Source organism: Lolium rigidum, chromosome 5 (assembly GCF_022539505.1).
Source record: "Lolium rigidum isolate FL_2022 chromosome 5, APGP_CSIRO_Lrig_0.1, whole genome shotgun sequence".
NCBI classification, from domain to species: Eukaryota; Viridiplantae; Streptophyta; class Magnoliopsida; order Poales; family Poaceae; genus Lolium; species Lolium rigidum.
The window spans coordinates 168,798,496-168,870,584 of record NC_061512.1 but is presented as its reverse complement, the minus strand read 5'-3'; the positions used below and the strand labels follow the sequence as shown (position 1 = coordinate 168,870,584).

The following is a 72,089-nucleotide window of genomic DNA, read 5'->3' as shown; positions in this document are numbered from 1 at the left end:
CACTTAAGGGAAACTTGCTGCTGTTCTACAAACCTCTGCACTTGGAGGCCCAACACTGTCTACAGGAAAGGAGGGGGAACGTAGACATCAGCTGCTCAAAGAAATTATGCTACAACTGAAAAAGAATTATTAGCTGTAGTATTTGCTTGTGACAAGTTTAGATCCTATATTGTTGATTCAAAAGTCACGATTCATACTGATCATGCTGCAATTAGATACCTTATGACGAAGAAAGATGCTAAGCCAAGGCTTATTAGATGGGTGCTTCTTTTGCAAGAATTTGATTTACATATTATAGATAGGAAAGGTGCTGATAATCCTGTTGTTGATAATTTGTCTAGATTGGAAAATATTGCTTATGATCCTGTTCCTGTTAATGATAGTTTTCCAAATGAACAATTGGCTGTAATAAAGGTGAGCTCGCGAGATAGTCCTTGGTATGCTGATTATGCTAACTTTATTGTATCCAAGTACTTGCCTCCAACCTTTTCAGTTCAGCAAAGGAGGAAATTCTTTTATGACTTGAGGCATTATTTTTGGGATGACTCACACTTATATAAAGAAGGAGTGGATGGTATTATGCGAAGATGTGTTCCCGAATATGAACAACAAGAGATATTGAGTAAGTGTCATGGTAGTGTTTATGGAGGTCATCACGCCGGAGATAGAACTGCGCAAAAGGTTCTACAATCAGGTTTCTATTGGCCAACTCTCTTCAAAGATGCAAGAAAGTTTATTTTATCTTGTGATGAATGTCAAAGGGTTGGTAATATCTCGAGACGCAATGAAATGCCTATGAATTATACTCTTGTTATTGAACCATTCGATTGTTGGGGATTTGACTTCATGGGTCCTTTCCCTTCTTCAGAAGGTAACACTCATATACTTGTCGCTGTTGATTATGTTACTAAATGGGTGGAAGCCATACCCACAAAAGTGCTGATGGTGAGACTTCTTTAAAAATGCTTTTAGATATTATTTTTCCTAGATTTGGAGTACCTAGATATATTATGACTGATGGAGGTTCTCATTTTATTCATGGAGGTTTTAGAAAAACTCTTGCTAAATATGGTATTAATCATAGAATTGCTTCCGCTTATCATCCTCAAACTAGTGGGCAAGTAGAATTATCAAATAGAGAGATTAAATCTATCTTGCAAAAGACCGTTAATAAATCTAGAAAGAACTGGGCTATTAAATTGAAGGAAGCATTATGGGCTTATAGAACTGGTTATAAAAATCCTATGGGTATGTCACCGTATAAAATGGTTTATGGGAAAGCTTGTCATTTACCTTTAGAACTAGAGCACAAAGCTTATTGGGCTGTAAGAGAACTAAATAAAGATCCTAAACTTGCCGGTAAGAAGAGATTGCTACAATTGAGTTCTTTAGATGAATGGAGAAGTGAAGCTTATGAAAATGCTAAACTCTTTAAAGAGAAAGTTAAGAAATGGCATGATAGAAGAATTATCAAAAGAGAATTTAATGTTGGGGATAAAGTCCTATTGTATCGGTCTCGTCTCAGATTCTTTGCGGGAAATTGCTCTCAAAATGGGAAGGACCATATGTCATTGCGGAGGTGTATCGTTCAGGGGCAATTAAAATTAGTTCTCTGCAAGGTGATGCCACACAAGTAGTGAATGGACAAAGACTCAAGCACTATATTTCTGGAGATTCTTATAATGAAGATGTTGATGTTATCCAAGTGGTGACTCCGGAAGCTTTCATCAAAGGTCAAATTGACAGTTCTGCAGAGGTCGACTTTGAATAGGTAACAGTACTGGTAATAAAAAGTCCGCGTTTAACTGTACGAACAATGTTTTTGCTATTTTCAGAAAATATGAAAAATTACGAGATCGAAATGGAAGGGAGAAGACGCACGAGGGCGTGCCCCCATAGGCCGGCGCGGGCCCCAGCCTGGCCGCGCCGCCCTATGAGGACGGCGCCTCGTTGTCCCTCTCCGACTCTGGTTCGACCTGGTACTTTCCTTTTGTCGTGAAAATTTCTGTTATATAATCCCCCGGACCCATGGAGGTCCGTATATCGTTTTCTCGTCACGTTTTGTTTCGAGCTGTTTTCTTCCAGGATCTGCTTCGGATCTAGAGCCACCATGTCTTCGTCGGGAACTCCGAAGGATAGCTTATTTGAGGACGTCGTCAACCCGTACATGAACGAGCTGAAGATGCACCCCAAGGAATTGCTGCTTGTAGATGGAGAGTTGCAGATCAAAGATGTCCAGGGTCCTAAAGGAGAAGGAATCTTGGAATACAGGGTGGAGAAACTAGAACAAGAGGTCTTCAACTACAAGAAGATGGCTGAGCGTGAAGTGGACATCTTCCACAAGATTGTGTCTGAACTTATTGATGGACACAAGAAGGAGACTGCAAAGTTGTGGGACGATATCTTCTCGCTTCACGACACTACCAACAAACTCCAAGCTCAACTCTATGATGTTCAGAATCAAAACTGTGAGTATGAAAACAGGTTTAAACACATAAGTTATGCAACTAGTTTCAGGATTCCGGAGACCAAGATGTCGTTTGTTGATGGAGAGCCTCTTCCTTGGAAGTCTGATGATGGGAAGAATTCACCACCGCCGAAGGAGTAATTCATCATTGGTATTGGCACCCCATTGGTTTGTTCCAAGCTTGGGGGGTGCCGCGGTATCACATCATCACTATCTTTTACCTTTTTACTATCAAGTAGTGTCATATCATGAGTAGGGAAGTTATCATATAAGATGTGTTGCGGTATGGAAGTATCTCTCTTTAGTTGGTTATCTATGTATCCCTTGGTGTGAGTTATCGTTATGGAATATTAATGATAAGTTTTATCATTTACATATTGCACATCTTATTTTAGTTTGCAATCTCTATTATGTGATTGATCTTGTTGTTAGTATTGGTATCACTTTGGGAGCATTGATTAAATCTATTTGGTTTTGGCAAACTTAGCATTGGTCAATAGCAACAACACTTTGAGTTTAAGTAGAGAAGAAGAAATACATGTAGATATGTTTTTTCATTATCTTTCTTTCTTGTTAGCTATGAGCTTAGTATTCTGAAGTTAAAATTGTTTGTGCTTACAAGGAAGATGCATGATTGTTTCTATCACATGTATGTTTGTTTGCTTCCCTCAACTCTTATGCTTGCTAATCAACCTTGCTAGCCAAAGACCTGTACTGAGAGGGAATGCTTCTCGTGCATCAAAACCTTTAAACCAAACTTATGCCATCAGTGTCCACCATAACTACCTACTACGTGGTATTCTGCGCCACTCCAAGTAAATACTTCATGTGCTACTGATACGTCCCAAACGTATCTATAATTTCTTATGTTCCATGCCACATTATTGATGATATCTACATGTTTTATACACATTATATGTCGTTATTATGCATTTTCCGGCACTAACCTATTAACGAGATGCCGAAGAGCCAGTTGCTGTTTTCTGCTGTTTTTGGTTTCAGAAATCCTAGTAAGGAAATATTCTCGGAATTGGACGAAATCAACGCCCGGGGTCCTATTTTTGCACGAAGCTTCCAGAAGACCGAGGGGGAAAGGAAGTGGGGCCACGAGGCGCCGCCACACTAGGGCGGCGCGGCCCAGGCCTTGGCCGCGCTGCCCTAGCGTGTGGGGCCCTCGTGTGGCCCCCCCGCGTTGCCCTTCCGCCTACTTAAAGCCTTCGTCGCGAAACCCCCAGTACCGAGAGCCACGATACGGAAAACCGTACTGAGACACCGCCGCCGCCAATCCCATCTCGGGGGATTCAGGAGATCGCCTCCGGCACCCTGCCGGAGAGGGGAATCATCTCCCGGAGGACTCTTCATCGCCATGATCGCCTCCGGAGTGATGAGTGAGTAGTTCACCCCTGGACTATGGGTCCATAGCAGTAGCTAGATGGTCGTCTTCTCCTTATGTGCTTCATTGTTGGATCTTGTGAGCTGCCTAACATGATCAAGATCATCTATCCGTAATGCTATATGTTGTGTTTGTCGGGATCCGATGGATAGAGAATACTATGTTATGTTAATTATCAATCTATTACCTATGTGTTGTTTATGATCTTGCATGCTCTCCGTTATTAGTAGAGGCTCTGGCCAAGTTTTTGCTCTTAACTCCAAGAGGGAGTATTTATGCTCGATAGTGGGTTCATGCCTCCATTAAATCCGGGACAGATGACGAGAAAGTTCTAAGGTTGTGGATGTGCTGTTGCCACTAGGGATAAAACATTGATGCTATGTCCAAGGATGTAGTTATTGATTACATTACGCACCATACTTAATGCAATTGTTTGTTGTTTGTAACTTAATACCGGAAGGGGTTCGGATGATAACCTGAAGGTGGACTTTTTAGGCATAGATGCATGCTGGATAGCGGTCTATGTACTTTGTCATAATGCCCAATTAAATCTCACTATATTTATCATATCATGTATGTGCATTGTCATGCCCTCTCTATTTGTCAATTGCCCGACCGTAATTTGTTCACCCAACATGCTATTTATCTTATGGGAGAGACACCTCTAGTGAACTGTGGACCCCGGTCCTATTCTTTACATCGCATACAATCTACTGCAATTGTTCTTTACTGCTTTCTACAAACAATCATCTTCCACACAATACGGTTAATCCTTTGTTACAGCAAGCCGGTGAGATTGACAGCCTCACTGTTTCGTTGGGGCAAAGTACTTTGGTTGTGTTGTGCAGGTTCCACGTTGGCGCCGGAATCCCGGTGTTGCGCCGCATTACATTCCGCCACCATCAACCTTCAACGTGCTTCTTGGCTCCTCCTGGTTCGATAAACCTTGGTTTCTTTCCGAGGGAAAACTTGCTACTCGTCCGCATCACACCTTCCTCTTGGGGTTCCCAACGGACGTGTGTCAACCGCACGCATCAAGCTCTTTTTCAGGCGCCGTTGCCGGGGAGATCAAGACACGCTGCAAGGGAGTCTCCACAATCCAATCTCTTTACTTTGTTTTTTGTCTTGCTTTATTTTATTTACTACTTTGTTTGCTGCACTTAAACAAAACACAAAAAAATTAGTTGCTAGCTTTACTTTATTTACTGTCTTGTTCTCCATATCAAAAACACAAAACAATTAGTTACTTGCATTTACTTTATTTACCTTTTGTTTATTTCATCATGTTTACCCCTAATTACACTCTAAAAGACATACCGGTAGGACGTGGGTCTATAATTGGGAGAGATAATATAGAAGATTTTTTCACTCATGTTAGTACCGCTGAAGATTTTGAAGATAGACACTTGGTAGAACTTGCTCCTACTTATGAAATTGCTGCTTGCTTCTTTAGTTCACATGTTGGAAACTAAATTTGTTAATCTTAATCCTATAATCCAACACATGTTTCTCACACTTGGTGATATGGAAGAAGGGGAAAAGAAAGATTTTGTTTTAGAAACCCTTCTTAAAGAATTTGGTGGTGTAGCAAGAGAGGCTAGAAAGGTCTTTATCAAATACAATATGCTTGGCTCTTATACCAATTTCGTTAGTATCCTTGAAAAGATGGATATGGAGAGAGTAAGGTACACTAATAATATTAATCATGTAGGGGATATTAAGACATCAATACCTTGCAAGCTCGCAGGAATGTTCGAGGCACTAGAAAAGAATTATGATTGGATTGTTCGTGAAAATTTGTTTGATGAGAATAGTAAGCCTAAGAGTAATGAAAAGGGATCCTCTGAAACTTACATAGATAAGATAACATGCATTGTTGAGGCAACTCCCAACACCCAAGGTAATGTTGATGCTTCACCTCTCGATAACACTTGATACACACTTTCTGCGCCTAGCTGAAAGGCGTTAAAGAAAAGCGCTTATGGGAGACAACCCATGTTTTTACTACAGTACTTTATTTTATATTTGAGTCTTGGAAGTTGTTTACTACTGTAGCAACCTCTCCTTATCTTAGTTTTGTGCATTGTTGTGCCAAGTAAAGTCTTTGATAGTAAGGTTCATACTAGATTTGGATTACTGCGCGAAAACAGATTTCTTTCTTCGTCACGAATCTGGGCCTAATTCTCTGTAGGTAACTCAGAAAATTATGCCAATTTACATGAGTGATCCTCAGATATGTACGCAACTTTCATTCAATTTGGGAATTTTCATCTGAGAAAGTCTGGTGCCACTTTAAAATTAGTCTTTACGGACTGTTCTGTTTTTGATAGATTCTGCCTTTTATTTCGCATTGCCTCTTTTGCTATGTTGGATGAATTTCTTTGATCCATTAATGTCCAGTAGCTTTGTGCAATGTCCAGAAGTATTAATAATGATTGTGTCACCTCTGAACATGTGAATTTTTGATTATGCACTAACCCTCTAATGAGTTTGCTTGAAGTTTGGTGTGAAGGAAGTTTTCAAGGGTCAAGAGAGGAGTATGATATACTAAGATCAAGAGGAGTGAAAGCTCTAACCTTGGGGATGCCCCGGTGGTTCACCCATGCATATTTTAAGAAGACTCAAGCGTCTAAGCTTGGGGATGCCCAAGGCATCCCCTTCTTCATCGACAACATCATCAGGTTCCTCCCCTGAAACTATATGTTTATTCAGTCACATCTTATGTGCTTTGCTTGGAGCGTCTGTTTGTTTTTGTTTTTTTTTGAATAAATGCTTGTGTGGGAGAGAGACACGCTCCGCTGTTGCATATGAACACATGTGTTCTTAGTTCTATCTTTAATGTTCATGGCGAAGGTTGAAACTGCTTCGTTAATTGTTATATGGTTGGAAACGGGAAATGCTACATGTAGTAATTGGTAAAATGTCTTGGATAATTTGATACTTGGCAATTGTTGTGCTCATGTTTAAGCTCTTGCATCATATACTTTGCACCCATTAATGAAGAAATACATAGAGCTTGCTAAAATTTGGTTTGCATATTTGGTCTCTCTAAAGTCTAGATAATTTCTAGTATTGAGTTTTGAACAACAAGGAAGACGGTGTAGAGTCTTATAATGTTTACAATATGTCTTTTATGTGAGTTTTGCTGCACCGGTTCATCCTTGTGTTTGTTTCAAATAACCTTGCTAGCCTAAACCTTGTATCGAGAGGGAATACTTCTCATGCATCCAAAATCCTTGAGCCAACCACTATGCCATTTGTGTCCACCATACCTACCTACTACATGGTATTTCTCCGCCATTCCAAAGTAAATTGCTTGAGTGCTACCTTTAAATTTCCATCATTCGCCTTTGCAATATATAGTTCATGGGACAAAATAGCCTTAAAAACTATTGTGGTATTGAATATGTACTTATGCACTTTATCTCTTATTAAGTTGCTTGTTGTGCGATAACCATGTTCCTGGGGACGCCATCAACTACTCTTTGTTGAATATCATGTGAGTTGCTATGCATGTCCGTCTTGTCCGAAGTAAGGGAGATCTACCACTTAATGGTTAGAGCATGCATATTGTTAGAGAAGAACATTGGGCCGCTAACTAAAGCCATGAATCATGGTGGAAGTTTCAGTTTTGGACATATATCCTCAATCTCATATGAGAACACTAATTGTTGCTACAGGCTTATGCATTAAAGAGGAGTCCATTGTCTGTTGTCCATGTTGTCCCGGTATGGATGTCTAAGTTGAGAATAATCAAAAGCGAGAAATCCAAAATGCGAGCTTTCTCCTTAGACCTTTGTACGAGCGGCATGGAGGTACCCCTTTGTGACACTTGGTTAAAACATGTGTATTGCGATGATCTCGGTAGTCCAAGCTAATTAGGACAAGGTGCGGGCACTATTAGTATACTATGCATGAGGCTTGCAACTTGTAAGATATAATTTACATGATACATATGCTTTATTACTACCGTTGACAAAATTGTTTCATGTTTTCAAAACCAAAGCTCTAGCACAAATATAGCAATCGATGCTTTCCTCTTTGAAGGACCTTTCTTTTACTTGTATGTTGAGTCAGTTCACCTATCTCTCTCCACCTCAAGAAGCAAACACTTGTGTGAACTGTGCATTGATTCCTACATACTTGCATATTGCACTTCTTATATTACTTTACATTGACAATATCCATGAGATATACATGTTATAAGTTGAAAGCAACCGCTGAAACTTAATCTTCTTTTGTGTTGCTTCAATACCTTTACTTTGATTTATTGCTTTATGAGTTAACTCTTATGCAAGACTTATTGATGCTTGTCTTGAAGTACTATTCATGAAAAGTCTTTGCTTTATGATTCATTTTTTTACTCATGTCATTACCATTGTTTTGATCGCTGCATTCATTACATATGCTTACAATAGTATGATCAAGTTTATGATGGCATGTCACTTAAGAAATTATCATTGTTATCGTTTACCTACTCGAGGGCAAGTAGGAACTAAGCTTTGGGATGCTTGATACGTCCCAAACGTATCTATAATTTCTTATGTTCCATGCCACATTATTGATGATATCTACATGTTTTATACACATTATATGTCGTTATTATGCATTTTCCGGCACTAACCTATTAACGAGATGCCGAAGAGCCGATTCTTGTTTTCTGCTGTTTTTGGTTTCAGAAATCCTACAAAGGAAGTATTCTCGGAATTGGACGAAATCAACGCCCAGGGTCCTATTTTTGCACGAAGCTTCCAGAAGACCGAGGGGGAAAGGAAGTGGGGCCACGAGGCGCCGCCACACTAGGGCGGCGCGGCCTAGGCCTTGGCCGCGCGGCCCTAGCGTGTGGGGCCCTCGTGTGGCCCCCCGCGTTGCCCTTCCGCCTACTTAAAGCCTTCGTCGCGAAAACCCCAGTACCGAGAGCCACGATACGGAAAACCTTACTGAGACGCCGCCGCCAATCCCATCTCGGGGGATTCAGGAGATCGCCTCCGGCACCTCGCCGGAGAGGGAATCATCTCCCGGAGGACTCTTCATCGCCATGATCGCCTCCGGAGTGATGAGTGAGTAGTTCACCCCTGGACTATGGGTCCATAGCAGTAGCTAGATGGTCGTCTTCTCCTTATGTGCTTCATTGTTGGATCTTGTGAGCTGCCTAACATGATCAAGATCATCTATCTCGTAATGCTATATGTTGTGTTTGTCGGGATCCGATGGATAGAGAATACTATGTTATGTTAATTATCAATCTATTACCTATGTGTTGTTTATGATCTTGCATGCTCTCCGTTATTAGTAGAGGCTCGGCCAAGTTTTTGCTCTTAACTCCAAGAGGGAGTATTTATGCTCGATAGTGGGTTCATGCCTCCATTAAATCCGGGACGAGTGACGGAAAGTTCTATGGTTGTGGATGTGCTGTTGCCACTAGGGATAAAACATTGATGCTATGTTCAAGGATGTAGTTATTGATTACATTACGCACCATACTTAATGCAATTGTCTGTTGTTTGCAACCTAATACCGGAAGGGGTTCGGATGATAACCTGAAGGTGGACTTTTTAGGCATAGATGCATGCTGGATAGCGGTCTATGTACTTTGTCGTAATGCCCAATTAAATCTCACTATATTTATCATATCATGTATGTGCATTGTCATGCCCTCTCTATTTGTCAATTGCCCGACTGTAATTTGTTCACCCAACATGCTATTTATCTTATGGGAGAGACACCCTAGTGAACTGTGGACCCCGGTCCTATTCTTTACATCGCATACAATCTACTGCAATTGTTCTTTATCGCTTCTACGCAAACAATCATCTTCCACACAATACGGTTAATCCTTTGTTACAGCAAGCCGGTGAGATTGACAACCTCACTCGTTTCGTTGGGGCAAAGTACTTTGGTTGTGTTGTGCGGGTTCCACGTTGGCGCCGGAATCCCTGGTGTTGCGCCGCATTACATTCCGCCACCATCAACCTTCAACCTGCTTCTTGGCTCCTCCTGGTTCGATAAACCTTGGTTTCTTTCTGAGGGAAAACTTGCTACTGTCTGCATCACACCTTCCTCTTGGGGTTCCCATCGGACGTGTGTCAACTGCACGCATCAGCTACCTTTAAACAATTCAAAAGTTATTATCTCTTATTTGTGTCAATGTTTTATAGCTCATGAGGAAGTATGTGGTGTTTTATCTTTCGATCTTGTCATTTACTTCTGACAGACTTTCACAATGGACTAGTGGCTTCATCCGCTTATCCAATAACTTTGCAAAAAGAGCTGGCAATGGGGTTCCCAGCCCCGATTAATTAACTTGCATTAATAATTCTCTTCACATGTTTTGCCCTGATCTATCAGTAAGCAACTTAATTTTGCAATAGATACTCCTCCATGGTATGTGAAATGTTGGAAGGCACCCGAGGATTCGGTTAGCCATGGCTTGAGAAAGCAAAGGTTGGGAGGAGTGTCATCCTTAAATAAACTAAAGTACATGTGTAAACAAAAGAGAAGAGGGATGATCTACCTTGCTGGTAGAAATAACGTCCTTCATGGGAGCCGCTCTTGAAAGTCTGGTTGATAAGGTAGTTAGAGTGCCCACTACCATTCGTTGACAACAACAAACACCTTTCAAAACTTTACTTTTATGCTCTCTATATGATTTCAAAACTTGAAAAGCTCTAGCACATGATTTAATCCCTGCTTCCCTCTGCGAAGGGCCTATCTTTTACTTCTATGTTGAGTCAGTAAACCTATTTCCCTCCATCTTAAGCAAGCAATTGAGTTGTTGTGATCCAACCATCTATATTGTGATTTATTTAATCATGCCTTTTATTCTTCCTTGTTCAGTACAAGTTTTATCTGAATGAATATAGCTTTGAAGATTATCGATGATTATGTGGAGATTATTATGATTGAGTATGCAAATTTTGCTATAAGCTTTAATATAAGTGCGCTGCTCGATAAATAAGTACAATCTGTTAAATGTTCTCTGACCAAGAATGAAGTTTTCCATCACCAATTATGATTTCCTATGCACCTTTATTTGTGATTTCCTTTTACTTGTTTCAAGTTGAATCATATGGGGAAGTTGTTCACTAGAATGTCTTGTGTGAATTAATATGATGCTTCTTGTCCGTATTTTATTTATCGACTCTTCACTCCATAAACTTGTGGTCTTGTTTACTGAGTTCAGTTTCGCTTGGGACAAGCGAAGTCTAAGCTTGGGGGGAGTTCATACGTCCATTTTGCATCACTATTTTATATCATAATTTACTGTTATTCATTGATATATTTCATATTTAGAGATGATACTTATGTTATTTCATCTATTTTGCATGTTTCATGATTATTGGAGAATCGCGCACCGGAGTCAGGATTCTGCTGGAAAAAGCACCGTCAGAATGCAATATTTCGGAAGATCAGCAATTGGCGGAAATTACACGGAAAATCTTATTTTTCCAGAAGACGGAGACAGCCAGAAGGAGGAGCCGAGGAGGGCCGCCATGGGCCCCCATAGGCCGGCGCGGGCCCAGGCCTGGCCGCGCCGCCTTGTGGGGAGGGGGCCCACAGCCCCCTCTGGCCTCCTCTCCTTCGCGTACTTCTTCGTCCCGAAAACCTAAGCTCGGGGGAAGAATCGCGAGGAGACACAGCCGCCTCTGTGGGGCGGAAAACACCAGAGAGAAAAGAGCTCTCCGGCAGGCTGAAATCCGCCGGGGAAATTCCCTCCCGGAGGGGGAAATCGACACCATCGTCATCGTCATCGAGCTGGACTTCATTGAGATCATCATCACCATCATCTCCACCATCGACATCTCCATCTTCACCGCTGCACCTCGTCACCGCTGTAACATCTAGGGTTGAATCTTGATAGTTTGATAGGGGAAACTCTCCCGGTATTGATTACTCCTTGTTATTGATGCTATTGAGTGAAACCATTGAACCAAGGTTTATGTTCAGATTGTTATTCATTATCATATCACCTCTGATCATGTTCCATATGGTGTCTCGTGAGTAGTTCGTTTAGTTCTTGAGGACATGGGTGAAGTCTAAATGTTAGTAGTGAATTATGTTGGGTAATATTCAATGTTATGATATTTAAGTTGTGGTGTTATTTTTCTAGTGGTGTCATGTGAACGTCGACTACATGATACTTCACCTTTATGGGCCTAGGGGAATACATCTTGTATTCGTTTGCTAATTTTGGGGTTGCCGGAGTGACAGAAACCTAAACCCCCGTTGGTATATCGATGCAGGAGGGATAGCAGGATCTCAGAGTTTAAGGCTGTGGTTAGATTTATCTTAATTACTTTCTAGTATTTGCGGATGCTTGCAAGGGGTATAATCACAAGTATGTATTAGTCCTAGGAAGGGCGATGCATTAGCATAGGTTCACTCACACAACACTTATCAAAACAATGAAGATTAATCAGCTATATGAAGCGAAAGCACTAGACTAAATTCCCGTGTGTCCTCAACAACGTTTGGTCATTATAAGTAAACAAACCGGCTTGTCCTTTGTGCTAAAAAGGATTGGGCCACTCGCTGCAATTATTACTCTCGCATTTTATTTACTTGTACTTTATTTATCTGCTATATCAAAACCCCCTGAATAATTGTCTGTGAGCAGTTTGATCCAAGGGCTCTTGGGCACCTCTAGAACCTTCCTAGGACTCCCCTCTGTCCTTCATGAGCCTCACAACTCGTGGCTGGGCCGAAATATCCAGGTATGGAAAGAGTTTGTGTCAAATACGTCACCAACTTTCGGAGTCCCGAGACTGCACGAACCTCCGCAGTAATTCTGCTCTCTAGGATGCATCCGTTGTCCGTTCTGGACGAATAAGATGTCCAAATTGTTCGGTTTGAAATTCTCTATAACTTTGTAGTTTACGACATTTCCATTGGACGTCGTTTTGATGGAGTTTCGAAACGATCTTTGAAAAGTGTTCAGCAGGGACAGATTCCGGGAAATTCCAGATTTCACCATAATGAGCTATTTCCTTCCATATTTGCCTATTTCCTGCACAACAAAGTTGAAACCAAGAACTTGTGCACTTTTGCAACTATTAATAGGTTAGTCCCTTAAAACATATAGTAATTGGTGTAAAACAAGCATGAAACATAAAAAATTATAGATACGTTTGCGACGTATCAACATCCCCAAGCTTAACGCCTGCTCGTCCTCGAGTAGGTAAGTGATAAAAAGAATTATTTTTGAGGTGACATGCACCTTCAAAGTTCAAAGGATGACTAGATACAAATAATTTAAGAACAAGTAATAACACATTCATGATTCAATCAATAATAATTTTGGGACCATGCACATAGAACTAACAATGACAACTATGCTCTCATAAGACGCTGCATATAACTTAGAAGATGAAGACCCAACATAAAAGTAAAAGAATGGCCCTTCGCAGAGGGAAGCAGAGATTAAACATGTGCTAGAGCTTTTTATTTTGAAAACATAGAGATATAAAACTTTAAGAGAGGCAATTGTGTCAACGGTAGCAATAAGTAATGTAGGTTATGTATAAAACTTCATATAAGTTGCAAGCCTCATGCATCGAATACTAATAGTGCTCGCACCTTGTCCTAATTAGCTCGGATTTCCATGGATTATCATTGCATTACATATGTTTCAACCAAGTTTCACAAAGGGGTACCTCCATGCCACCTGTACAAAGGTCTAAAGCTCTTTAAGCTTAAAGCTTTTGGCAACATAAATTTCTCATAAGAGATTTTTGAGGTTTTAATGTCCATGCTGAAACTTCCACCATGTAAACATGGCTTTGGTTAGCGGCCCAATGTTCTTCTCTAACAATATGCATACTCTAAAATTTTATCATGGTTATCTCCTTTACTTCAGACAAGACGGACATGCATAGTAACTCACATGATATTTATCAAAAATATGATGATGGTGTCCCCATGTCAGCATGGTTGCAACACAACAAGCAGCTTATAAGAACATACATAACTGACATATTCCTCACCACAATATTTTTTAGGCTACTTTCCCATGAGCTATGTATTGCAAAAACAAGGAATTATTTTGAAGGTTTTAAAGGTAGCACATGTAAATTTACTTGGAGTGACGGTGAAATACCACATATAGGTAGGTATGGAGGACACTTTTGGTATATTTTGGTTTTTGGTGATTGGATGCACGAGTAGAGATCATACTCAGTACAGAATGAAGGCTAGCAAAAAGAAAGATAACGACCAACTAAGAGAGCAATAATGGTCATAATCATGCATAGCGACAAAACTTATTAATTAAAGCATATGGTGATATTAAAAGTCTAAACTAAATGATCAATTCAACCCAATTGAAACATCAGAGGAGATCTTCCATTTGCATCACTATTAATATGAAACCTTTTTTACTCGTATCCAACACCAATCAACTTATTTGAAACAACTCTCATTTATAATATTCATTAAAGATCAGAGAGCTAATCATATATAACTGAAGCATACTAACAAGCTCTGAACAAAATAGGAGTGAAAAACCAGAGCTAAACGCAAGTACTAGCAAAAATAAAACGCTCGTTAAACAATAAGAGTGAAAACTAGAGCGTTCATACAATTAAAACGGAGCGTGTCTCTCTCCCAAACAAACATGGTATGATGGTGCCCACTTTATTGAAAATAAAATACACAATAGAAAATAAAGACGCTCCAAGAATAACACATAGTATATGAAACAATAAAAATATAGTGAAAACCTGATATTTTTTTTGATGAAGAAGGGGATGCCTTGGGCATCCCCGAGCTTTGACGCTTGTACTTCTTGAATATATCTTGGGGTGACATGGGCATCCCCAAGCTTGAGCTTTTGTCCATTCTTCATCTCATCTCATCATTCTTCTTTCCTACACTTGAAAACTTCCTTCATACAAAACTCATCACAAATCTCATTAGCAGCGTTAGTGCAATGATAATATTAATTAAATCTACAAAGTTCAGTATGACATATGAAAATCATTTTAATAAGAATTAGCTACTATAGCACAACTTCAATAAGGTTCTTTGATCAAGAGAACTCAAAAAGGTGGGCAAAAAATATGCAAATGCAAAACAGTGCAAGAATCTGTCAAAACAGAACAGTTCGTCAAAATTGATTTTTGAAAAATAGTTACGCTGCGTAACTCGAAAAACTCTGAACTAATGAAAGTTAGATAAATACCTGGGGAAGATGCTCGTAAATTGGCAGCTCAAACTTACGTTCTGGTGATTTTTGGCGATTTTTCTCGTGACGAACCAGAAACAGTAAACGAGATTGCAAATCTCCCAAATACCACTTTCTTACCATTAGAGGCAATTCTTGACACAAAAACAAAACAAACATGATAAGGAGAGGTCATTACAGTAGTAATGACTTCCAAGACTCAACAAAGCAGTAAACAACAGAAATATAAACATATTGGTTTGTCTCCCATAAAGCTCTTTCTTTATAGCCATTTAAGATGGGCATGATTATTTGATGGAGCTCTCAAACCCCCTCTTTTTGTTGTTGTTGTTGTTGTTTTCCAATTATAAGTGAAACTGAAAAAGAAACAAGAACCAAATAAAGAACCTAATAAAACTAAATAGGATAAAACCAAAGATAATAAAAGCAACTATATACAATGCTTACATGTGGATGGGTAATATTGAGTTTGAAGGAGACAACCTCATGTTGGTTCATGAATAGGGGGATGCCTTGGGCATCCCCAAGCTTAGATATTTGGATCTTCTTGAATATTCTCTTGGGATTCATCTACACATCCCCAAGCTTGAGCTCTTGCATCCTATTGCTCATCTCATATCACCATATTGATTGGAACTTAAAAACTCCATCCACATAAAGCTTCACAAAACTCATTAGTAGGTTAGTACTCATTAAATAAAATCCATAAGTGTTCAAGTATCCCTAATTTCTATAAAATCTATCAAATATTTAGCCACTGTAATACTGAGGTTTCTTATTATTTCAATCGTACGTCGAAAACGAAGGAAACTTTTGAATCCTAAGTACAATATTTAAACAAAGAGAATAAAAATCTGTCAAAACTGAACACGCTGTAAAGATGTCACTCAATGAGATAGTTACGTAGCTCAAATCGAAAAACTCATGATTAATGAAAGACAGATCATAACCTCAGGTCTACGCACAAAACATTTCAGATCAAAATGCCATACTGAGATTTTCACGAATTTTTGCAAGACAAAGCACAGAAATCTGTCTCAACAGAATCAGTCCGTAAAGATTGAATTATTAGATCTGTCTACGTACCTCAAATCAGAAAAGTCAGAACTAACGAAAGTTAGATAACGAGCACTACTATGCACTCAAGAAATTTCAGATCAAGATCACGTTCTAGTGATTTTAAAAAATTTCTGCAGTGGAGAACAGGAAATCTGTTTTCTAGACAGCATAGTGACAAACTTGCATAACAAACTAGGGGTTATCTATACATTCTATTTACAGCGAGATATGTACACTATATACACTTTATACACTATTTACAAGTTTTTAATAAAAAGCTTCCGTGGAAAGAATTGTTTTGGTTTCGCAGGCATGAACACAAGTGTTCAAGGTCGACCCCCACTTCACCATTACTCATCTTTCCAATCACTTTTCTTTTCTGAAAACATTTTTTTATTTTTTTATATAAGAAGTACAACTAATTTTTTTTGTAATTCACATTCCCTATCCATACAAGAGATAGAGAATAACTAGGTATAGGAAGTAAAACTACTTAGAGATAAAGCAAACAAGTGCACACGAAAATATTCACCTACGCTATGGCTCCCCGGCAATGGCGCCAGAAAAGGTCTTGATATCCCACAAGTATAGGGGATCGTTTGTAGCCTTTTCGATAAGTAAGACTGTCGAACCCAACGAGGAGCTAAATATAGGATAAACATTCTCTCAAGTTCTATCAACCACTGATACAACTCTACGCACACTAAGCGTTTGCAATATCTAGGAAATAAACTAGAGCGATAACGGGTATGAGAGGTGACTTTGCAGAACAATAAAATACACAGAATAAATGTTAGTGTTGCAGCAATAAAAAAAACTAAACTAACAGTACCATGAGTGTGGAAAGACGGTGGTAATAGTGGTGGCTTTGTCCAAGATCAATTAGTGAAGATCTTGGGTTCAATGTCTTCGATGCAGCTTTCTATGTAGGAGAGGCTAAATATACATGCTCTCCCTCCGGGATTACAAGTACTATATGATTGGCTTGCTAGCAAACATCCGTAAATACTAGCAAGCATTAAGGTTTCCCCAACCATAGCCTTAAGTAAATGGTCCTCTTACTCCCATACATGCAACTATCCGGTTCGCGTCCTCAGGTGTCACTCCGGCAGAACTTCCCCTTCTAGTATACAAGTACTACCAACCCTATGGTGCTTGATCCATGCGCGCACAAATAAAATGGGCACCAAGGACGGTAACATATCAACATACAACTCTAATGAACCAAAGAGAAACAACAAATCAATCAAAGAACAAATAAACTATGGCAACATGACATAGATCATAGGATTATAACATATAGCATCAAACACCATGTTTACATAGGGAGGTACAGAGGTTTGTGAGAGGATGGACCACTGAATACAATGAGGAGTTGGTGATGGAGATGGCAGTGAAGACGTTGGAGGGCTCAGCGAGGAGCGCCGGGAGGCGGAGGCGTGGGCGGCGGCGGCGGCGCGGGGGACTCCTTCCCCGCCGCCGGCATCATGGGGGAGCGCCGCCCCTTAGCCTTCTTCTTCCTTGAGTTGGTGCTGGTGTAGATGAGTGTTTCCCCCTCCTTGGCTAGGAGGATTTTCGTGACAATGCTTGGGGGCCTCCAAAAATAGGGTTTCCCATCAATATATAGTGTTGAAGATGCAATCTAGGCCATGGGATGGATGCCTCTTTGATCCAAGGGCTCTTGGGCACCTCTAGAACCTTCCTAGGACTCCCCTCTGTCCTTCATGAGCCTCACAACTCGTGGCTGGGCCGAAATATCCAGGTATGGAAAGAGTTTGTGTCAAATACGTCACCAACTTGGGACGTGTCCAGGATTAATTAACACGAACCGGTACGCAACCCAGGAGGCGGCGGAAAAGTCACAAACCCATCTAGGGTTCCGTCCTCCTCGCCGGCGATACCGTCGGTCCGCTCCGCCTTCGGTGGCCTTGGGGCCTTGGAGGTGTGGCGGACCACGGTCCCTCGCCGGCGGGGAGTTTTCGTTTGCTTTTTAGTCTCTTTTTTGGGATGGTGAGGCGGTGGCTACATCCTGAAGTCAGAATAAGGTTCTCCCCGTCCTATCCTTGCTCCGGTGGTGCATCTAGCGCTGACGGAGGACGCGTGGAGTTGTGTGCCCGTCGGATCTCCTGGGATCCGGTCGGTTTTCGTTTTTGTTGGTGTGGTTTCATGTCAGTCTCTTCTGATCTACGATTGTCATCATTGGCGATGGTTGCTGCTTCTGGTGCGCTGGTCCTTTGGGACCTTAGCACGACGACTTCCCGTCCGTCTATTACAACAAGCTCTACTACGACAAGCTTTGCTCGACTCCGGCGATGGAGGGGCGAGGACAGCGGCGCGCCTTCGGCTCGTGCTAGTGTTTGTAGTCGTCGCTAGGTGGTCCGAGTACCAATTTGTAATTTTCTTTACTTTTTGGATTATTTGTACTACTGTTGGTGATTATTAATAGATCGGTGGATTTCTCGCAAAAAAAAAATACGTCACCAACTTTCGGAGTCCCGAGACTGCACGAACCTCCGTAGTAATTCTGCTCTCTCGGATGCATCTGTTGTCTGTTCTAGACGAATAAGATGTCCAAATTGTTTGGTTTGAAATTCTCTATAACTTTGTAGTTTACGACTTTTCCATTGGACGTCGTTTTGATGGAGTTTCAAAACGATCTTTGAAAAGTGTTCAGCAGGGACAGATTCCGGGAAATTTCAGATTTCACCATAATGAGCTATTTCCTTCCATATTTGCCTATTTCCTGCACAACAAAGTTGAAACCAAGAACTTGTGCACTTTTGCAACTATTAATAGGTTAGTCCCTTAAAACATATAGTAATTGGTGTAAAACAAGCATGAAACATAAAAAATTATAGATACCTTTGCGACGTATCAACATCCCCAAGCTTAACGCCTGCTCGTCCTCGAGTAGGTAAGTGATAAAAAGAATAATTTTTGAGGTGACATGCACCTTCAAAGTTCAAAGGATGACTAGATATAAATAATTTAAGAACAAGTAATAACACATTCATGATTCAATCAATAATAATTTTGGGACCATGCACATAGAACTAAGAATGACAACTATGCTCTCATAAGACGGTGCATATAACTTAGAAGATGAAGACTCAACATAAAAGTAAAAGAATGGCCCTTCGCAGAGGGAAGCAGAGATTCCGGGAAATTCTAGATTTCACCATAATGAGCTATTTCCTTCCATATTTGCCTATTTCCTGCACAACAAAGTTGAAACCAAGAACTTGTGCACTTTTGCAACTATTAATAGGTTAGTCCCTTAAAAGATATAGTAATTGGTGTAAAACAAGCATGAAACATCAAAAATTATAGATACGTTTGCGACGTATCACACGACATCTATGCTCGCAAAGGAAGATCGACTTCTATTGCTTCCGAGCTGAACTTCGTGGTAATGTATTATCTCGTTAGCTAGTACATCATCTACAATGGCATGTGATCGCTCAAATTTTGTATAATATGTTTGTCGCAGCGGTCCGAGATCCAAAAAACAACTGAGGAGTGCGAGGTTGTTTGGGATCAGAGCCATACAGATTAGAAGCCTATTGGACCGATGCGGCATTTCATTAAGGTATGGTCACCAACTTTCAATGTAAGCTATTGTGTTGTGAACTCTATCTTCATAAGTATCGTGTTGTGAACCCTGTGTCATTTCGAACCATGTCTCTATTGCGTCGTGTTGTTTGAATCTATGTGCTACGATGTGATCTATGTGTATGAAATTGCTATGTGTATGTTCTATGTGTATGAAATTGCCATTGTTGTGTTGAAAACTGTTGGAATATGGTAGGATTTTCCATGGTTTTAACACAAGTCAACGTGTGGCGCCCTTCCCACTGGCGCCACACATGTGAACTTATATCAACTTATACTTCGAAAACATCCAGGGGCTCCGGACGCTTAGTCCTTAGCCGTTTTGGCGAGCCTCTTTGTGTGGCGCCAGTGGCATCGGTGCCAGATGTTGACGTGTGGCGCCCGTGGCGTCGGCGCCACACAAACAGGGTCACCAAAATGGCTAAGTCCCTAGAGAAATGTCTTACATTATGTTTTGTGCAAACATAAGTGGATGTGTGGCGCCCCAGTTTCACCGTGTGGCGCCGATGAGAGCGGCGCCACACATCCTGCCACGTCCGATCGGCGCACAACTCAGCGTCGAGGGCGCCACGTCAGCTAGGAGAGTGGCGCCGCCATCACGGGCGCCACATAGTGAGGTGTGACGCCGATGTGAGGGGCGCCACACAAAAGTATTAGATGGGTGAAATAGTTTGGCCGGAGGGTCAGTCTGTGTTATAGTTTCAGAAAAGGGTTATTTCTGTGTAAATCGCCCAAACCTGCGGTAAATTACGAAAAAACTACCAGCCTAAGGTAACTAGTTACTACGCTAATATTTGCACAAGAAAACTGGTGACACTTCTGAAGAAACTAGCGACAGATGGCGCAAACCGGCGACTGGTCGAATTTTAACAACATCGCCCTCCCCCCACCCCCCACTGTCAGATGCCGCTTGGGCTGACGGCCATTGCCCCTCTGTTACGACCCAACTGGTTAAGGCATAACCGGTCCGAACCACCCGCGCCGCTCTCGTTTCACCACCCCCCAAATTCCCGCTCGTTTTCGGAGGTGGAGGAACCATCGAATCCCGACGGAGGCGGAGGCCACGACGTGGGGAGTGGTGTCGCTAATTATGCTAGTGGAGGCGGTGGCAGCTACGTTGATATCAGCATGGATGACCTAGATGAGCCGTGGCTGTCGCGGCATTCGACGATGACGGCGGCGATGTTTGAATGAAAATCTAGGTGGATAATCCGACGATGAGTTACTGGTTCACCAACCACCCCGACAGAGATGAGTAAGTATCCCCTCTATCTCTCTCAATCTGTTTCCCGTAGTTTAATTTAGGAATCGGGAATCTAGGGTTAGGGATTACTGAATTGGGGTTTTACTGAATTGTGGGTTTTTTTTCCATTGCTTTCTAGTTTGGATCCTAAATTTTGGGACATCGGAATTCATCTGGATGGCGTGGACCAATGATGAGAGGACACTTGCTTGTGATGATATCACGCTGATGAATATCGTTGGCGCTGATTGAGACGAAGGGCTGCCGTTTTATTGACTCGATTTACTGCAGAAAGGTTCAGGGCATGTGTATTTTTCCTTCGATTTTTAGGTCTTCAAAAGGTATATGAAATAATAAAATACAAAAAAGAAGGGTTTCTGTCTTCCATAAATTAAATACCAATGAAAGAGACTTTGTGGGAAAGTTCTAAAATTTAACTGAAAATGCAAATAATGATGTATGATGGCAAATATCTATGAAAACTAAACATATATATGACAATATTGATGATGTAAAATGCACATATCAGCGACCGCGCGAGGTTGCTTGAGCCAATACAGGAGGGGCAGGGGCACCGCGGAGGAAGAAGAAAGAAGGGGAAGAAAATGACATGTGGGATCCATGTCCAGCTCATCAAAGTGCATGTGCCCCATTATCAGTGAGAGTAGTCTCTAATCCTGGTCGGGATTGATGCTTTCCCGGTATCCCAAATAGTTCTAGGATTTCATTTAAACCTAACTTTTAGGCCCAAGTTCATCACATCACTTCAAAAGCCCGTTGGGCTTCCGACCAGGCATCTTGCCTATTTGCACATTTCAAGCCTAGGCCCGTCCCAGCCATTGAGCCAAAATCTCCAGCCTAGGCCCGTCCTAGCCATCGAGGCAAGATCTCCGGCTCAGGCCGGATCAATAGGCATGATTGGGCTGGCTTAGGAATGGAAATTTCGGGCCGAGCCAGGCCGGGCCGGGATTCCCATGGCCATGTATAGTTCAGGGTACAATCAATAGAGATTTCGAGTTGAAGGTTAGATTTTCCGAACATCTACAAATTCAGTGTTTAAAATAAACTTTTTCCTCAAGTACGTGCCTGTGAAACAGAAGTTCGAAAAAGAAGGCTTTAAAACAGAAAAGCTATCTAGTATTTCCCTTGTAGAACCCACTGTTTTTTTATGTGTACGATGAGATTTTCCGGAAACCGTTTGATTTGGTTATCACTTAGTTCACAGTAGCGGATCTACAGGGTATTGCCGTATATGACATGGCATACGCCGAGGCCAGCTCGCTTGCTTGTGCTAGCTCATGCACTCTAGCTCTAATCTGCTAGCTTATGTAGTATTTGGCTAACTGAATAGGCGTAGACCGAGCTAGCTCATGGAGTATTATTCAGCATCTAGCACTGGTAGCTCTAATACGAATGAAACATCACTCAGAATTTTGATCCATCGCCAACGGCCAGCTAGGAGAGGAACTAGACGCTTCATACCTATCGCGGAGAGCCGACGATCTTGGCAACATGTCAATGGCTGCACAATAATCATCCCTCTAGGCCGTTGTCGGTACTTAGAGCATCTTCAGCCGCGTCCTCCAAACAGCGCCGTATCGAGCATTTGGAGGACACGTTTTCTTCTTGCCGCGTTTGGAGGACGTCGCTCTCCGGCCGCGCCCCCCAAACGCCGCCTCTAAACTTGTTTTAAATTAAAATACTCTTTTTTTTTACATTTTCATTTCAATACAGTGAAGGAACATTACACAAACTAATACATAATTGGAAACATGGTTTTCCACAAACTAGGACATAGTTTGAAACATGATTTCCACAAATTAAAACATTGCAAAATAAGAAAACCTAAGTATAGTTGGCCTCGTGCACTGCATGCATGGGATAAGGATACCTTGAAACAACCACGTCATCGGCTTGCTGAATTGCAAAGAGAACTAAACGCGGTTATGGTGGGGCCATTATCGGATGAGGCAACTAAACGCCAGCAAGAGGTTCAACTTGAGATGGAGAATATTCATGAACAGGAGGAAATAAAGTGGGTCCAGAGAAGCAGAGTAAATTGGATGAAATATGGAGATCGTAACACTAGTTTCTTCCATAATTTTTCCTCGGCTAAAAGAATGAAGAATCTTATTAAAAAACTTCAGGATGGCAATGGTGATTGGATAGAAGATCAACATGAGCTATCTGTTCACATCAAAGATTATTTTGAGGGGCTTTTCACATCTGAGGTGAATGAGCCGGATATGGGGATAATAAATAAGGTTAAACCATCTATGATGGAGGATATGAATAATATTCTATGTGCAGAATATACGAGAGAGGAGGTTAAGAAAGCATTGTTCATATTGGAGACTTGAAAGCTCCGGGGCCAGACGGTCTCATGCAATTTTCTTTAAGAAGTATTGGGGCCTCTTTGGAGAAGAATTGATTGATGAAGTCTTGCTAGCCATTAATACAAAAAATATTCGTGAGGGATAGAATGATACTATCGTTGTCCTTATTCCAAAGGTGGAGAGTCCGGAAAAGGTAACGCAATTTCAGCCCATCAGTTTATGCAATGTGATATATAAAGTTATCTCCAAAGTGATTGTGGATAGACTCAAAACTATACTTTCAGAGATCATCTCTCCCACACATAGCGCTTTTGTTCCTGGAAGATTGATCACATATAATTTTCTTGTGGCCTATGAAGCTTATCACACGATAAATAAAAAAAGAGAAGGGAATTATGGTCTTTGTGCTATAAAACTTGATATGCACAAGGCATACGACCGTGTCGAATGGTCGTTTTTAGAAAAAATATTGCTGCGGCTTGGCTTTAAGGAGGACTAGATAAAACTGATCATGTGTTGTGTTAAGTCGGTAAAATATCAAATCCGTGTCAATGGACACGAGACTGAGGTGATCAGTCCAGCGAGGGGTTTGCAGCAAGGAGATCCAATCTCCCCTTACTTGTTTCTCCTTTGCGCTGAGGGTTTATCTAGTTTGATAAAGCATGAGGAGGATATTGGAAACCTGATTGGTGTCAAGGTGTGTCGTAATGCACGGGCTGTTTCCCACTTATTGTTTGCGGATGATTCACTAATCTTATTAAGGGCTGATATATCTAATGCGTCAACTCTGAGCAAAGTGTTGCATGACTATTGGTCTTCTTCGGGCCGGCTAGTAACTGTGGATAAATCTAGCATTTTCTGTAGTCCTTGTACAAGTGTGGAAACTAAAGAGGCAATTTCCATGGAATTGAATATTCTATTACAGATAAATATTTGGGGCTACCACCAATTTTAGGTGTTGACAGATCGGATTGTTTCATGCATCTCATTGGCAGAATTATTAGTAGATTGAGTGGGTATAAAGAGAAACAACACTCTTATGGAGGTAAGGAGGTGATTTTGAAAGCTATTGCGCAAACTATTCCAGCGTATGCTATGTCGGTATTCAAGCTATCTAAACAAGTAATTAAAGGGATAACAAATGCCATGTCCCGTTACTGGTGGGGAGATGATGATGATCAGAAACATATGCATTGGTTTGCGTGGTGCAAGATATGTGTTCCAAAAAATAGAGGAGGTATGAGGTTCAGAGATCTCCATTGTTTTAATCTTGCCATGCTATCTAAACAAGTGTGGAGGATTTTATGTGAACCAGATTCTTTGTGTGCACAAATTCTAAGAGTAAAGTATTATCCATCTGGTGATCTACTAAATGCTGAGTAAAAAAAAGGATCCTCCTATACTTGGCAAAGTATCTGGACAGGTATCCAATCCTTCAAGAAGGGATGTATTTGGCGAGTTGGTAATGGAGAAGATATTAATATATGGGGTGATCCATGAATCCCTTCTAGTCCATCAAGGAAAATGGTGACAAGTCGAGGAAATATAGTTCAAATAAAAGTATCTGAACTGATTGATTCTCATACTCGGTCATTGAATGAAGGGCTGTTGAGATCATTATTTTGGTCTGTTGATGTTACAAGGATACTTAAAATACCCCTAGCTATTGGGATGATGGAAGATTTTGTATCATGGAATTATACCAAGAATGGTATCTTTTCCGTTCGTTCAGCATATTACACAAAATGGGATCACCAACACAGCAGAAAACTGACTTGCACAGGCGGCTTAGGATCAGCGACTGTTAATCCAGTTTAGTCTAATCTATGGTGTCTGAAAGTATCGCCGGAGGTTAAAATTTTCTGCTAGCATTTGCTTCATGGCACCTTACCATGTAAATGTGTAATTGCCAACAGACATATTATAACAAGCAGCCTATATGTCCAGTGTGCGAAATATACTCTGTGAAGATACAATCCATGCTTTCTTTCAATGTCCAAGGGTCTTGGAAATTTGGACTAATCTTGGCTTGTTGGTTATGATCAATGGGATGTCACTTATTGATAGATCGGGCTCTTCCATTCTGGAAGCTCTACTGAGGATGCCGGATCCCAGCCCCGAGACTAGCTGGCATTAGTGTGAAAGAACTTCTTGCTACCTGTTGTTGGTATATCTGGTGGCAAAGGAGACAAGTAGCTCATGGTGAACATGTGGCTAACTCGACTCGATCAGCACAATCTATCCTAGCGATCACCTCCAATTATGTTCGTGCTCATAAGAAGAACATGGTTACTTGGAAAGCGGGATGGCAGAAACCGAAAGATGGGTACTGTAAACTGAACATTGATGTCTCTTTCTTAGCTGAATACTTCACTGGAGCGATTGGAGCTGTAATTCGGGATGCTACTGGTTGTTTCATTGCTGAAAGTAGTTGTGCGATTTCTTCCATTGCGGATGCACCAACTGCTGAAGTTAGAGCTCTCCGCGACGGCCTGCTACTTGCGGGACAAGCGGGCTGCACTAAATTTATTATTAACAGTGATTGCATGGACGTTATCTCAACTATGTTAGAGGGAGGTAATTCAATTGGACCCGCGGCGGCGATATATGAAGAATGCACATTTTTTTCGAAGGATTTTTCTCATGTTGGTTTTGAGCATTGTTATAGGGAAAGCAATAGAGTAGCTCATACTTTAGCTAGTACGGCAGAAGGATCACAATCTATTGTGTTGATTGATGACCCACCTGAGTTCATCTATGCACTTTTGGTTGATGATGTAACTATCTTTGAGAATTAATAAAATTGCCTCTATGGCTTTCCCTAAAAAAAACTATAGTTGGCCTCGTAGATTTCGTATGTTCGCTACCAAGAAAGAACACTCTCAGTCACCCAAACTGAAAAATCCAGCTGGTAATGATAGCCCTGTTGGTCCTTTGCAGGGAGAACATACAGAAACCCCCGTGACCATTTTCGCTGCGAAGAAAGAACCCTTGGCGTGTTCAATCGTCCTCCTCTTCATCGTCGCCTAGGTAGTGCCGGCGGCAGGACGTGTCGCCGAACACCTTCACGCTCATCTCCTCGTTGCCTTGGTAGGAGAATGTGAGCACGCTTGGAGGTCGTGGAACCACGCGAACTTCTCGCAGCCGGTGTGGAGGTACATCTTGCCGCGCCCGTTGAAGAGCACGTCCACCAGCCACCGGCAGAAGCCGCAGCCAGCCTCCCACAGCTGCAGCGCGGCCGGCTCGTTACCGGCGACATACTCGGCGAACTTGTCCGATAGCCTCTGGATGCCGAGTGGGTCGCCACTGAGGACGACGATGAACTCGAACTCCCACTCTCCCTCGGAAGACGACGACATCGCAGGCTATGGCGACCGTGCAGCCCTTGCTGCTCTAGCACGGCCGCGGCCGTGGTCACGGCCACGGCCGCGACCTCAGCCTCGTCCTTGGCCTCTACCAGCCATGGAAAGGCCCTCGACTCTTGAGATGGTGGTGACTAGGGTTGGAGAGAGATGCACTAGGGTTTGTGTGTGAGGAACGATGCGAGAGCGCCCCTTTTTATAGGCCGGAGGGGGCGGGGGTGTGATGGCGCTCATTAACGCCGGCGCGGAGAGCTATGCGCGACGAGACGCACCGCTGCGCCTCCGCGGAAACTGCATCGTCGCTGCGCGGCAATAACTTCCGTCGCGAGGTAGACGACGGTTATGTTAAACTTGAATGTGCCAATGATGCGTCGGGCCCGCCACTGTCTGCCTCATTTTTCGTTGTGTCCAGCGTATCCAGAGTGTCCCCTGTGGACCGGGGACGGGCTCGGGACGCTGGACATCGTATTGGGCCGGGCCGGACGGAAGGAGGCTTTGGGGCACGCCGCTAGAAACGAAAAAAAATGTCCAGCGCGCCCCCAAAAACCTTTGGAAACACTTTGGGGGACACGGCTGGAGATGTTCTTACACTATTTTTCGATTAATCTTTCAATTACATGTTATTTTTATTGTATACACTGATTTGCAATGCAAATTTTGAAGTTATTTGCTGAATTGGTATGAACCAAAATTTTCTTGTGGTACCCTATCATAAAATCCTAGGTCGGCCAATGAGTTCAATGCGCTGGATTTTATTTTATTTGATTTGACACATGCAAGTAACATGGCAACGAACAGCTTTTCGGAAAAAAAACCTGCAAAGAACAATTAGCAAGCTGCATACATGCATGGACAAATTTTAATACTACTACATCAGCGGCATCTCCTTTGGCGCCGGTGATCGGCAGCAAGGCAAGCGTGCAAGGCCGGTGGCCATGGAAGCTCGTACGGGTACGCCGGTCCCGCGTACTTGTTCCTCTCGTGCGTGCGCTCCACCTCCAGCGTGTCGAGCTCAACGGAGAAAAGCCAGGTTTCCCTTATCGGTGTCAAGAGGACAGACGTCGCATTAGCCGCAACAATCACGGCTGGTTGCTGGAAGTTCATCTCGTTGTGCCCCGGCATCCCCGAGGTCGCCTCCAACAGCCTCACGAGGTTCTCCTTTACCCACTCGCCGTTGCCCTGGAGTTGCACAAAGACCACGAGGTCTGTGTCGATCACGCGGATGACGCGCACCACGCCGTCTTCGCCGTCGACGATCCTTAAGGTTGACCGTTCGTGCGTCATCCCCACGACAGCATCCGGGAACTCGGCAAGCGAGAACTCCGCGGTTGTCTCGTCCAGAGCGAGCAAGACGCCGTCGCGCTGGATCGCCCAGTATAGAGACCACTGCGTGCGCCCCACGAAGCTGAGTACGCTGAACTCCGGGACTGGGAGTGGGACGCCGATCGCTCTTTGACCAAGGCTCCAGCCGCCGTCATTGCCGGAGAACACGCACGCTCGGAGCCCTCCATGGCCGTACGGGTCGTATTCGAAGGCCGCGATGATCACCCGAAAGTTCGACATGCTAATGCAGCCGCACGTGCCTTGGACGGAGACGCCGTCGAGCAGGAACGCGCCAAAGCAGAAATTGCGACGCATCTCCCGCGGGTAGCCGATCCTCTAGTACCGACGCGAGAGCGGCTCGCAGACAACGAGGTCGGGGAAGAAGAGCTGCCCGATCATGTCTGTCCTCAAACCGTAGAGGAGGAGGAGGCTGCCGCGGCTGTCGGCGAGCTCCCAGGATGACGGGGGGCTGCCTCGGCTTTCAGGGCGCTCCAAGGAAGAGGAGCCGCAGTTGACGTCGGGGAGGAAATCGAGGGAGAAGTGGCGTCTGTCGATGACATCGGCCGTCGAGGGGTCTGGGACGAAGACCTAGTAGTTCCCGTCCGGCAGCAGCTTGTCGCCGTGTCTTGGGTCGACGACCTAATAGTGGTCGGGGACGTATGCCGGGTGGATGGAGCTGAACCGGGCCAGGAACGAGGTTTCCGCGATGATGCGGCGCCAGCGCTTGCACGCAAACACAGCGCGGATGAGTCCACGCGCACAAGGACCAGCTCGAGGAGGTGGTCAGGAATGTGATCGACCCCCGTTGGCCCGGGCAGGATCTTGCTCTTCCACGATGCTCTTTTGAGCTTGTTGTTGCGCCCCCGTTGTCGCCCGCAGCCCGCCATGGACACAGAACTCTGGGCAAGTTCTTCCTTATTACTACCTCTGTCTATAAATAGTGGTTTTAGATTTGTCAAATACTAGATGTATCTAGTAACTAATAGTGTCTAGATACATCAAAATTTAACAAACTAAAGGCATAACTAATCGTGTCTAGATACATCAAAATTTAACAAACTAAAGGAATTTATTTATGGATGGAGGGAGTAGAATAAATCCTCTAAGCAGGACGAGACATATGGGTCTTATTCAGTGAGCATCATTAACGCGCTGTTGAGGCGTTAAAATACACTCTGAGAACGCTATCCGGACATCATGTCCTTGGATCCCACGGAACCTAAATCTGGGTCGATGCCTTGCGGTGCGCGAGAGAATAGAATAGATGTGTTGATTCAATCATAACCGTCTGCACTCGCACGAACTATCTTAGCCGTGCAATCTTCATCCATTGGTGGTTTAAATACTTTAAAGTTCAGAAACTTCAGTTCCAATAGTTCTGCAACTAGGGCACAACACAGACACACCAATAACATTTACCACCAGCGACATACCGGCATGGTGACACATACACACCGCTAAGAACTATTTTTTCACGCCACTGATAAATTTGTTCCTACTAGTGAAACTGTTTGTTCTTCCACATCCAAAATGAAGTTGGTCAGTTGATGGTATCTCTCTCTTATTATTTGTCCTAATTATGTTAGAATGTAAGTAGTAAGTTTACTTTTTTCTCGTACACCTTCTATGCGTCAGCTACATTGATTGGAGCTGACGATTCCAAATATTTTTCTGCGTATTTTTATTTTGTAGTGAATACCGATGAAACAAACATTTCGTTGTGTTTAGGGCGTCTCATTGAGTATATTGTTAATATTATTTATAAAGTTGAACAACAGATTGTTATTTTTTTCTTTCATCGTAGCTTTCTAGTCTCTCCATCTTTCTCTCACTTTTTCCCCTTCTTACTTTTCTTCCGTCCAGTCTTTCATATTGTTCTCCATTGTAATTACCTCTTCTGTACAGTTCCTCATTGTCACCCCTTCAGTATTTTGTCTCAATCGTCTCTCATTTCTCAATCTTCTCACTACTTCATTATTCTTAGTCATCTCGTTTATAATTGTTTTAGTCTTCATCTCCTCATTTTCGGAGTCTTCTTAGTCATCGGGATCTTTTGATTATTTCAGTCTTCTTCTTTCTCTCAGTTTCTCTTTATATCAATTTCCTCATTCCCAATCTCTTTTCCTAGATTTTTATATTTTCTATTTTCCTCAATTATGTTTCCCCATTCTTATTTTCTCACTAATATTTCAATTTGTTTGTCTCTTGATTATTCAGTTTTTCTCATTCTCTCGGTTTTCAGTCTTCTTGTTTTTCTTTAGTTTTGGTTTTTCGGATATTTCTTTTAAGTATTTCAGTCTTCTTATTCACTCAGTTTCTCAATTTTCTATTATTTTCATTCTTCATCAGTCCCTTGTTTCAATCTTGCATTTTCCTTTTTTTTTGTTTTCATTCTTTGTCATGCCCTTCTTTCTTCCTTCCTTCTTCGTTCTGGTGATTTTTTCTTCGTCACCATCCACCCACTCCCCTATATGGATCGGTTTTGGGACCTCTTTTTTTTGTTTCTTTTGATCCCTGATCTTTTTTAGGGATTTGGCCTAGCCCCAGCTTTAACTTAAAAAAGACAACATCATAGTAGGAGAAATAACACACGTAATTTCACACATAAATAGTAACACCCCAGTCCGAGCAGCATACACCCACACCTTACAACAAATATCCGAGTCTACAGGTACATGAACACCTGCACACCAGCTAGAGCTCATATCATCAAGGTGGTGTAGAGACACCTGATCTCATCCATCGTTGCGTCCAGGAGGCCTCTATCCCTCGGTCTGAGCAGCATCCCCCATTGTTGCATGCAGATAAACATTTTAAAAAGAGCATTAGTGGGTTTGCCAATAAGCGAGCCTTCCATAGTAAGCTTATTCGTAACGTTTCAAAGGGTCCAACATTGCACGGGGAAAGCAAACCAAACTAGTCTACGACATTGCCCGAAAAGCCCTTGAGAAATCGCAAGAGAAACTCCCCGGCCCCTGCTGGGTTCCCCCCCCCCCCCCACATGAACTTCTCTATAGACACCAAAGAAGATATGATTGCAATTATCAGTGTCTCCACATAACACACAGTTGCCATCACAGGGACCATGACGCTTTGCCACTTGCTCGAGCATGGGAGCTTTCCTCGAATTAGTTGCGAATGAAATACTTTGATCCTTGATGTATCTATCTTCTTATTTTGTTTGTGGTCTAAGTCGGCGTATTCACCACGGCAGCTACACATTGGTATGGGAGTTTCTTTCTAGATCAACCCATGAAATAGTTTGCCCACTTTTCTGTTTTCTTTTCAAAGGCCTAGAACATCTAAATGATCTTGTAGTTTCTAATTAAGCTCATTTTTTCAGGGGCGTGAAAAATGATACTGAAAAATGAACATGTTTTTTCCTGGACCGACCGGAATTGGAGAAATGAACCAAAGAATGAGCAAATGAAGACTAAGCAGATCGGAAATCCGACTTATGGCCACCTGTAAAATCATCTAGATGATGATTAACAGTCCATGTTATTAATAATTTAAGAGCAAGTACAATAAGTTCTAGTCAGCTGGCTATAAGGATTAAAATAATATATTGTTGCTTAGTTGGAAGAGAGAGAGGAGGAGAGAGAAGAGGAGTGGGCTCTTATGCAAGAGCCAGCTCTAGCACGTGCTCGTAGGCACTATGTGAGAGTGAATGGTGGGCCATACATAGATAAAGTAGTACTACCTCCATACCGGATTAATGGGCAATTAGGCATTTCGAGAAACAAGGTTGACTACTAATTTGATCAACAAAATATGAGATATATGCCACAAAAATTATACCGTTGGATTCGCATTCAAAAAATGTTTTCAACAATATAATATTTGTGATATATATCTTATATTTTATTGAACAAATTAGTAGTCAAACTTGTTTCTCGAAGTGCGTAATTGCCCATTAATCCGGTATAGAGGTTCACTATCGTACATATTGGCTCTACAATGACTATAAATGACATGTCACTTGTATTATAGCCAACAGTTGACTCTACTATTAAATTTGCTCTAAGTAAAGTCATCTAAACTACTTTTTATCGACTCTAACTGGTTTGAAGAGTCAACGACTAATTCTAATTCTAACTTTACAGATCGATGCCCTTAGATTGGATAATTAGTCAACATGATTAATTTGGATGAGAAAAATAACAGAACAGATTGTTTTTTTGATGTTATCGTTTTGGATTTACATATAACTTGGACGCCAACAATGTTTCCAAGATCGAATTGCCCATTTGTAGAGAAAAATTTTCGAAGCCAAGATCGTGATGTATCGTGTCACTGTCCAGGAATACAGCGGCCAGTGTGATCAGCCTAATAGTCCAATATAAATATTTCAATGTCATCAATGTTTTCTGTTAATTCATTTCCATTCTCGGAACATGATCGAAGATTTAGTTCAAACTTGACCAAATTTGAACTAAAGTTCCTACATTTATTATGAATCGAAGGGTACCTAATTAGTACCTAGTAAATGAGATTGTTTTGGGAAACCGTATCTCCTTGTTAGTTCAACGTGCTGTATTTATTTGGTATACATGCAAATATGCAATTAACCCGAGAAATAGTACCTTTCTGAAAAAATGGCCGAGAACAATAAGCAACTGGCACATACGCATGGACTAATTTTAAACTACATCAGCGGCGTCTCCTTGGGCGCCGGTGATCGGCAGCGCGGCAAGCCTCCAAGGCCGGTGGCCACGGAAGCTCGTACGGGTACGCCGGCCCCGCGTACCTGTTCCTCTCGTGCGTGCGCTCCGCCTCCCGCGTGTCGAGCTCGACGGAGAAAAGCCAGGTCTCCCCTCTCGGTGTCAGGAGGACGGACGTGTCGTTCGCCGCGACAATCACGGCTGGCTGCTGGAAGTCGGTCTCGTCGCGTCCCGGCAGCCCCGAGGCCGCCTCCAGCAGCCTCACAAGCTTCTCCTTCACCCACTCGTCGCTGCCCTGGAGACGCGCAAAGACCACGAGGTCTCTGTCGATCACGCGGACGACGCGCACCGCGCCGTCTTCGCCGCCGACGACCCAGAAGGTTGACCACTCGTGCGTCATCCCCACGACGTCGTCCGGGAAGGCGACGAGCGAGAACTCCGCGGTGGTCTCGTCCAGAGCGAGCACGACGCCGTCGCGCTCCATCGCCCAGTAGAAGGACCAGCGAGCGCGCCCCACGAAGTTGAGCACGCCAAAAGCCGGGAGGGGGACGCTGGCCGCGCTCTGCCCTAGGCTCCAGCCGCTGTCGACGCCGGAGGAGAAGACGCACGCGCGGGGTGCGCCACGGACATAATTGACGTACTCGTAGGCCGCGACGATCACGCGAAAGTTGGACATGCCGATGCAGCCACCCGTGTCGTCGACGGAAGCGCCGTCGAGCAGGAACGCGCCGAAGCAGAGGTGGAGGCGCATTTCCGGCGGGTAGGCGACCCCCTGGTACCGCCGAGAGAGCGGCTCGCAGACGACGAGGTCGGGGAAGCGGAACCGCCAGGACCGGTTTCTTCTGGAACGGTAGAGGAGGAGGAGCCCCCCGCGGCTGTCGGCGAGCTCCCAGGACGAGGAGCCGTCGAGTTCCGGGAGGAAATCGAGGGAGAAGTGGCGTCTGTCGATGGCATCGGCCGTGGAGGGCTCTGGCACGAAGACGTGGTTGTTTTCATCGGGCGTGAGGTTCTCGCGGTAGGGGTCGACGACGTGGTAGTGGCCGGGGACGTGAGCCGCGTGGAGGGAGCGGAACCGGGTCAGGAAAGCGGTGTCCGCGACGATGCGGCGCCAGCGCTTGCAGGTGAAGGCGGCACGGAGGATGGTGAGGGAAGAATCCACGCGGAGGAGGAGCAGCTCGAGGAGGTGATCGGGAATGTGGTGGACGCTCGTTGGCCCAGGCGGCAGGATGTCGCTCTTCCTCTTCGTCGACGCTGTCTTGAGCTTGTTGCTGCGCCGTCGTCGCCCGCGGCCCGCCATTGACACGCAGCTCCGGGAAAGCTTCTTGATTTATGGGAATGTAAATCCTCTGAAGACGTAGTATAGGTCTTATAGCCGATTCAGTGAGCAATCATTAACTATGTAAAATGGCTTCGCAACGCGATTTGGAGAGCATGTCCTTGCGTCCCACGGAACCTAAATCTGGGTCAATGCTTGCACTGCGCCAGAATACTAGAATATAGGTACTTTTGTGATTGAACGCGGTTTTACCGCAACCTGTTGAAGCAGCACGAACTCCGGAAATCTACTCTTGAACGTCTCCTGCTACATAGAATTTATTTTGAAATGTCAAAAAAATCTAAATAAATTAAAAATTGACGCTTATATGTCGACATTACACGTATACACGCCATGTTTCATGGAAAACTGAAAATTTCTATGTCTTATGTAAAAAAGATAAAGATATGTCTCGTGAAAAGTTTTTTTTAAAACACCAAATTTTGTCTTTTTGCTGACGACACATAAAATGTCGGTTTTCTGAGAAACGACTTTCTAATTACATATGATATCGAGATGTACATGTCAATCTTTTGTTTGTAACATTTTCAACTGCGTTTAAAAGATAGTAGTACTTCACAAACCGAGAGCGTATGCTCCCGGGTGCCAAAATGCCTCAACGAACTCTTCTTTTTTATGCAATATCTGACTTTTATTAGATAAAGAAAACAACACCAGTAGTAATATCCAGAAGGATAACAACTACTTCTTCTATTACAGAAAACTAGTAAGCGTGCATGTGCAACGCACGTTTATACACGCTCAACAACAATTTATGTAATATTTTTCTCAAATGTGCCACATTCAACATCTCTTCCTGTTTAACGATGTTTAGACCAGAAAAACGATGTTTGGACCAGAATGCGTAATACAATCTCCCAGGTTCCTCTAATCCACGCAAACAGGACATTGGTATCAGCACGAATTGCCACCACCAAATTTCTTGGTTAGGCACCGACATCATTGTCACTTCACATGAACCATCACAACAAGATTACTATGCGAGTCCCTCTCCCATAGTAATTTTGTTGTGATCACATATCCTTTTAAAAAACTATGCGATCGCATATCATGGTAACACATAGAGTGCATCTGGCAGCAAAGTGTTTAAAAAAACTTCAAAAATACCGGGCTATCAAATGCCTCCTTGGTTTTAGAAAAACTTCATTCAGCCACCTCAAAAAGTAAACGATCAATTTTAATGAAATTTAAATACAATAATCGGTATTATTCCTCCGACTAATCACTCCATTAGGAAAAGTCATCTTGACAAGCATATTGTGCCAAAACAATGTTGAATTTCTGTATCATAATAAATATGATTCTATAACAAACATAGATAGAGGTAAAATATATATAAGAAAAAAACTAAATATTGACATTACAATGCAAATTTTGGAACAAAAAGATCTCTTTGTAGATAAAATCATTTCAACAACCAAAGCATTTCTCAGTTTTCTCCTGCATCGTTGGTGATGTTCCCTCCACAACACCAACGAAAATACTACAAAGAGGAGCTTTACACTAACATCCACCTGCACAAAACGTCCATTAGATCCAGTAGAACATTATTGCAAGCATGCACGAGAAGATGTACCCTTAAATATTTAAAAATCCGCAAAACACAAAAATGTATATTATACATAGTAGAAAATATTTTAAATTTTAAAATCATGAATGTTTATGTTTTCCCTACCGAGACATCTTGTTGCCGAACTGATCTTCTTGATCCGTTTACAACTGATGAACATCTTACTTGTCAGTATAAGCTTCGTGCATGCTGTAGCCAAGGCTTACGCTACTGCTTGTACCGATGTGCTTTCAAGGAATCACAAACCCTTCCTTTTACCAATTTGTTTCAGTGTCTACTACAATGCCTTAACTTCGGAACATAAAGCCAATCAAAAATAAACATTTGGATACCTTCTACTGTAAGTAGCTCTATAGTATGGACATTAAATAGCTTCAGTTCTCACCCAAAAAAAATGCACAAAAAATGTATCTCATAGCTTATACCCACAAAGGATAAATTTCCGTGGTTCCTATTTAAGTGTATAAAGCCCCAAAGCACAGCATATTCAAGACCGCAAAGATAAAAATAAAATGGAAAAGATACATCATTAAGTACCTAAGATTTATAAGCTTAAGTATTTACATAAAACAAGGTAAGCCAAGATAAATAAAGAAATAAAGAAATCATGACCATGAAAAAAAAATCAAATATAGTATCAGTATCCATAAAAAAAGCCAATTTAATGCTATTAGTCACTTCTTCAGATAACATAGGTAATGAATCCGATAAGAAAAGCTATAGATATTTTTAAAATTATGCTGGGAACTATTCTGGGGCTCACAAATTAGATGCTAACATTTTTTGTTAAGTAATTATCCAATGCATATGTACTCTCAAGTGGGCGAGGGTTGCACATTATTCTGCATATGAAAATCTGAATAGTGACATAGGCCAGTGAATTTTTGCAGCTTAAAGAACCTCACCAATATTTGCTGGCCACGGCTAAAAAACTTGCCCAGCCGGATCCGCTGCTCAATGCCACCTTGCCTGCTGCTGAGGTGTTGCCTGCTCTGCTGCCGCCATACATGAAAAAATGGGAAGGGGTTGATATAAGAAAAGAGGAAGTTTTAATATTAGTTTAATGACAGAATACGAAGAACATACAAGAGAGTTGTATCAGTGAGCACCTTGCCGCCTGGATCACTTGATTCTAGGAATATTACCCCAAAAATCATGTGCCGAAGACGTCCACAGTGTAGAGCAGGCCTGTCAGCATTTCGAGAATCAATGATGGCGAAGGATCAAGCATAACACAAAGCTACAGTGATAACTTGCGACAAATTTCTACAAGAGCTGAGTCACAATCCTCCACAATACATGAATTGATATACCTTACATTAAGTAATTCCTTTATCCAAATGCAGGCTTAGTCTTGCAGCAAACGAAAGACAAATGTGTTTTTGCAGCAAATAAAAGATAAAGAGCATTACACACTTTCCGTGCGGATATGAAAATGTATACTCGACAGAGAAACTAAAAATTGGCATACTACTATTCCAATTTTCTTCTTCTTACGATAGATATAAATGAAGTGGTGGACAGCAATTTCAAAACTTAGGTGTAATGTTTATGACCTTACTTGCGTTGTTTGAACCTTATCACCTATGCAAATTTCTGGTCAGGTGCTTTATTATATCTAGTTAAATTTGTTCTTCGCGTGCAACTTTTCGCTCAACTTCTTAATATTATTGTTTAAAGGTGGGAGTGATGTTTTGGAACATGGGAGCATATGCTCTCTTTAGTTTAAAATGCATCTTACACAAATTTTGAATTTTAAAAAATTGAAACGAAAAATTCGCACGTACATCTTCACGTGCTAGACGCTTACAAAGTTGTTTCATAAAAAATTGAATTGTCATGTGACGTGTGTAAAAAAGACAAAACTCAGTGCTAGAAATAATGCTTTTTACACGATAAAATTTCTCTTTTTTACATAGTCCACAAAAAATGTTGGTTTTTCTTGAAACTTGACGAATGCACATATATTATGAAGATGTACATGTAGAATTTTCTCGTCAAATTTTTTTAACATTTCAAAATAAATTTTTTGGTAGAGAGAGCATACGCACCCGGGAGTCGAATTGAATTTCTGTGTTTAAAGAAGTTTCTTTCTCTATGCAGTTGTACACACAGGATTACATCCACAAAATCTTTGTCACCGGAAGCATAAAACACTACGGGAACCAGTCAAGGTGCCGACGGCCAGATCATGTGCCGACGGCAAAATATCGGGGCCGTCGGCACATGACTCGTTCCGGCCAGGCCAGCAGGTCAGCCGTCGGCACAGGTAAACCGTCGACACATAAAGGTCAGTTCCGGCCGTCGGCACAGCCTCTTCGCCCTGACGGCGAGCTAACAACGTTAGGCCTGTGCCGACGGCACATATTTCAGCCCTGTGCCGACGCCTAGCTATTTTCTATTTTACCACATTAATTTTCAAAAAATCATAACTAAATCATTATAATTCAGAAAAATACAAATAATATATCAAATTTTTCATAAAAATAAGTTCTATCTTGGAAAAATATCAAACTTTGAATATTTAAAATATCTCAAAGAACCTTCTAAAAAATGAGCTATCATATCCGATGTTTTATGGCTTTCACACAGAACAACCAATGTTATGGATATAATCGCGGCATAGTTTGTGATAATGTGCTCATATTGTGCACACATGTGCATCTTGGGATGTCTTACGATGTTGCAGGAGGAAGTTTTCCATTTCATCGCACGAAAAACCATTTTCCATTTTTGAGGTGTCGAAAATGGGGTGTTTTGTGAAGCAACCACCAAATTAAAGTTTCACATTGGTACCAACACATTTTTCAAAAATACTAGACCACATAAGATGGAGAATTTATTAACCGGTGTATCTGGAACCTTTCAGTTGACCCCTCATGAAAAAGACAAATTGTTGTCGTATCGGTAGGAGGCCGACCAGATTTGAACTACATGTACATGATATAATGCTCAAGATTTTTTGTAAAAATCATTTTTAGATTCAAAATATGCTATTTCATCAGAAATCCAGTGGAAGTTTTGTGAGCCTTAGCCCCGGGCAAAGGATCTTCATGCCCGCCGTTTTGAATATAGTTTGAAACGGGCATAAAAAATTCGAAAACGATCCAAACAATGTGAAACCTTCGCGTGGTGTCATATTATGTGTCATGGTTGCAAGGAAAAATATTAAAGTTGGAAAATTGTGAACATCACAAAAAATCATTCACAAAATGAGCTATCATGTTCGATGTTTCATGATATTTAGGTCAAACGACCAATGTTATGGATAGAATCGCGGCATAGTTTGTGATAATGTGCCCATATTGTGGACACATGTTCGAGGAGGAAGTTTTCCATTTCATCGCGCAAAAAAGCCATTTTCCATTTTTGAGGTGCCGAAAACGCGATGTTTTATGAAGCAACCACCAAATTAAAGTTTCACATTGGTACCAACACATTTTTAAAAAATACTAGACCACCTAAGATTGAAAATTTCCCAACTGGTGTATCTGGAACTTTTCCGTCCATCCCTCATGAAAAAGACAAATTCCTGCCGAATCGGTAGGAGGCCGGCCAGATTTGAACTACTGGTACATGATCTAATGCTCATGATTTTTTGGAAAAATTATTTTTAGATTCAAAATATGATATAGATGTCATATTTGGATTCCTCTTATTTTTCTAATAGATTTAGACATATTATTTGTCAAATTTTGATTTACAGATTTAAATATATTAATTATTCCATATTAAATAAAAAAGAAAAAATCATTTTATTGTCCATTTGAATTCAAAATTAATATACTTATTCTTGTATTGTACTCCCTCCGTTCCTTTCTATAATGCCTATTGTTTTTTCGCTTTTGTTTCAGAATATAAGAGTAAAGATATGTTTTCTTGCAAAGAACCCCTTCCACCGATCTGTTGCCGTCCAGAAAATCTGGAAACGAATCTGTTCATGTCAGTAAATCTGGAAACCAATCTGTTCCCGTCCAGAAAAATGTGGAAACCAATCTGATTGTGGAAAGAATAGCGGGAGAGAGGGAGTACACGCGATCGGTTATGGAAACAAGATTATTTTCTGAGATCTGATTTCAGTTTCCTATTTTGTTTCTAAGATCGCTAGGGGGTTTTGTGTCAAAAAACTGGCTTGCGCTAATTTCCGTGCTAAAATACAATAGGCACTATAGAAAGGAACGGAGGGAGTATGTAGGTAATTGTTTGGAATTCAAAAAATAATGATGTGCAACATCAAGTAATAAGGGTTAATAGTATTGATATGGTATTATTGTCAACAAGGTGTCAATTCTTTCATGGAATCTAGTCTAAATGGAACCGAGAAGTTAAGCGTGCTAGGGGTGGAGTAGTGTGAGGATGGGTGACTGACCGAGAAGTTTGATCATGAGTGGAATTTGATCTAATATTAAGTGTCGTTAGAGTTAAAATGGTGCATGTGAGAGATTAAAAAAATTGGGATAAAAAAATTTGAAATTTTTTATTGAAAAATTTTGAATTTTTTTATTGAAAATTCGAGCCAGAATTATCAAACGGCGTTATTTCTATGCCGACGACCAGCCTGTGCCGACGGAAACTTTGCCTGTGCCGACGGAAACTTTGCCTGTGCCGACGGAAACTTTGCCTGTGCCGATGCGTTATTGTGCCGACGGCTGCCGTCGGCACAAGCCTGTGCCGACGGCCGCCGGCTATCGGCACCTTGACTGGTTCCCGTAGTGAAAGTATGGAAAGTATCAGCACAATAGGGTCCAACCTTGAAATTTTCGATAAAATTCTGAACATGTCCATCATCTTTCCGATACTCGCGTCCTGCTAGCATAATATGATTGTACCTCTTGCGTTCTATACAGAAAAGACTACAAGTTATGATGTACAATTCATAAAACAAATGATATGAAAAACTATATGCATGTCAATGATTTGACCTCTCAGATACAAATAATACAACTTAACACAAGTTGACTCCCAAACTACAACCAAGCACTGTTACTCATACTCGTATTCCTATAAAAGATTAAACAATTTATAATTGGCTTGTTTAAACATTTCATAAAGCTCTGATTAAAAACAATCACCAACCAGGTGAAGATTTACGATCATCCACTATTGCTGCTAATATACAGACTGCAAACTCTGATAATTGTTTTTTCTGTTGCCCCTAAGTCCATCTACAACTCACTTCCAATCAGTAGACAGTTGTAAAGATGATCAGGAGAACTCCATTTCCAACACCATGTCCACCATTGTTAAACGTTGAGGTGCCTAACGGCAATCCAATCAATCAATGTTTGATAACAAATATGTGACACAAGCATAAGTAAGCAAATCAACATCTAGCTAGACACTTTTTCTTAATATAAGATTCTCCATTCTAGAATAAATGTCCATTTCTCTGGACAGTTTATGAGATATATCATGTACATATTCAGCCTCCTAAACAGTTTGCATAATCTGCAGCTATAACAATAATCATGCAAAAACAAACTGACTGGTATACCGGGAATTGATGCTATTTGTATGTCTAGTAAATAGTAGCACACACGCATATCTAAGATGGCAGGAAGAAGTCAGTTGAGATTCAACTTTTCCAAAGGTTTCCCCTGCATAATTGTTAGATAAAACAGAAGAAAGAAATACATGTTAATTGAGAATCGAAGATACGTAAGTAAAATCATAGCCTTTGCTGGTCCAGAATTTGACAATAATACCTGGATTTTGACAACATCAACTACATGCATGTACATCAATATATTGGAACTTGACGGGGAGCAATTTCGCGTTGCTGATGTCCAATAACCAGGATGTGTGATGTAGGCATGTAGCTACTACGATGCCGTCATACTGGCCGTGACCACGCGATCGCGACATGTGTCTTGCACTCCTGCTGGCCGCACGACTGAAGGGGAGAGAAGGTCAGCGTGCCTGCGGCTGACGAGATCGCGCCGGCTGTCCTACTGGCCGCCTGAGTGAAGCGTACGAAAGGTCGGACCCCCGCGGAAAAGATGGATCCCTGCTGCCTGGTCATATTGGAAGGGACGATGGCCGGCGTGTGGGCGTGCGACGGCGGTTGGACGTGCGGAGGCGACGCCGGCGCTCGGATGTGTGACGGGGACGACGATAGCGCTTGGACGTGCGGAGGCGATGGCGCCGCTCGGATATGCGACGGGGACGGCGGCGGCGCGGCGCTGAGACGTGTGGTGGTGTTCTGTTCTCTCGGGCTATGCAGTTTGGGAAAATATGGGAGGTTTCATTAGCGATCGTGGGGCTCTCAAATTTGCGCTGGATGGGTGTTGTCCGCCCGCCAAACACGGAAAAGGTATGGAGCGTCCGATACATCGATTGTATGGCTCAGATTGATTGGATCAGACCCTCTGGATCTTTTAATAGTAGTGGTGATGCAACTACACTCTATCTTCATCGAAACACCAGCGCCCGTCAAGATGGCATGCCCGTCGCTTGTTCATGTGCTCGTATCCATAGAGGACTAAGCCTCGTTGAAGCGCCCCAATAATAGACCGCGGCAAACAACGGATATTAGAAAACGAATGAACCACTTCGGTTGGGGGCGACGCGCGCTCCAATCCTCGCAGACGGTAGTTCCATTTTTTTATTTGGAACCTCTAGTTTCAACAGTTCTTCAACTAGGCCACCGCACAAAACTCAATCGAATCTGAACCTAACCGTCCTAAGTCTAAGAAAACTCAGAAATTCTCGTTTCTCAGTCATTTTCAGTCATTAAGAACACGAATCTACTTCTTAATCAATCAGAACATCAATCACTTGGCTACAGTACACACTCACAGTGGATGACGTCACACTCTAAGGGAAACTGTAGCGACCCACCACCGCCGCCGCCATTACCACCGTTGTCTGGTACACTTCATCCCCACCCCCTATAAATACCCCCATATGGTTTCACTCATTCCACACCTCACTTCATCTCCTCCACTCTTCATTTTCACTCCTCTCAACGTCATGTCTTCGTCTAGTAGCAGTTCGAACGACGGAATGAAGGGTGATATGATCGGTGCATTCCAGGCGGAGTATGAGGAGGCGATGCTCAACCTCGAGGCGGAGCCAAGACGGCCGCGACGCCGCCAAGAGTTCATCAGGCGTGATCGTCTGGGTGCCCACGATCGGCTCTACGAGGACTACTTCGCCGACGACTGTAATTATCCTCCGAGCTTCTTTCGGCGAAGGTATCGGATGAGGTGATCCCTTTTTCTACGCATTGTGGATAGATTGGGTGAATACTCTCCGTATTTCACCCAAAGAGTTGATGCTCTCAACCGTGCTGGTTTTTCTCCCCTACAAAAGTGTACTGCGGCTTTGCGTTTATTAGCTTATGGAGCCGCTGCAGATACGATAGATGAGTGGCTTAAGTTAGCTAGACAAACTTCATCAGATTGTCTAGATAGATTTTGTGAAGGCATCATTGACTGTTACGGGGAACAGTTTTGCCGTCGACCAACTGTCGAGGATACTCAGCGTCTGTTAGCGAAAGCCGAGGAGCGTGGCTTTTCGGGTATGTTAGGGAGCATCGATTGCATGCATTGGCAGTGGAGGAACTGCCCAGTGGTGCATGCCGGTCAATTCACAAGGGGAGACATCAAACACCCTACCATAATCTTAGAAGCCGTTGCGTCGTATGATCGTTGGATCTGGCATGCCTTTTTTGGAGTGGCTGGGTCCAACAACGACATCAATGTACTCAACCAGTCGAAGTTGTTCACTGATGTGCTTAGGGGAGAAGCACCCATAGTGAACTTCACGGTGAATGGACACGAGTACAACTATGGTTACTACCTTGCCGACGGCATCTACCCCTCCTGGCCGGTGTTCATGAAAGGTGTTACTCTTCCACAAAGTGAAAAGCATCGACTGTTCCTGCTCAATCAGCTTGGCGCAAAGATGTCGAGTGTGCCTTTGGAGTGCTGAAGGCTAGGTTCAACATTCTAGCAGTTCCGGGACGCTCCTACTCGAGGCGTACTCTTGGGTTGATCATGCGTGCATGTGTCATTCTGCACAACATGATCATCGACGATGAGCGTGATACAAATTTGGAGAACATCTATGAGACAGTTGATTCCAATGTCGGCCCTGCGATACACAACAATGCACCACCAAGGCTAGCAGCCAGGATTCAGATGGACAACGAAATGAGGGACTTATCGATGTATACACAGCTCCAACATGATTTGATTGAGCATGTGTGGGCTAATGCCTAGATTATGTAATTTTTTCAAATTTTTATGTAATTTTTTTTATAATGTAATCGGTAACAATTTTAGTTGAATAAAATAATTTTCTTGCATTATTTTGAATGTTGTAATCTGAAAAAGAAATGCTGATGTCGAGGAGAGAGAAAAGCTGATGTGGAGGAGAGAGAAGTGAGAGCTGGCAGTATAGCCCGTGCACTGGCACCGTGGGGTGAGAGTGGGGTGAGAGTAAGGGTAAAACCTGACGTGGCGAGGCTGTAGGGCATGATGCATTAGCACCAGCCTTAGTGTACATCTCACTCGTGGTCATGGGTTCGTCAACATCGTGGGGGTATTAGATCATTCCTTGTGATTAATCGGATAGGAAGATTGAATTGAAGTCAAACAATGGGCTGATGGTTTTTAGATCACGTGCGATTGTGATCTTTCACCAGTTTCGAGCTTAGATTTCTGTGGAGAGATTGGGAGAAGTTTCTCGCCGTTTGATCTTTCGGGGTTTGTCACATTGTGCACCACCCTCCGTGCACCCAGGGCCGGCCCCGAGGGGGGGGGAGGGGGGCGGGCGGGACGGGTGCCCCGGGCCCTCGGAATCGAACAGTTTTGAGCAACCGGGGCGAAGCGTTATGCTGTTTCCTCTTGTGGACTATAGAATCAAGGTCTATTTCCTTTAGTTAGTTTGGGCTTTATTTTATTTCTTTAGCCTGGGCTTCCCTTAGATGAATGGATTAAGATGGATGGGCTGGTTGATTAAAAGCAATGGAACGTACGGAGTATAGTTTCTAGCGTGGCTACACAAGAACGATCCAATCAATGTGGCGCCCTTTTAAAAAGGAAAAATACAGCATACAATTGACCATTTTTATTTTCGTTGTTGATAGACGTAGCACACTTCAAGCCGTAGTTAGGAAGAATCTTCTTAAAGCTGATTGATAATTAGCCTAATTTTTAGTCTGTTGACGTCTACTTTGTTCCTCTCGTGGTCTCTTTTTTCTTCGGTGAGCCTCATCGCTCCTCTCCTTTCCTCGATCCGGCAAGCAGAGTAGGCCCTGAAACCACCACTAGCAAAACCCTGCCTACCCCGCCGTTGGCGGTGAACTGCCGCAACGTCTTGTCACGCCACCTTGACCCAAGCTAATCTTTCGCCGATCCACCGACACCCACATCCAACTCTTTAAGTTATGCCCCTTCTTCTCCTACATCGGCAACCCCTCACCTCGCACCCCAATGCTGAATTTCTTCCTCAATGAACTCTGGCCCGTCATTGCCGCCTCCGCCGCGGCCAGTCGCAGCGTCACCGGGTCCGGCTAGATGGTCTCTCGTCATAGGTTTTGTGTAGGATTTGTGAAGATACTACCGTGAGACGGCCCATTTTGGATGGCCAAAAAAATCTAGTTAGCGATTTGTTCGACAAAGAACACAATTGCTTCACATTGTTGAGTAATAACCAACAATATATGACTGTGCGAAGAGATTAAGGATCATCCACCTTTTCGAGATTTTTGATTGGCATACACATAAAAAATTCTAGACTTATAGGGCCCTAGCTTTTAGGTTCGACCCGGGCCCCCGAAATGTCAGGACCGGCCCTGTGTGCACCTATGCGATATGATTCACCTCGGGGAGGCAGATGCAACGAATACGCCATCAATAGCGCGCGATTACTGGTTCGGTACACGCTCAGAGTGGCGTACCTTTTACTATTCAGACCGAGATGCTACCTTGTTCGCGTTATCCTTCTTTGGGATCAGGTTGATAAACGTTGAGTTGAGCCCCTGGAAGAACTAGTGTCGGCCATTGAAGATGTTGTCAACGGCTGCGAGCACGTTGCCCTTGATTATTGGCTATCAAGATTGATAGAAGTCCCAAGGGGAAGCCGTCCATCCCGAGAGACTTGTCAGCTGGCATGGACCAAACCGCTTCATCCTCAGAGAACTTGGCATCGAGCGCAGAGGTCCACTCGAACTCGGCCTCGTCGTTCCCCGCTACTTTTGGAATGAGATAGTAGAAAGGTTAAAACAATCAAATAGGGGTAGTTTTAAAAACATAACTACATGCATGGATCGTGTATTTTTACTCCCTAATCATGGGAATAGGGTATTAATAGCCATTCCAACACAGAGAGGTGGCTCGTATCGATTTGCAAGCTTTGGGGAGCTCTTTTTCCCGACAGTGCACACGACGAACTGGGACTTCCTCGCTGAAGTGCTCCGCTGTAAAGGCTTCGAGGAAGCATACATCCATCGCATTATGCAGCTGATCTCGGGTGGCCAGACTGCGATTTCGATAAATGGGAAAGTTGGACCGTTCTTCAGGAACAAGGGAGGAGTGAGACAAGGAGACCCGCTCTCCCCTCTATTGTTCAATTTTATTTGAGAGGCTCTCCAAGGGATCCTTTCGGCTGATGTGTCCGTGAGGCACATTCATGGGCTGGTCCGCCATTAATTCCGGGGGGAACTACTCAATTCCAATATGCTGACGACACTCATTCTCACCCAGGGCTCGGACGAGGACATGTCGGTACTAAAAATCAACTACCACAAAAGCGAGATCATTGTTTTAGGTCAGCCTAGCTCCGCTAAAATCCGGATAGCTAACAAGCTAAACTGCAAGTTGGTTGACTTCCCCTTCATATACATGTGCTTGCCTATCTCGGACAGAAAGCTCTCCCTTGGGCCGTGACTTTTTCTTGGTAAGGAAACTTGCAGCCAAGATAGAAACCTGGCTCGAGAGATTGTAGTCCTCGCATGGAAGACTTATTTTCTCCAATGTCTACATCGACATCCTTCCGATGTTTGCTATAGGGCTATTTCTCTTGCATGAGGGGATTCATTCGAGATTCGACACCCACAGATCGAAATTTTAATGGGAAGGCTTGGGCCCGAAATGCAAGTATCACCTTGTTAACTGGCCAACGATCTGCAAACTTAAGGAAATAGGGGGCATGGGATTGCTCAGTACAAAGAAAATGAACATGGCTCTCTTTCTCAAGTGGGTGTGGCGGCTCTGCCAACACGAAGACACCAGCTGGGCCAAGATTATTCGCGCCAAGTACGTTGACGCCTCTAACCTGTTCGCGAGTACTGGTCAAGGGGGCTCCCAATTCTGTAAAAATCTTCACAAGTTTAAACACCCTTTTAAAGTTGTGGTTAAGCATGAGGTGAGGTATGGAGCACGTACCATTTTTTTGCTGGAATGGTGGTTGGGAAACGCCCCCCTCGAGGACACATCCCCCCTCCTCTTTGTTGTTTGTGACTACCAGGAGATTTCGGTGGCCGACGCTTGGCATAAATCTGAGCTGGAGATCCGCTTTAGTCGCTCCCTGGATCAGGAGGTCCTGTTCCAGTGGCGGGGTTTGTTGGATCTTGTCGACACTGTGGAGCTTTGTCCTAGGCGACATACGGTTTCCTGGCACTTGGAATCTTTGGGAAGATTCTCTGTCAAATCAATGTACTCTAAAATTTCACAAGGCGCGGTGGTAGCTCATTTCGAAGACACGTGGGAAACAAAAGTAAAATTAAAATCTTCTCCTAGCAGCTAGCTCTGGACAAGCTCCCTTCGAGCCAGCGGATCGCCATCCGCCATGGCCCTTCGAATGGTGCTTGCACCCTCTATGGGGTGTTAGAGGACGCGAACGACATTCTCTTCTCATGTTCCATTGCTCAGTTTGTTTGGTCTGTGCTGCGCCAGCTACTTGGGTGTAACTGCCCCCGTTTCACGGGCTATAAGAGGCGGATTCCTTGGGTCCTTTTCCTCACACAATCTTGGGGGTTATGGAACACACGCAACAAACTTACTGTCGATAAGAGGATTTAACCACTCGCTAACATAATATATAAAACTATCATTTTCCTCCAGTTTTGGAGTCTCAAATTCAAGGCAAAGGGAAGAGAGGGACTAAGCTGGATGTCACGCGAGTTAAGGAAGCTGTACGTGGCCATGATGCCAACAATCTAAAGTCCTAGTGTTTTTCCCTCCTGCTTTGTGCTGCTCGGAGCTTTGGTTTGTTAGTGGGGAGGCCGACCCCTGTAGGCCTCATTGTGTTGTCATTCTGTAAACCTTGCAAACCTCTGACTTTATTAATCTAAAGTTGGGCATTATATGCCTTTGACCTAGCCGCTTCCCTCCTCCTCTTCCGCCCCCCTCCTGGGCGGCGGCGGAGGATCCGCCCGTCCCATCCCGAGCAGCCGCCCTCGGACCGTCGCCCCTCAGCCGCCGCTGCTACCGGCCCCGGCCCCGGCCACAGCCCCGGCCCTGGCGGCGATGGCGGCGCCCCTTCCGTCAAACGACAAGGGGAGGGAGAGGGTTTCCGCGACGGTCTTCCATGGGAGGTGATGAAGCGCTGGTGGAGGAAGCCGGGTGGCACGACTACTTGGCCGGGGCATGATGCTCTCCGTTGGTAGTCTTGGAGGATTCGGTAGAGCAGTGGCGGCCTCCTCCCCCGGTGACGGTTCAGAGGTGGTACGCATGATCTGCACCGCCGTCCTCTTCCCTGGTGATCCGCCAGGAGGGACTGGCGGCGTGGGGGCTGCTGGTTTTGCTTTGTTTTTTGTGGCGGTCCTCGGGTTTCTCGCAAGCGAAGATGAAGATCTATCGGAGGTCAGTTTGCCTTGATCTGGCTAGAGAGATGAGTTTCGGAAAGCACCGCCGGCGTTTGCCTGGGGTTTGCTGGATCGGGTGGTATTCAGTCGCGCACACCCATATTTTTATTCCGACCGTTTGGTTCCGGAGGGAGCGGCGTGAACTATTCTGTGTTGACATCAGGTGATTTTTTGTCCATAGTGAAGTTAGAAGAAGGAATATCATGAAGGCCGGATTGGTGGACTGGTTAAAAGAGGTTCGAGTCTCCGTGGTGCTGAGGGATTTGCTTGGCGTTCCGGGCTCCGCATCAGTGGTATGCATGTGGGGGCGGCAGCACAGGTGAAGTTCAGAGTCTTACATCTCAGGGTAAAAACTCAAGGTCTGGCCTTAACTAGTTGTGCCTGACAATGAACTTACTGGAGGCATTGTTTTGAGAGTGGCGACTATCTTCAGGGTGAAAACCTAAAACCTTTGGTCGAGCGACGACGGCGTTGGTGCACTGTTCCTTTCTTGGAGGCGTCACTTTTGAAGAGTCTGTATTTCAGGTGTTGTCACGGTGGTGGTTGTATTGTTGTTGCTAGGTCTGGAAGGCTATAGCGGAAACTTTTATTTTAGTTTTATTTTTTACTTTTTTAGATGTGTGCATCCATACTGCCACTAGGGTGAGGCGTTGTTGCAGATACTAGGTGTAATTGGTATCTTTTAATATTAATATATTACCTTTATCTAAAAAAATCTAAAAAAAAAAAACGGTGCGCACGACAACAATTGTCCAGCCCATGTAGAAAACCATCCATCACTCGGCACACTGAAGTTCAGATTTGTCTACGAACAGCTAAACACTAGCCAAAAGCTCCACTGGCCGGCCACAAGCAGAGATAGCAAGCTCAAGCTCCATGGCGCTCCTTCTACGAGCGGCCGCGGTAGCCGCCACCGCCGCTGCCGTGATGGGCATGCTGGCAAGCCCGGCTGCCGCACAGGGCGCGCCGTCCCCATCGCCGGATCCGGCGTACAGGAATCACACGGTTGGGGGCGCCGACGGCTGGTTCTTCAACGCGACGAGCAACTCCACGTCAGGCAACTACTCCTCTTGGGCTGCCACCGAGACGTTCTACCTCGGCGACTACCTCAGTACGTTCAAGCTAATTCTTGTTGCTTCGCGTCTACAGTTTTATTTATGTGGCTTGAAATGTGCTTTGAGAAATTAGTGTTCTCGTGCATCATGCGAAGAAAAATGGGAGCTGTAACACCAGTCCCCAGATGCCATGAAATAGTTTAGAAAAATCGTCGTATATGATGAGACGTACCACTATCTAGATGTTTTACTTGAGAAAAGTGGAGGAAAACATATTCGAGCAAAGGCAATTCTTTCAGAATATGTTATGAACCAGGGGCCAGAGGCCAACTCTGAGAATTCTGAACTTAGATCCAGATCTAGCTCTGCAGGAAACTTCCGAGTTTCATGCTCAAAGCACCAAGACAAATTAGAATCTTTCTGTAGGGGATCACGTGTGCTGTCTGATATTCAATATCACAAGTCAACACTCTGGATAAAGTAATTATCCTCATTCTAGTCTGCTTGAAATCTAATGTATTACGTTTAATCAGTCGATTTATTTTCAAGCAATATATTCAACCGCGTTCCAGATGTTCTAAATCATTATTTCCTCTATTTCCAGATATAGCACATTTTGCAGTTCAATTTAACCGCGAAATTGCCATATACTACCTCTAGACTTAATTAATTGACGCCCCCACATCTAAAGTGCATGCATGAACAGGTACCCTCCGCGTCGATTAAATCCGACCGGAGGGAGTATTTAGGAACAGAGGTACTCCAGTACTATTTATTTTCCAGCAGGAGTAGTGATTTTTACTCAGAAACTCAACTTGTAATGTTAGAATAATTAGGTGACCATTCACTTCAAGTATCACCTACTTTAATCATTGTTAACTGATTAATGCAGTGCTCTACTCCTAATGATTTGCATCAAACATCTGAGAAGTTATGCCAAAACCAAATTCAACTGACCATCTCCCTGCTTCTTCCTACCTACCAGTATTCCAGACGAACGACAACTCGTCGGTAGTGCTCACCACCAACGCCACCACCTACACTTTGTGCGACCCCAGCGAGGACGACGGGCTGGAGACCTACATCTACAGTGGCGGCGGAGGCGGTGGGGGCGGCACCGAGGAGACCAAGGCCATCGCCGCCCCTCTACTCTACGAAGGCACCAACTACTTCTTCTCCGAAGCCGACGGCGGCGCACAGTGCCAACAGGGCATGCGCTTCGAGATCAAGGTAGCCTACGGCCGCGGCTTGCCGCCCGACCTCGCGCATCCGCCGCCGCCGCCCATGGAACGTGTCCTTGCGCCGCCTCCTGCTGGGTCGGTCTTATCGCAAGGGTTGGACGGCGCCGATGCCGGCGCCGGCGCTGGTGATGACACCGATGTCAAGAACGCTGGCTGTAGAGCGATTGGTGCGGGTACTCGTTTCTTGGAGGCTGTTGCTGCGGTCACTTTAGCATTTTTTGTTGCTCTCTAAACGAATAGGGTCACGCTGTCAGTAAGGCATGAATTTTAGCACTGTTTTCTGAATTCTGAAAAAAATGGTAGTATTCGAATATTTATGTAGGTATTTCTGTCAGAGCAGTTCTTTTTCTTCTATTCCCTGCATCCTAAAATAAGTGATTCAATTTTGTTTAGGTAAGAATTCTAGAAGCAATTTTATGTGAAGATATATCCGTATCGAGACAAAGCTGAATCAATTATTTTAAAACAGAGAGTATGTCTTTCTATGTTATATGAACAAACACTTTTTTCAAAGATAATAAAAGGCTCACACACGTTTTTATAGCTTAAATGCCAAATAAGCATCGAGCATAGAGATAGAGAGCTCCAAACCGGAAACAGAAACCAACATCTTATCTCCCAAAGATACAACAAAAGATGAATAGAGAATGTATCATAGAATAGCACGAAGGAAAGAAATCTGGGAATAGCATCCTACTTAGTCGATTCCAGCTCCACAATCACATGATTCGGTTTCGTTTTTAACCTAGCTACTGCCAACCTTAAGTTCTTGATCTTGTGCTTTGAAGTTGCGTTTGGGCTAGAATAAACTTCAACAATAGTGAGGTGATCGTAATGGAGGAACACGAGATCGAACATCATAACATTGCTAACTTGCTCAGCTGCCGTTGGGGCTCCTTTCCTTGCTACGGCGACAAAATTACCATGGCTCAAAGGAATTTCCTTGTCCGCCAAGCGATGAACAAAGTGGAATCTTGGGACGGTAGGTTTTCCTCAGCGCGATAGCGTCTAATTCTATCCAATATTTTGTTATCAAGTTTAGCCACTTCTTTCATGGGCATCTTTCTACTCCAAGGTGACACATTGTCAAGTTTAACTCGCACATGTCTCATTTCTATTGCAAAAGGCCCATGACCTTAGCTGAAGTGAGAACATTTGATTCTAACCAATATTTGCTTAGCATGTTTACCCACTTTTTCCATGAGCCTCTTTCTCCTCCAACACGGCACACATGACAAGTTTGACTCTCACATTTATCATTTCTATTGGGAAGGACAAGACCTAAGTGCAAGTATCATATGGTTAAGTGGTCTAATATTTGCCAATAAAAAGACCGTTGGGATCTTGGACTTCTTAAGACTAAGGGGATGAACACTGCAGTGATGCTCGAATGGATGTGGTAACTTTACTTGGGCGGTAATTCTCTACGGTAGAGAATCCTACTTTTCAAGTACTGGAAAGCTTATGAAATATATATTTTGGCTACCGTCACAAGGGTTCTCACTTCAAGAAAAGCCTCAACAGTCACACATTATTTCAAGCTTGAGGCAAAATATGAGATTTTAGATGGGAACCACACTTCATTATGGATGGATTGATAGATACGTAGAAGTCCTCTGAAAGATTGAGGTAGAAGTGATCAATGGGACGCACTGGGAGAGAACTTGAAGCAGTTCATATGACTAAGGGTCAGACAAGATGTGTCGCGGGCTCTCGATCCCTCTGGCAAGTACACCCTCAGCTCAATGTAGGCAAAGCTCTCTAAAGTTGTGTTGGTTGTTCCTTTAAGGGCCATCTCGGCATTCAAGCTCCATCTCAAGATGAAGAATTCTCTTAGCGATTGGTGCTAGAAAGATTGCATTCTATAGAGATGATTGTCAAACACCATGGCCATTCCAATTTCTTATGTGCTCTTCGTGGCCCTTGAGCATTCCACTCTCAAAGTGCATTTAGTACCCTCTAGTGGGTTTTAGATGACTGATAACAACACAGTTAATGCTCTAACTACTATATCTGGTGTACACATGCACATAGTCCGTGAATGGTTGGTCTACCATGAAAACAACACATCAAAAAGGAATTATAGCATCATAGACCAAACTACATCAACACATTAGGTGTGCTTGGGGACCTCAAAATGCCAATGTTGAAGCAACAATACATGATGAAGTCAAGGAGAAAATCACTTGTTTTAAGGCAAGAATCATTTTACGCTCCTAGACATCTATCCACTGCAATAAGGCATCACTAAAAGACAAAAATCAATGAATAACTCAAGGTTCATACCCTTGTTTGATGCATGAAATCAAATGAGCACCCTTGAGTCCTATCCATTGTGGCAATGACGTCGTTGAACATAGCAGCACGTGAAGTATTCAAGAGGCGCAGACATCCGCTTGATGCAAGCACTCCAACTGGTGTCCTTGAAGACTATCTATTTTAACAACAATAGGATAAATAAATCAATCAATAAGGAACTCACAGCAGAAACCATCCACTTGATACAAGAAAATCAACTTTTCTCTTGTGAGGACCTTCTAATATAGCGTAAACAACATTGAAGAAAAAACTCAACCTTGAACTTGCAAGCGCAACCATCTACTTGATACACGCAACTCAATGGCGTTGATGAGGTATATGTGTTGTACAAATGACAACATGAAGACATCACTGAACAAAAGACTCAAGGAGTATCCTCTTACCAGTGCCTGAATCCAACTAAACGCCCTTGAGGACTATCTTTTGTAGCAGCAATTAGACGAAGGCACGACTCACCAAAGGACTCAAGATGCATCCTCTTGCCAGTACAAGAATTCAATAGAACACCCTTGACAAAATATATGTTGTAAAGACGGCGAGCTAAAGAACTAGGCGTGCACACTGCTTATACAAGGAGTTACTCAACAATCTTAAAAGAATTGTCCCGGATGAAGAATGGTACCAACTATACAACAAGTAGAGGCGGATACCTACTTGAAGAAACAAGAGGATCCAGCTTGCTAGAATACTCGAAGCGGAGCAACATAAAGATGTCATCATATTTCTTATAACTTCGAGTCATAACAATAATCATATTGTTAGGAGGTTGACCTTGAAGGTTTCATCTGAAACTTGTTGTGAGTGCTCAATTAAACCCATACCTATGCACAATAAAAATTACCTAAACCCCCAAAATTCCGTTGAGGTATCAGTCTTGATCTTTAAGGACGATCGGATGAGTAACAATTATTCTAACTTTCTCTAGAGAACACTTGATTACCAAGAATTGATTAAATCTTTAAAGACTGATAGGGTATGTCAAAAAGATACAAAAAATAGAGTATCTCATTAAATACACACATAAATAACTCAAGACTTTCTAAGACTTATTTTCCATACATTGTATTTTAAAAACTTCAACTTCTTGGTAACGATACCACACCAAAAGATGTAATATTCCTTATCACAAAACCGAGTAGACTTTGAAGAAACACTCGTGGCCATAACCAAGGGTTTTTCCCCTTTATTAATTTATGGCATAACGATCTCTCATAGTAGTCATAGGAGTGTTCAACTTTTGTTTGAAACACAACCATATAAGGAACTCGAAATTTTATCAACCATATCATTGTTGTTACATATGTTTGATAGGTCGTAAACTTATCTATATTTTTTCATGCTCCATGCTTGTTTTACAACAATTTATATAGATTTTACTCACACTTTGTTGCACTTTTATACATTTACCGGCACTAACCTATTAACAAGATGCCACAGTGTTAGTTCCATGTTTTCTGCTGTTTTGTATTTCAGAAAAGTTGAACATGAAATATTCTCGGAATTGGATAAAACAAAAGCCGAAGTCAATATTTTACCGTAACGAAGAAAGAGTGCGGAGGGGAGACGAAGAAAGGCCACAGGGCGGCCTGACCATGCCATGGCGCAGGCCCAGGCCTGGCCGTGCCATGGGGTGGTGTGGCCCCCCTGGCCTCCACCGACCTCGCTCGTCCGCCTATTTATTCACGATCTCGTGAAAAACCTAAACACCCGAGCCTCCATCCACGAAAAGTTCCGTCGCGGCCACCATCGCAGACCCTAGCTTGGGAGGGTGATGACCCACAAGTATAGGGGGTGTATCGTAGTATCTTCGATAAGTAAGAATGTCGATCCCAACGAGGAGCAGAAGGTGTTGACAGGCAGTTTTGATGAAGGATTCACTGTAAATGCTCACAGACAAGTATTCGGGGGTTTTGATGTAACAGATGAATAAAGTACGAGTAAGTAAAATGCGAGAGAAATAATTGCAGCGAGTGGCCCAATCCTTTTTAGCACAAAGGACAAGCCGGTTTGTTTACTTATAATGACCAAACGTTCTCGAGGACACACGGGATTTTAGTCTAGTGCTTTCGCTACATACAGACTGATTAATCTTCATTGTTTTGATAAGTGTTGTGTGGGTGAACCTATGCTAATGTACCGCCCTTCCTAGGACTAATACATACTTGTGATTATACCCCTTGCAAGCATCCGCAACTACAAGAAAGTAATTAAGATAAATCTAACCACGACCTTAAACTCGAGATCCTACGATCCCTCCCGCATCGATATACCAACGGGGTTTAGGTTTCGTCACTCCGGCAACCCCGCAATTGGCAAACGAGTACAAGATGCATTCCCCTAGGCCCATAAATGGTGAAGTGTCGTGTAGTCGACGTTCACACGACACCACTAGAAGAATAACACCACAACTTAAATATCATAACATTGAATATTACTCAACCATAGTTCACTACTAACATTTAGACTTCACCCATGTCCTCAAGAACTAAACGAACTACTCACGAGACATCATATGGAACATGATCAGAGGTGATATGATGATGGATAACAATCTGAACATAAACCTTGGTTCAATGGTTTCACTCAATAGCATCAATAACGAGTAGAAATCAGCATCGGGAGAGTTTCCCCTATCAAACAATCAAGATCAAACCCAAATTGCTACAGCGGTGACGATGTCCAGCGGTGGAGATGGCGGTGATGATGGTGAAGATGATGATGATGGTGATGGAGATGATGTCCAGCTCGATGGCGGTGACGATGGCGTCGATTTCCCCTCCGGGAGGGAATTTCCCCGGCGGATTCCCGCCCGCCGGAGAGCTCTTTTCTCTCGGTGTTCTCCGCCCCGCAGGCGGCTGTAACCCTTCGTGAGGATTCCTCTGTGGCTTAGGTCTTCGGGACGAAGGGTTTCGCGAAGAAAAGGAGGCGAAAGAGGCCGAGAGGGCACCACACCACATGGTGGCGCGGCCGAGCCATGGGCCGCGCCACCCTATGGTGTGGGCCCACCATGGGTCCAGCTGGCTCCCCCTTCCGGCTTCCTTCGTCATCCGGAAAAATAGGATTTTTGGTAAAACTTCCTTCCACAGCTTGATCTTCCGAAATATTGCATCCCGACGGTGATTTTTCCAGCAGAATCTCGGCTCCGGTGCTCGATCTCCAAATAATCATGAAACATGCAAAATAGATGAAATAACATAAGTATTGTGTCCCAATATGAAATATATCAATGAATAACAGCGAATTATGATATAAAATAGTGATGCAAATTGGACGTATCAACTCCCCCCAAGCTTAGACTTCGCTTGTCCCCAAGTGAAACTGAACTCGGTAAACAGGACCGCATGTTTATGGAGTGAAGAGTCGATAAACAAAATACGGACAAGAAGCATCATATTCATTCACACAAGACATTATATTAAACAACTTCCTCATATAACTCAACTTGAAACAAGTATAAGGTAATCACAAATAAAGGTGCATAAGAAATCATAATTGGTGATGGCAAACTTTGTTCTTGGTCAGAGAACATTTAACAGATTATACTTATCTATTGAGCAGCGCTCTCATATTAAAGCTTATGGTAAATTTGCATATTCAATCATATTAATCATTATTGACTTTCAAAGCTATATTCATTCAGGTAAAACTTGTACTAAACAAGAAAGAGTAAAGACATGATGAAGCAAATCACAATATAATAGTTTGATCACAACAACTTCAAATGCTTGCTTGAGATGGAGGGAAATAGGTTTACTGACTCAACATAAAGTAAAAGACAGGCCCTTCGCAGAGGGAAGCGAGGATTAAATCATGTGCTAGAGCTTTTTCAGTTTTGAAATCATATAAAGAGAATAAAGGTAAAGTTTTGAGAGGTGTTTGTTGTTGTCAACGATCGGTAGCGGGTACTCTAACCCCCTTGCCAAACAAACCTCCAAAGAGCGGCTCCCATGAAGGACGTTATCTCTACCAAGCAAGGTAGATCATCCCTCTTCTCTTTTGTTTACACATGTACTTTAGTTTATTTAAGGATGACACTCCCCCAACCTTTGCTTACACAAGCCATGGCTAACCGAATCCTCGGGTGCCTTCCAACAATCTCATACCATGGAGGAGTGTCTATTGCAAAATTAAGTTGCTTACTGATGAATCAGGGCAAAACATGTGAAGAGAATTATTAATGAAAGTTGATTAATTGGGGCTGGGAACCCCGTTGCCAGCTCTTATTGAAAAATTATAGGATAAGTGGATGAAGCCACTAGTCCATTAATGGAGGGTGCCTAACAAGACTGAAAGATAAAACACCACATACTTCCTCATGAGCTATAAAACATTGACACAAATAAGAAGTAATAAGTTTTGAATTGTTTAAAGGTAGCACATGAAGTATTTACTTGGAATGGCGAGAAAGTACCATGTAGTAGGTAGATATGGTGGACACAAATGGCATAGGTTTGGGTTCGGGTTTGGATGCACGAGAAGTATTCCCTCTCAAGACAGGTCTTTGGCTAGCAAGGTTAAATAGCAAGCATAGGAGTTGAGGGAAACAAACAAATATACATGTGATAGAAACAATCATGCACCTTACTTGTAAGCACAAACAGTTTTAACTTTAGAATACTAAGCTAAGAACTGATAAGAAAGATAATAATATCTTCTACATGTACTTTCTCTATTCTTCTTAAACTCAAAGTGTTGTTGCTATTGACCATTGCTAAGTTTGCCAAAACCAAATAGATTTACTCAATGCTCCCAAAGTGGTACCAATACTAAAATCAAGATCAATCATATAGTAGAAATTGCAAACTAAAATAAGGTGTGCAATATGTAAATGATAAGACTTCTCATTAATATTCCATAACGATAACTCACACCAAGGGATACATAGACAAACTAAAGGAGAGATACTTCCACACTGCAACCCATCTCATACGATAACTTCCCTACTCATGATATGACACTACTTGATAGTAAAAAGTAAAAGGTAATGATAATGTGATACCGCGGCACTCCCCCAAGCTTGGAACAAGCCAAGGGGATGCCAATACCGATGATGGATTACTCCTTTGGCGATGGTGGTGATGAATTCCTCACAAGCTTCTCAATAAGCTCCTGAAGCTCATCAATCCTGTATATGAGGTTGCGAATCATCTCCGACTTGTGCTCGACGCGGTTAAGAAGTCTGTCCGACGACGAGTCCCAACTCTTGGAGTTATTTCCCCAACCTTCAGCTTCGAGCTCCGTCTTTCCCGCATTGTTAGAACGATCTATATCCCAATTGCTAGGCCAGTGCTGCCTTGGGAGTCCTTTCAATTTGATTATTGTAGAATAGATTGTGGAAAGGATGGTGAATGCCTGAAGAAGATGTCCTTGGAGCTAGGTAATGGCGGGGAAGTCCTCCTCCGGTCCTAATCCGTGCGCTCTTCTTGGCGTTGAGCGAGTTTGTCACCACTCCGATGCTTGCAATGGTGGTGCGTGGGTGCTCTTGCGAACTTCTTCGACTTCTTCTTCATCCTCCTTTGCTTCTTCCTTGACGCTCTTGTCCTCTTCTCTCCACTCACGATCTTGATTATCTTCATCCGGAAACTCCTTGCCCTTGTTCTTAGAGACCATGGTGCTTCTAAACTGAAAACTGATCCTGGCAGAAACAGCTCGAAACAAAACACGTCGAGAAAGCGATATACGGACCTCCAGGGTTCCGGGGGATTTTATAATAAAAAATTTCAGAACAAACAGAAAGTACCATGTCGAACCAGAGTCGGAAAGGGGCGACGAGGCGGTGCCACCATAGGTCGGCGCGGGCCCAGGCCAGGCCGCGCCGGCCTGTGGTGTCACGCCCTCGTGCGTCCTTTCCACTCCGTTTCGATCTCGTAATTTTTCTTATTTTCCAGAAACAGCAAAAATAATGTTCGGAAAGTAAATTGCGAACTTTTCATTACCGAGCATTGTTACCTATTCAAAGTCGAGTTCTGGCGGACTGTCAATTTGTCCTTTGATGAAAGCCTCCGGTGCTTCCACTTGAATAATATCAACATCAACATTATAAGAATCACCCGAGATATAATGCTTGAGTCTTTGTCCATTCACCACTTGCGTAGCATTGCCTTGGAGAGAGCTAATTTTAATTGCTCCCGAACGATACACCTCCTCGACAACATATGGTCCTTCCCATTTCGAGAGTAATTTCCCCGCAAAGAATCCGAGACGAGACCGATACAATAGGACTTTATCCCCAATATTAAACTCTCTTTTGATGATCCTTCTATCATGCCATTTTTTAACTTTTTCTTTAAAGAGTTTAGCATTTTCATAAGCTTCACTTCTCCATTCATCTAGAGAACTTAATTGTAGCAACCTCTTATCACCGGCAAGTTTAGGATCTTTATTTAATTCTCTAACAGACTCGATAAGCTTTGTGTTCTAGTTCTAAAGGTAAATGACAAGCTTTTCCGTAAACCATTTTATAAGGTGACATTCCCATGGGGTTTTTATAAGCAGTTCTATAAGCCCATAGTGCGTCTTTCAATTTACTAGCCCAATTCTTTCTAGATTTATTAACGGTCTTCCGTAAGATAGATTTAATTTCTCTATTTGATAGTTCTACTTGACCACTACTTTGAGGGTGATAAGCGGAAGCAATTCTATGATTAATACCATACTTAGCAAGAATTTTTCTAAAACCTCCATGAATAAAATGAGAACCTCCATCAGTCATAATATATCTAGGTACTCCAAATCTAGGAAAAATAACATCTAAAAGCATTTTTAAAGAGGTCTCACCATCAGCACTTTTTGTAGGTATGGCTTCCACCCATTTAGTAACATAATCAACAACAACAAGTATATGAGTGTTACCTTTTGAAGAGGGAAAAGGTCCCATGAAGTCAAATCCCCAACAATCAAACGGTTCAATAACAAGAGTATAATTCATAGGCATTTCATTGCGTCTCGGAGATATTACCAACCCTTTGACATTCATCACAAGATAAAATAAACTTCCTTGCATCTTTGAAGAGAGTTGGCCAATAAAAACCTGATTGTAGAACCTTTTGCGCGGTTCTATCTCCCGGCGTGATGTCCTCCATAAGCATCGCCATGACATTTACTCAATATCTCTTGTTGTTCATATTCGGGAACACACCTTCGCATAATACCATCCACTCCTTCTTTATATAAGTGTGGGTCATCCCGAAATAATGCCTCAAGTCATAAAAGAATTTCCTCCTCTCATTGAGCTGAAAAGGTTGGAGGCAAGTACTTGGAAACAATAAAGTTAGCATAATCAGCATACCAAGGACTGTCTCGCGAGCTCACCTTTATTACAGCCAATTGTTCATTTGGAAAACTATCATTACCAGGAACAGGATCATAAGCAATATTTTCCAATCTAGACAAATTATCAGCAACAGGATTATCAGCACCTTTCCTATCTACTATATGTAAATCAAATTTTTGCAAAAGAAGTACCCATCTAATAAGCCTTGGCTTAGCATCTTTCTTTGTCATAAGGTATCTAATTGCAGCATGATCAGTATGAATCGTAACTTTTGAATCAACAATATAAGATCTAAATTTATCACAAGCAAAGACTACAGCTAACAATTCTTTTCAGTAGTAGCATAATTTCTTTGAGCGAGCATCAAGAGTTTTACTAGCATAATGAATAACATTTAATTTTTTATCTACTCGTTGTCCAAGAACAGCGCCTACAACAAAATCACTAGCATCACACATAATTTCAAAAGGTAAGTTCCAATCGGGAGGTTCAACTATAGGAGCAGATTGTTAAGGCTTTCTTTAGAGTTTCAAAAGCTTCCTTACAATCATCATCAAAAACAAAAGGTACATCTTTTTGAAGAAGATTAGTAAGAGGCTTTGAAATCTTGGAGAAATCTTTAATAAATCTCCTATAAAACCCAAGCATGACCAAGAACACTACGAATACCTTTAACATCCCTCGGATAGGGCATCTTCTCAATGGCTTCAACTTTAGCTCTATCAACTTCAATACCTCTCTCGGAAATTTTATGTCCCAATACAATTCCTTCATTAACCATAAAGTGGCATTTCTCCCAATTAAGAACAAGGTTAGTTTCTTCACATCTCTGCAAAACTTTATCAAGGTTTCGCAGGCAACTATCAAAAGAATTCCCATAGACAGAAAAATCATCCATGAATACTTCCACAATACTCTCACAAAAGCCATGAAAAATAGCAGACATGCATCTTTGAAAAGTAGCAGGAGCATTACATAAACCAAAAGGCATACGCCTATAAGCATAAGTTCCGTAGGGACAAGTTGGTTTTCTCTTGATCTTTAGCTTTAACAGCAATTTGTGAAAACCCAGAATAACCATCAAGAAAGCAAAAATGAGTATTTTTAGATAACCTTTCTAGCATTTGATCAATAAATGGTAAAGGGTAATGATCTTTCTTAGTAACTTTATTAACTTTTCGATAATCAATGCACATTCTATACCCTACAACTACTCTTTGAGGTATGAGCTCATCATTATCATTAGGCACAACGAGTCATTCCTCCTTTCTTAGGAACGCAATGCACGGGACTAACCCATCTACTATCAGCAATAGGATATATAATACCAGCTCAAGAAGTCGTAATACCTCATTTCTTACCACATCCTTCATCTTAGGAATTAGACGACGCCGAGGTTCAACAACGAGCTTCGCATCATCTTCCATATTAATGGCATGTTGGCAAATAGAGGGAGAAATCCCCTTCAAGTCATCAAGAGTATAGCCAATAGCACCTCGGTGTTTCTTCAATATTTGCAATAATCTTTCTTCTTCAAACTCGTAAGCTTAGAACTAATAATAACATGATATATTTTCTTATCATCAATATGAGCATATTTAAGATTATCGAGCAAAGGCTTTAAATCAAAAATAGGATCTTCCTTTGGTGGCGGTGTTGTCCCCAAGTCTTCCACTCGGTAAATCATGCTTGAGAATAGGTTGGCGAAGAAAAATCTCCTCAAGCTCATCTCTTTCTTTCCTAAAAACTTCACTCTCGCTATCCTCCAAATGTTGCTCGTAAAGGATTATTAGGAACAAGAACAATAGATGCACACTCGCTCCATTTTAAAATCATTACTAGGCAAATCAGCTTTATAAGGAGTTTTGGTAAATTTAGAGAAGTTAAACTCATAAGATTCACCAGACAAATTTAGTCAAAATTTTCTCTTTCTTGCAATCTATAATAGCTCCACAAGTATTTAGAAAAGGTCTACCAAAAATGATAGGACAATAATCACTAGCGACAGAGCCAAGTACCAAAAAGTCAGCGAGGATATTTAATCTTACCACATAGAACTTCCACATCTCGAACAATACCAATTGGAGAAATAGTTTCTCTATTAGCCGACTGAATAACCACATCAATATCTTCAATTTCACAGGAATCAATTTCGTGCATAATCTCCGTGTAAAGCTCATAAGGTATAGCACTAACACTTGCACCAATATCACATAAACCATAATAGCAATGATCACCAATTCTAACAGATATCATAGGAACACTAGCTTGTTTGGGTTTATTAGGATGTGAAACAATATTAGAAGCATCTTCACAGAAAATAATATGACCATCCTCTACATTTTCAGTCACAAGATCTTTAACTATTGCAACAGCAGGTTCAACTACAACACACTTATTAATAGATGAATCAATTTTATCTTTATACGGTTCATGATACTTATCAAAATTCTTCTTAGGCAATTCATAATGAGAGGCAAAAGCTTTATAAAGGTTTGCAGCAACTTGAGAATCAAGACCATATGTAGCACTCATATTACGAAATGTATCGGTATCCATAAAAGTTTCAATGCATTTATAATCATAAATTATACACGATTCTCTATCCTTGTCGTTCTCCCAACCTTCAGTATTTTCTTGGATCCGATCAAGAAGGTCCCTTTTAAACTCTTCTTTGTTGCGTGTAAACGATCCAGAACAAGAAGTATCCAGCAAGGTCTTGTCTTGAAAAGAAAGTCTTGCATAGAAATTATCAATAATAACATTACCAGGAAGCTCATGAATGGGGCATTTGAGCATTAAAGACTTCAATCTCCCCCAAGCTTGGGCAATACTCTCTCCATCATGAGGCCAGAAATTATATATGCGGTTCCGATCTTTGTGAATTTCACTTGGAGGATAAAATTTGGAATAAAATAAAGGCACAATGTCCTCCCAATCAAGAGAATCACCATTCTTCGACGAATTTATACCAATGCGCCGCTTTACCGGACAGCGATATAGAGAATAGTTCCTTCCTAACTTCATTCATAGCAATACCTGCACATTTGAATAACCCGCATAATTCATGCAAAAACAGTAAATGATCACCGGGATGGACGAGTTCCATCCCCTTCATAGCGGTTATCCATAACATGTTCAATAATTTTCGTAGGTATTTTATATGGTATTACTTCCTCCCCTGGCGCCTCATCCACTACCGTTGCAGTAGTAGTAGATTTCCCAAATAGAAATTGAAGAGAAGATCTCTCCATAATGACTTATAGCAGCAGGCAGAAATAAAATCAGCACAAACAGTAAAGGTTTTCCTTACCAATTCCGCTTACCAATAGCGCTTCACTCCCCGGCAACGGCGCCAGAAAATAGTCTTGATGACCCACAAGTATAGGGGGTGTATCGTAGTATCTTCGGTAAGTAAGAATGTCGATCCCAACGAGGAGCGAAGGTGTTGACGGGCAGTTTTGATGAAGGATTCACTCGTAAATGCTCACGGACAAGTATTCGAGGGGTTTTGATGTAACAGATGAATAAAGTACGAGTAAGTAAAATGCGAGAGAAATAATTGCAGCGAGTGGCCCAATCCTTTTTAGCACAAAGGACAAGCCGGTTTGTTTACTTATAATGACCAAACGTTCTCGAGGACACACGGGATTTTAGTCTAGTGCTTTCGCTACATACGAACTGATTAATCTTCATTGTTTTGATAAGTGTTGTGTGGGTGAACCTATGCTAATGTACCGCCCTTCCTAGGACTAATACATACTTGTGATTATACCCCTTGCAAGCATCCGCAACTACAAGAAAGTAATTAAGATAAATCTAACCACGACCTTAAACTGCGAGATCCTGCGATCCCTCCGCATCGATATACCAACGGGGTTTAGGTTTCGTCACTCCGGCAACCCCGCAATTGGCAAACGAGTACAAGATGCATTCCCCTAGGCCCATAAATGGTGAAGTGTCGTGTAGTCGACGTTCACACGACACCACTAGAAGAATAACACCACAACTTAAATATCATAACATTGAATATTACTCAACCATAGTTCACTACTAACATTTAGACTTCACCCATGTCCTCAAGAACTAAACGAACTACTCACGAGACATCATATGGAACATGATCAGAGGTGATATGATGATGGATAACAATCTGAACATAAACCTTGGTTCAATGGTTTCACTCAATAGCATCAATAACGAGTAGAAATCGATGCAGGGAGAGTTTCCCCTATCAAACAATCAAGATCAAACCCAAATTGCTACAGCGGTGACGATGTCCAGCGGTGGAGATGGCGGTGATGATGGTGAAGATGATGATGATGGTGATGGAGATGATGTTCAGCTCGATGGCGGTGACGATGGCGTCGATTTCCCCCTCCGGGAGGGAATTTCCCCGGTGGATTCCTCGCCCGCCGGAGAGCTCTTTTCTCTCTCGGTGTTCTCCGCCCCGCGAGGCGGGCCGTAACCCTTCGTGAGGATTCCTCTCGTGGCTTAGGTCTTCGGGACGAAGGGTTTCGCGAAGAAAAGGAGGCGAAAGAGGCCGAGGGGGCACCACACCACATGGTGGCGCGGCCGGAGCCATGGGCCGCGCCACCCTATGGTGTGGGCCCACCATGGGTCCAGCTGGCTCCCCCTTCGGCTTCCTTCGTCATCCGGAAAAATAGGATTTTTGGTAAAACTTCCTTCCACAGCTTGATCTTCCGAAATATTGCATCCTGACGGTGCTTTTTCCAGCGGTAATCCCGGCTCCGGTGCTCGATCTCCAAATAATCATGAAACATGCAAAATAGATGAAATAACATAAGTATTGTGTCCCAATATGAAATATATCAATGAATAACAGCGAATTATGATATAAAATAGTGATGCAAATTGGACGTATCAGAGGGTTCTGAAGATCTTCCCGGCACCCTGCCGGAGAGAGAGATCATCACCGGAGGCCTCTACATTGCCATGCCCATCTCCGAAGTGATGCGTGAGTAGTTCGTCCCTGGACTATGGGTTCATACCAGTAGATAGATGGTTGTCTCCTCCAGTTTTTGCTTCATGTTTAGATCTTGTGAGCTGCCTAACATGATCAAGGTCATCTTTATGTAATGTTACATGTTGTGTTTGTTGGGATCCGATGAATATGGAATACTATGTTGAGATCGATTATATATACTTGTCATATGTTATTTGTGATCTTGCATGCTCTCCGTTGCTAGTAGATACTCTGGCCAAGTAAATTCTTCCGACTCCAAGAGGGAGTATTTATGCTCGATAGTGGGTTCATGCCTCTAGTTTTCTGGAAGAGTGACAATAACTTCTAAGATTGTAGATGTGTTGTTGCTACTAGGGAGAAAACAACGATATTTTATCCAAGGGTAATTCTATTGTTTATTTTACACACATTGCTTAATGCGATAATATATTGCTTTCAACTTAATACTGGAAGGGGTTCGGACGATAACCGGAAGGTGGATTATTAGTCATAAACGCAGTTGGATTACGGTCTATGTATTATGTTGTAATGCCCAAACGAATCTCATAGTGATCATCTTGTCATGTATGGTCTTTATTCTGTCAATTGCCCAGCTGTAGTTTGTTCACCCAACATGTTATTTATCTTTATGAAGAGACACCTCTAGTGAACTATGGGCCCCGGTCCTTTCTTTTACACTGATAAATTCATTTACTGCAATCTTGTTCTGTCTACTTACGGCAAGCATTATTCTCTTTAATTGCACTGCAAACAATCATCATCTTTCCACACAATACGTTTAATCCTTTGTGTTTAGCAAAACCGGTGAGATTGAAAACCTCACTGTAAGTTGGGGCAAAGTATTTTGGTTGTGTTGTGTGCAGGTTCCACGTTGTTGCTGACGCCGGTAGTGCGTCCTGCCAATAGTCAGCTAGCAAAACCTTCAGAAGTCACGCCTTTCTCCTACTGGTTGATTAAACCTTGGTTTCTTACTGAGGAAAAACTTTCTGTTTTGCTCATCATACCTTCCTCTTGGGGTTCCCAACGGTGTGAAATCTACGCTATGTCAAGCACCATCAATGTTTAATCAACTGATAGCCAAAACCTGAGAGTTATCTCATCGCAGACCGTTTAGTGGCCAAAGATGTTGTCAACCCCTATATGGAATGTGTTACTAGTGCAAGCCATATGTAAAGTGATATCTTTACTTTAGTTTATACATGACGGTTTTTGGCATGCATGTTATTACCAGTAAGTATTAGTTCCATCAAACAACTCTCCTGGAAAAGGGCTATTAGTCAATCATATATCTCTATGGGGTTGAGTATCTCTAAGGCTAAACTCTTAACAAAATTATTTCAACACCCAAGTTAGCTTTAAGAGACTATTTCTCATTACAATTTTAGTTGCGTAATTAGCTTCCAAGGAAAGACTCGATTATCTAAAGTAATATAGAGTAAAAGCTACTTAACCAATCATACAAAATAATAAAAGTTTTACTATAACTACCAAGACATACTCCCACTTAAAATAGCATTTCACGAACACTACCAACTAGCACAAGCATTTCAAATTTCATAAATGGGAATCATAAGACATACCTCTTGTTTGCAAGCTCACTCCTTTCTTCCATATGATGTGCTCCTTAGAAACTCGTTAAGATCTCTCTTCCGCGAAAACATTGGACAAGTAGAAGCAAATAGGATCACCAATAAAACACGAAAGGATAAAAGGGAAATTATTTTTGGGGTTTTGAATATGATATAAAAGATTAGAAAATTGGCAACAAAGACAATGCTTGCAAACTTTTAAAAAACTAAAAGAAAAATCAAACAAAATAAAAAGCAAGGTGTTGGGACGAACCCAACACGAGTGTTTCGAAGACCTTATGAGATACAATACAACCTCAAAATTATTAAAAATAAAAAAGATGCCACCTCTTGATGTAGAAGTGTCAACAACCTCCCCAACCTTGGGCTTTTGCAAGCCTGTTTGGTTAGATTGTTGTGGGGGAGGATAGTTCTACGGGTTAAAAACCTGACTCCAGTTGGTGAAGTGCTTTGACAAGTTGTGTGTTGCATCGTGGAGCGGATTGGCGATGTTTCTCATGTTATCGATGAAGCCTCCGAGAGAATAGACATCGTTATACGAATTTTAGGGTTTTTGTGCTTGAACCTCTTGTTATGGCTCTCATGCTTCCTCTTCAACTTTTTCATCTTCTAGTTCCTAGAGCTCATGGTCAATGTCCACTTGTTCCTCCTACTCAACATAATGTAGTCGTCCATCCTCGATAGTGAATAGATTGTTAGAAAAAACAGTGGGAAACAAGTGCCCAGCTGCAGGAATATGAACAACATAAATTCATTGTTTCTTTAGGACCATGCCAACAACTCTAATAATGCAAACTGTGATACGTCTCTCACCATCCAAAAGTTGAAGGTTACCTATGTTTAGACGAGGGCGGTGGAGAGAAGAGTTGTGATACCTTCGACAGGTTTATGAGCTCGGTGATCCAAAGTTGAACAGAAGCATGTCCGCTAGTTTGGTGCCACATTGCAATCTAGAATAGAGGCTTTAGCGAGGATGGTCATTTTATCCTCATTGACATTTTTTTAACTCACCACGTGTCTACAAGGTGTTAGCTATAACATAGTACAAATAGCGAATATCAATACTTTCAATATGTGTTCCCTTTGGTTAGGACTGTAGATGCTCATTTGTCTGAAATAAAATTCAGGGGCATTCTCAAACCAAGAGGACTTGAACGAAGGTACGAGTCATTGTTGTAGAACCCCAAGATGCCACACCACTCATTGAGTGACATCGAAACTTTGGTTCATGAAGTATCAAATCCCTCTCCTATTCCTGAACACGGTCTGACAATGTTCTTCAACGTACCAACAACTCCAAGGTCAATCGGTGATAGGATAAGGCGACTTTGTAAACAAAATATTGCAGCCCCACAATAGTAATAATCTTATTGAAGTCATTACCTATACCGAGATTATTCAAAGTGATGATGCATGCCCACTTCGTTGACTTCATTTCTCAGCGGCGTAGTTGCCTAAACTTGGCAAACTCCTCCTTCCCCTTGAACTTCATGCCTAGTAATTCATCCACCTCCCCCTTCTTGGACTAAGCGAGAAGGCTTCCATGGGCTTGTCCCATTGTGTTCATCTCTAAGAAATAATAAAGTTACATAAATAAAGAGTTGTTGATACAGTGATGATCCTCTACATATTTCATACAAAATAATTCTTCAAAATAATACTACAAAACATTGTCAACACAAAAATTTGTTGTCACAATACTATGAACTTAGATTGATAATGGAGAAGAATTGAGCAAAGGGTTGCAAAAATTATTGCAGGATCGGAGAAGAAACATTTAATAGATCAAAGTTGTGCGGGGAATCGAACCAAAATTGAGAAGGGGAAGAGATCTCCACATGTTTGTGAAGTCTTTAGAGGAAAAAATAATAGATTGATTTTTGTGTGTTATGATTGGCTCCTCCGAGAAGTTTTTAGGGGTTGTGTTGGTGGTACGGTTGCGGGTACGGTCTACTCGATGCGCCCCTAGATCCAACCAAGTTGCCATGTACATCATCTTGGTACGGGCGCCCGGTACGGTCGTGTCCGACCGTAGTGGTTGTTATAATTTCTCGTACTGGCTCTTCTTGCTTTGTCATTTAGTAAGTGCATTATGTACGGGCACGCCGGCCCGTATCACATATCGTTAAATTGTGTGGTTAAAATAATATTTTTGATTTTGTTGGTTAGGTTGATACGGTCAATGACGTGGTGTACCACAGCAATGCCCGTAAGTTATTGAATTGGGTTTTACGGAAAATGGTGCGCTGGTGGATTCATCGGTGTACAAACAACACAACACACGTGACACAATTCATCGAGCTTCAGGCTACCAGAGGAAAACCATACGTTCTGCTTGTCTGCTCTTGATTGATGATGGCGAGGGTTACAAGGTCTCCCTGATGGCCATGTCGTGATCTAGGTTACGTATCGTGTCTCTCCTTCCCCGTCGATCCCTCCTAGTCCTTATATAGGAGGTAAGGTCTCAGACTCTAGGCAGGTTACATGTTCGGCTACCCATGTATGGGCTTGTACTTGTGCTGCACTCCAGGTTCATGGACTTCGGTTGCTTATTGCGTTTTGGGCTTCATGGGCCTTCAGTTCAACCGCATCAGGTATGGTAATGGTGGGTACCTGATAGGGTATGCCCATGTCAGTCAGGTCATACGGTCATGGATGACCCTACTATTAATCATTAAGCCTTCTGATTCCTGTTGCTAATTAGTTTCGTCGAACAAAACACCAAAGGTATGGTCACCGAGTAAGGTCAAATCTGACCGTACCAGTGGTCGTTCGAGTTAATGTTACCACGAAATGACTTCTTCTCTCCGAAATTCCCCTAAGAACATGCAAATTTCGCCCCATACGGCAAATACACTATAAACTTTACATCAAATATATCAATTGAAATATAGGGAGTTTGTTACCTTGTTCTCCTCCTCTCTGTTACGATAAATTTGAACACTTTTTATTTAAGAACAATCTTACTGAACTAGAAGCTTTATACACATGGTTTTCCTCCCATGAAACGTTTTTGTTTCCAGTCATTTAGCTCGACTGCTGTGATGTTCATCTCTTCTTTACTACCTGGATTTCAACCCCGAAGTAGTTGGCCTTCAAAGTGATGATCCATGTATTATTGGTTTTGTTCTTCTTCTTCCTAGGGAAATTAACAAAAAAAGAATCTCGTGAGGGAAATTCAAACCTCACTATCCCTTAGTGGAAGTTAATCAAAGTCTTAATACTTCTTACAAATAGCCTACCCATAAAGATAGGCGTTATGGGATCTTAATGCATATAAACAATAACTATATCAATAAGTGCAGGACATTCTTTTATTTGACCAACAATATTATCTTTGATGCCTACCGCTTGTTTATAAGAAGAATCAGCTAGATGCAATTTCAGTTAGTCTATCAAATAAACTTCTAGGGATGGTTGAGACGCTTGCATCAAGATCACAAAGTCCAGCTATCTCATTTATTCCAACACTAATCTTAATAGCTGGTTCAAATGTATTATCTAGCTTAGCAGGTAATTTTTTAGATAATATTGCATATTCCATCTGAAGCTCACGTGCCTCGGCAGCTACTTGATTGATGAAGCTTCGTTAAACCGCCTCATTACCCGTTTGAAGGTATAGTCGGGTGCGGGTGCATAGATGTTAACTAGCTCTTCGGGCATATCATCATCCACACTACTTGTCGTCATCTTAAGATCTGCAACTAGGTTAGTATCAGGTTTCCTGCAAACTTGGCAAGAATTAGTCCTTGAGTATCAGCTATTTTACCCAATTATAGGTCTCTACAATTCTTGTCATACCCTACATATCATTCACTTCAGTTTGTATAATGAAAAGTTTTTAGATAGTTGTCCTAAAATAGATTCATCATTCTTAGTTAATTTAACAACAAGATTGTTATGCTTAGTCTGAGATTGCATAGAAGTTTTTTAAGAATTTTTAAGTGATTGGCGATTTCCATTGTTACGTTTGTTGTTTAAGTTGTTGGGAACTCTTTTGTGTGGTTAGGATAAGGCTTTTGATATTTGAGCTATAATTTTGGCTCTTCCGAGCATGATTAAAGTTACGTGTCATAAAGTCTATTTCTTCAACTTCAGCAATAGCGATGACATGAACTTGTATTTCTGATTTACCTTTGATGATACCAATAAGATCATGTACCTTCGTCGTGAGATCTTATTTTCTTTCTACGGTGACATAGTTCACCTTCTTAGCCGAGGATCTTTTCGCATGGCATCTTTATATCATTTCCCATAAATGTGCATCTAGCTGCAGTCTCAGGCATAGATTTGGGCATAAGATTAAGGGAATTATAAAATAAATGTAAAATTAGCCATCCTCCCATCCTATGGTTGGGACAGTTTCTTATGGGTTCCTTCATCCTTTTTCAATTAAGCACTAGTGGCTTGCGGTTTTCTTGTATAAATCATGTAGTGTTAAACTGTAGTTGCATTGTTTTTGTAGGTGGAAAAAATTTAGTCATAAATATATTACAACAATTATTCCATGAAGTAAATAAACGTAGTTTCGCATCAGGGTTAGCATATTTTATTCTCATCATCTCGCATATCTCACTGAATGTGTTCAAATGCATACATGCATCTTCGCAAGCGGAACCACCAAATTAGTTTTGCTGCACCAAACTTAGAAAGTTAGGCTTTATTTCATACTTCTCTGCAGTGATAGTAGTTTGAGTTATAAGTACACATAGATAATCGTCATTACGGGTAGAAAATTCCCCAACCTTATTCGCTGCCATACTTCTAATTGTTTTGTGTTTTTAAAAAGGAACAAATAAGTAAACTAAGAACAAAAAGGTAAACTAATATTTTTAATTTTTGATTAGGAACAATACTAAAAATAGTAACAAGAGAAATGAACTAAAACAAAAACAAAACTAATTAACAAAATCTCTAATGTCCTCACTTGGGATAGCAGTTCCTTCCCCGACAATGGCGCTAGAAAACAGTGATACGTTCGATCCGGATTATCAGATTTTAGTATTCTTCTTTTCCCTAAGAGACCCTAGGTTAATCAAATCAATGTGAAGATTATTAATGGTGTAAGATCACTGCAAATGAGACTTCATGACTTTGTTTAGTTGTCGTTTCACCGGACCGAATGTTTTATTTTACTAGGACATTTGCCCGTGCGTTGCCACAGGACAACAAAATTAGGAAAGAGACGTTGATCACAAAATAATTGACAAGGGATAAGGAGGCGATGGTCTTGTGTAGTAGATGAACAGATTCCTTCCTACTTT

At 42.3% G+C, this 72,089-nt stretch overlaps 2 protein-coding genes and 1 pseudogene across 2 annotated transcripts; 1 reads left to right on the top strand and 2 right to left on the bottom strand.

Annotated features, from left to right (window-relative positions):
• Window positions 1-27,527: 27,527 nt before the first annotated feature.
• Window positions 27,528-28,864, bottom strand: LOC124656677 (annotated as a pseudogene).
• A 3,766-nt stretch (window positions 28,865-32,630) lies between these two features.
• Window positions 32,631-33,881, bottom strand: LOC124656676 (the record flags this gene model as incomplete). The annotated part of the gene is made up of 1 exon (XM_047195381.1): window positions 32,631-33,881. A coding segment is annotated over one exon (1,251 nt), but the record flags the coding sequence as incomplete, so codon positions are not given.
• A 15,356-nt stretch (window positions 33,882-49,237) lies between these two features.
• Window positions 49,238-50,889, top strand: LOC124656675 (cucumber peeling cupredoxin-like). Its single transcript, XM_047195380.1, has 2 exons — window positions 49,238-49,472; window positions 50,402-50,889. Exons 1-2 carry the CDS (start codon window positions 49,238-49,240, stop codon window positions 50,887-50,889), a joined length of 723 nt encoding a protein of 240 aa, XP_047051336.1.
• The last annotated feature ends 21,200 nt before the right edge of the window (window positions 50,890-72,089 follow it).

What these genes read in the sequence shown, in the direction of transcription:
- LOC124656675 (XM_047195380.1), top strand. Translation starts at nt 49,238, where the DNA reads ATGGCGCTCCTTCTACGAGCGGCCGCGGTAGCCGCCACCGCCGCTGCC. An exon ending in CTACCTCGGCGACTACCTCA is followed by an intron (nt 49,473 to 50,401) that starts GTACGTTCAAGC and finishes CCTACCTACCAG; the next exon opens with TATTCCAGACGAACGACAAC.